This window comes from Phaseolus vulgaris, chromosome 4 (assembly GCF_051622355.1).
Source record: "Phaseolus vulgaris cultivar YP4 chromosome 4, ASM5162235v1, whole genome shotgun sequence".
NCBI lineage: Eukaryota > Viridiplantae > Streptophyta > Magnoliopsida > Fabales > Fabaceae > Phaseolus > Phaseolus vulgaris.
In genome coordinates, this window is record NC_143501.1 from 45,408,722 (window position 1) to 45,480,810 (window position 72,089).

Below are 72,089 nucleotides of genomic sequence, written 5' to 3' on the forward strand. Positions count from 1 at the left end.
TAATTAGCTAGATTGTGAACAACAAATAATTCTTTGTAAAATATTCATCATTATTATTATTTTATTATTATAAATTGAAAACATTAGTATTAAAAAAAATTAACTTATGTCATTTTAGTATGTTTAGATTTTTTTTTCATATTACTTACTTCATCTTATTATTTTTGATATTTTTGTTTAATGTTATTGTTTTTTTTTTATAGTTTCACCTTTATAAATTATTTGCGTAAAATAAAATAACCTCTAAGTACACAAAACAACATAATATATATAAAAAAAACACACAAATAATCAAACATCTAATTCAAGTTTTAAATTAATAACAAATCATTTCATTTCATGATATATTTATTCTCAAGAACTTGATAATAAAAAGGAAAGAGAGCACATGTACACCAGAGTTTAAAATGATAAAAAAGAATTGAAATTATTATTTCTTTAGTAACAATGAGTGTTACAAAATCATGATCAAATAAATATAAAACTAATATCACAAATAAGATAAATCATATTAAAACAATAACCTAATGGTCCTAAATATATTTATTGAAAGTGTGCACTTATATTTTGATGCAGTGCATCACTCTTGTGGTTGTGAGGAAGGTTCATCCATTTTGAAGTAATATAACCAAAGCAAGAAATTCAATATGGTGACCATGATCAGAAACGAAAAGATGATAATTAAAATAATTAATATATCATTGCCAACATAATGATGTTTCTTAAGCACATTGGGGACATTAGGGAAATTAGGGACATTGGGGACAAAAGGGACATTGGGAACAAAAGGGACATTAGGGACTAAAGGGACATTAGGAACATCATCCTGAAGAAGTATACGGTGATGCCCATAAACCATGTTAGTGGCTGCCAAAACTGTCGCTGAGAACAAAAAGAGAATGGACATTCTCTTGGTAAGTGACTTTGTGCACATCATTTTGTATGGAGAAGATTTTGTTGGTAGAATTAACTTTGAACACCTTAGAAAAAATGTTAATGAAAGAATTAGTTGTGATAGAAAAGAGTTGCATATTTTGTTTATTTATATATTAGTTTCAGAGAAGAGAGGTGAAAAGGGAATGAATGTAGTGCATGCATGCAGTTAATGATCATTATGAGAGGAAAAATTATTATTGTTGTTGCTTGATTTTGTCCCCAATTACATAATAATCATTTTAAATGAGAAATGATTTAGGAGAACATGTGTGATTATTTAAAATCCTCACTCTATCAGAAAAATATATGAACATATTTTTTTAATAATTAATACAAAAAATATTAATAATTACATTTTTTAAAAGATTTTATTTATAATTATGTAGTAATCAACTACATATTTTACATTATTATAATAAAAAAACTGTGAAATAAGCAAATTATCAATCAATAATATTGTTTTTTCTTTGAAATGTGACATTATTATAATATATTATAATAATAAAAAATTGTGACAGTTTGAAATATGAGAGAACTTGTTTATTTAACTTTTTTTTATAATTCTTAAAATTAACTGGATTGATTAAATCATAATTTTACAGATAAATTTTATTTTAAATTGTATAGCAATTAATTTATTAAAAAAATTTAAATCATTTTTTATAATTACCATAATCAATTACCACGTCAATAAAATAATGTATTTATTTATAATCAATTGCTAGGCCAATAATATATTTTTTTAATTGGAAAGTTACTATAATCTGATATATTTTATTCAAATTTATAATAAATTAAAATTAAAATTTTCGCAAGATTCATTCTCAAAATATATATATATATATATATATATATATATATATATATATATATATATATATATATAACACCTCTATTTAGTATGTTCCGATTGTTGAGATTGTTTTGTTACTTTAATATATAAATATACATAATTATATATTAATTACCTAGTTATTACTGTGTATATTTTAATTTGAATTGATTTAAATGAATTAATATAATTTTTTTTATAAAAGTTTTTACATTAACTAATCTCAAATAACAACACTTATCTGTCATCACTTAAAAAATTATTAAAAACAAAAAAGAAAATACAAAAACGTGGAGAACTATACCAAAATCCACATGCTAACAAATATGATACATAATAAATTATACTTATTCATGTAAAAACGAATTAATATTATTAATATATACTATATATTATTCATATTATTTCATATCATATTAAAATTAATATTTTTTTAAATAAAATAATTAGCTAGATTTTGAACAAAAAATAATGTTTTTAAATATTAATTATTATTATTATTATTATTATTATTATTATTATTATTATTATTATTATTATTATTATTATTATTATTATTATTATCAAATCAAAACATTAGTATTAAACAAACTTAACTTATGTCATTTTATTAAGTTTAGATTTTTTTTCGTATTACTTACTTCATCTTTTTATTTTATATATTTTTGTTTTGTGTTTTTTTTTTATATAGTTTCATCTTTATAAATTATTTGCATAACATAAAAGGAACCTCTAACTACACAAAACAATACACAATATACAAAAATAAAAATAAAAAACACACAAATAATCAAACAACTAATTCAAGTTTCCAAATTAATATTAAGTCATTTCATGATATATTTATTGTCAACAACTTCATAGACAAAAAAAAGATAGAGCAAATGTATGCAAGAGTTTGGAGTAATAAAAAAGAATTGAAAATATTATTTGTTTAGTAAAAAGGAGTGTTACACAATCATGACCAAATAAGTAGAAAACTAAACTCACTAATAAGATAAATCATGTCAAAACAATAACCTAATGGTCCTAAATATACTTATTGAACGTGTGCACTTATATTTTGATGCAGTGCATCACTCCTCTTGTGGTTGTTCTGGTTGTTGTGGTTGTGCAGAAGGTTGACCCTTTTTGAAGCAACGTAACCAAATGAAGACAACTAATAAGATGATAATGACAAAAAATACAAAGATGGTAATGTAACTAACAATGCCAAAACTATTGAATGTATGAGATATTTTTTTGAAGAAATCAGGTATGTCATGATGTTCCTCAGGCCCATCGGGGACATCAGGGAAATTAGGGACATTGGGGACAAAAGGGACATTAGGTACATCAGGAACAAAAGGGACATTAGGGACATTGGGAACAAAAGGGACATTGGGGACATTGGGGACAAAAGGAACATTAGGGACAAAAGGGACATTAGGGACAAAAGGAACATTTGGGACATTAAGGACATCACCCTGAAGAAGTTTACGGTTGTGCCCATCAACTTTGTTAGTGGCTGTCACAACTGCTATTGAGAACAAAAAAAGAATGCACATGCTCTTGGTGAGTGGTTTTGTCGACATCATTTTGTATGGAAAAGATTTTGTTGGAATAATTAACTTGAACACCGTAGAAAAATGCTAATGAAAGAGTTAGTTGTGATAGGAAAAAGTTGCATATTTTGTTTATTTATATATTAGTTTCATAGAAGAGAGATGAAGAACGAATCAATGAAGTGTATGCATGCAATTAATGATCATTATGAGAGAGAAAAACTATTGTTGTTGTTGTTTGATTTTGTCCCCAGTTACATGATAATCATTTTAAATGAGAAATTGTTCTGTATAACATGTGTTATTATTTAGTGCACTCAGAATCTCTATAAAAAAATGTAACCATATATCATCTTTTTATAATTAATACAAAAAATATAAAGATATATTAATAATATTACATTTTAAAAAAATATTTGTAATTATCTATTAGATTCAGAGAAGAGAGGTGAAGAACGAATCAATATAGTGTATGCATGCAATTAATGATCATTATGAGAGAAAAAATTAGTATTGTTGTTGTTGCTTGATTTTGTCTCCAATTACATGATAATCATTTTAAATGAGAAATGATTCAGGAGAACATGTGTGATTATTTAAAATCCTCACTCTATCAGAAGAATGTACAAACATATTTTTTAATAATTAATACAAAAAATATTAATAACTACATTTTTTAAAAGATTTTATTTATAATTAGGTAGTAATCAACTACATATTTTACATTATTATCATAACAAAAAACTGTGAAATAAGCAAATTATCAATCAATATATATTATTGATTTTTTTTCTTTGAAATGTGACATTATTATAATAAAAAAAAATTGTAACATAAGCAAATTATCAATCAATATATATTATTTTTTCCTTTGAAGTGTGACATTATTATAATATATTATAATAATAAAAAATTCTGACAGTTTGAAATGTGAGGGAACTTGTTTTTTTTTATTTTTTTATAATTCTTAAAATTAACTGGATTGATTAAATCATAATTTAACATATATTTTTATTTTAAATTGTACAGTAATTAATTTATTAAAAAAATTTAAATCATTTTTTATAATTACCATAATCAATTATCAGGTCAATAAAATAATGTATTTACTTATAATCAATTGGTAGGCCAATAATATATTTTTTTAATTGGAAAGTTACTATAATCTGATATATTTTATTGAAATTTATAATAAATTTAAATTAAAAATTTCGCAAGATTCATTCTCAGTATATATATATATATATATATATATATATATATATATATATATATATATTATCAAATCAAAACATTAGTATTAAACAAACTTAACTTATGTCATTTTATTAAGTTTATATTTTTTTTCGTATTACTTACTTCATTTTTTTATTTTATATATTTTTGTTTTGTGTTATTGTTTTTTTTATAGTTTCATCTTTATAAATTATTTGCATAACATAAAAGGAACCTCTAACTACACAAAACAATACACAATAATACAAAAATAAAAATAAAAAACACACAAATAATCAAAAAACTAATTCAAGTTTCCTATTAATATTAAGTCATTTCATGATATATTTATTGTCAACAACTTTATAGACAAAAAAAAAGATAGAGTAAATGTACGCAATAGTTTGGAGTAATAAAAAAGAACTGAAAATATTATTTCTTTAGTAATAAGGAGTGTTACACAATCATGACCAAAGAAGTAGAAAACTAATCTCACTAATAAGATAAATCATGTCAAAACAATAACCTAATGGTCCTAAATATATTTATTGAACGTGTGCACTTATATTTTGATGCAGTGCATCACTCCTCTTGTGGTTGTTCTGGTTGTTCTGGTTGTGGTGGTTGTTGTGGTTGTGCAGAAGGTTGACCCTTTTTGAAGTAACGTAACCAAATGAAGACAACTAATAAGATGATAATGACCAAAAATACAAAGATGGTAATGTAACTAACAATACCAAAACTTTTGAATGTATGAGATATTTTTTTGAAGAAATCAGGTATGTCATGATGTTCCTCGGGCACATTGGGGTCATCAAGGAAATTAGGGACATTGGGGACAAAAGGAACAAAAGGAACATTAGGTACATCAGGAACAAAAGGGACATTAGGGACATTGGGAACAAAAGGGACATTGGGAACAAAAGGGACATTAGGGACATTTGGGACAAAAGGGACATTAGGGACAAAAGGAACATTTGGGACATTAGGGACAAAAGGAACATTTGGGACATTAGGGACAAAAGGAACATTTGGGACATTAGGGACAAAAGGAACATTTGGGACATTAGGAACGAAAGGGACATCACCCTGAAGAAGTTTACGATGGTGCCCATCAACTTTGTCAGTGGCTGTCACAACTGCTATTAAGAACAAAAAGAGAATGCACATGCTCTTGGTGAGTGGTTTTCTCGACATCATTTTGTTTGGTAAAGATTTTGTTGGAATAATTAACTTGAACACCGTAGAAAAATGCTAATGAAAGAGTTAGCTGTGATAGTAAAAAGTTGTATATTTTGTTTATTTATATATTAGTTTTAGAGAAGAGAGGTAAAGAACGAATCAATGTAGTGCATGCATGCAATTAATGATCATTATGAGAAAAAAAAAACTATTGTTGTTGTTGTTGCTTGATTTTGTCCCCAATTACATGATAATCATTTTAAATGAGAAATGATTTCGTATAACATGTGTTATTATTTAGTGCACTCAGAATCTTTATAAAAAAATGTAACCATGTATCATCTTTTTATAATTAATAAAAGAAATATAAAGATATATTAATATTAATAATATTACATTTAAAAAAAATATTTGTAATTATATAATAATCAAGTATATTATTATAGTAAAAAAAAATTCTCACATAAGCAAAATACCAATAAATATACTTTATTAAAGAATTTTTTTTTAAAATGTGACTGAGCTTGTTTATTTACTTTTTTTTCATAAAAACATATAACTTTCAAATTAACTAGATTGATTAAATCACTATCTTATATATAATTTTTTTTATTTCAAATTGTATAGCAATTAATTTTTTTTTTATTTCAAATTGTATAGCAATTAATTTATTTTTTATTTCAAATTGTATAGCAATTAATTTTTTTAAAATTTGTGAAATCAATTTATAATTACCACAATCAGTTATGACGTTAATAAAATAATGTATTTATTGATGATATTTAGTTATTCTGAACATTCTATCTAATTCTATTTGATAGTGCAATGATATACTTTTTAATTGGAAAGTTAGTATATTCTGATATATTTTATTCAAATTTATAGTAGATTAAAATTAAAATTTTCGCAAGATTTATTCTCAGTATATATATATATATATATATATATATATATATATAATATTTTATCACATAATTACACATTTATTTAGTATGAAGGAAGTTGAATTTTTTTGTTGCTTTAATTTATAAATATGCATAACTATATATATATTATCTAGTTATTGTTGTGTATATTTTGATTTGAATTGATTTAAATGAATTAATAAAACTAATATATACTATATATTATTCATATTTATTAAATTAAAATTAATATTATTTTAAATAAAATAATTAGCTAGATTTTGAACAAGAAATAATTATTTGTAAAATATTAATTATTATCATTATTATCAATTGAAAATATTAGTATTAATTTTTTTTTAACTTACGTCATTTTATTAAGTTTATATATTTTGTTTAGTGTTATTTTTTTTATATAGTTTCTCCTTTATCTTTTTCTTAAATAATTTTATACTCTCTAAATTTTAAAATATTTTAACATTTTTATCTTAATGTATTTCGTTAATTCTGCATATATGGTTAAAAGAGAAAAAAAAATACTATGTTATAAGAAATATGGTTTCTTTTTTCAGAGTTTAAAATTTATATATGTTTGCTTCTCTTTAAAGAATATTGTTTCTCTTACTATTTTTCACACACGTGTGTATATATATATATATATATATATATATATATATATATATATATATATATATATATCGTTTTCTTCTTTTATTAATATTTTTAAATAATCTTCAATATTTATTCTCTTCCAATGCTTCAAAGAAAGATATATTCTTTAGTACATAATTAAACGCTGCTTTTGTAAACTACTATCTTCTCTTTTATGTTCTTTATAATTACCATAATTAATTATCATGTCAATAAAATAATGTATTTATTTATGATATATTTTTTATTGAACATTCGAATTGATAGTTCAGTACTTATATTTTTTATATATTTTATTCAAATTTTTAGTAGATTTTAATTAAAAAAATTATAAGATTTCGCTACAAGAAATTAATAAATTAGAATCGATAAAAAAAATACGTGTAAAGAAGCAAAAGTCATTGTTGATTCGTCAACACTGTATCGATCTTTCAGTATACTCTAAAATAGTGGAAGATACTCAGTTTAAATTCCATGCACATAACAAGATCCTATATAGAAATTACATATTATAATATATTATTTATGTGTGGGCTTCACCCATGTAAATAACAACAAAAAATTAAGAGAGTCGATTTGGATGACACAAGAATAATTATTCTGTAATTTAAAAAAAATCATGTGTGGATTTGATAAAAAAACTAAAAAAAATTTAGAATTATATTAACCCACGCTTAGAATTTTTAAAAATTAAAAGAATGCTAAAAATGAGTTTTACCCATGCATGAATCGACCTTAAAAATTTAGAAAATATAAACAAAGAAAAAAAGTTAGCATGGACTTCATCAGCGCATAAGTCGATTATAAGATTTTTTTTAAAAAGTTATAATTTGGAGCAAACGAGTAAACACCTTTAAAAAATTAAAACTATCAAAATTTCAAATTGAACCCATAAAGATAAAACGATATCATATATATATATATATATATATATATACATAAAAATATAAATACAAAAGTTTTGAAGTTTTATATAATTTAAATGTGCTATAATTTTGTATGCTTTAGACTAGATTATTTACACATATGTTTACTAAATATTTGTTTAAAACACTTGTGTAGTGTAATAGTAATTGATTAAAGATTAGTTAAGGTTATATAGATTTTGAATAGTAGAAATGGTATTTATATATAAAAAATTAAAATATAATTTCTTCTTCACCCTTTCATAGATTTATCTTGTTTTTGTCTAAGGTAAATATGTTAGGTAATTTTCTAAATTCAAATCAAAGTATTAAATGGATGTTGTCCACCTAATTATAAAACACCATGTAATTTTAAGTTTAGGGTTTTTGAGCATGGGTTATTTTTGTTTGCTTTTTACGAAAATGGGGTTCGTTTAAAAAAAATTACAAATTTAGGCAAGTCGTGCCAATTCGGCACGACTTCATATGCACAAATCGTCCCAATTAGACACGACTTTGTCATGTCCCCAACTTGGCACGACTTCTGCCACGTCATAATTTATTTATTTTTAATTTTATTGTTTATATATTGGGTAGTAAGTTATGTAATGTTAAAAATTAATTTGATACATAATTTTCTAAGAGTATTAGTTTTAAGGAACAAAAAATTGGATAATCGTGTATGAATCATGGTTGAATTGAATGAATAAATACACGAATAAATACACAATCGTGTAATTGAATTGAATTGAATGAATAAAGACCCTCTATGTATTTATTCATTCAATTCAAACATGATCCATACACGATTATCCAATTTTTTGTTCCTTAAAACTAACACTCTTAGAAAATTATGTATCAAATTAATTTTTAACATTACATAACTTATTACCCAATACATAAACAATAAAAAAAATTATGACGTGGCAGAGTCGTGTCTAATTGGGACGATTTGTGCATATGAAGTCGTGCCAAGTTGACACGACTTCAGTATGACAAGGCAGAAGTCGTGCCAAGTTTGCACGACTTCAGTATGATAGGGCAGAAGTCATGCCAAGTTTGCACGACTTCTTCAGTATGACATGGCAGAGTCGTGTTTAATTGGGACAATTTGTGCATATGAAGTTGTGCCGAATTGGCACGACTTTCCTAAATTTGTAATTTTTTTTAAAACAGACCCCATTTTGGTAAAAAGCAAAAAAAATAACTCCATCATGGTAAAAAACCCTTAAGTTTAATAATGAAGAGTTCATAGTATCATGTAGAGATTAATATGGTACACATATCTTAATTTTAAACATATGATACAAAGAAATTCAAGAATAGCATGTATTCAACACTAACAACACAACAAGTTTTTATAAGAATGTTCAATTATAAATTCATCACATATAAAAAAAGACAAAATATTTTGCCAAGATGAAGGTCAAACTATAATTCATTACTTTGAAGATAATAAAATGGTTAATAAAATACTTGGATGACGAGGTAGATGCTTGAAAATTATGTCATCGACAATTAAGGATTTGGAAAGGCAAGACAAAGGATCAGATGAAAATGCGTTGAAGGAAACAAAAGATACAATGAAGAACTTAATTGAAAGTCTTTCATGAAGAGTTTCAATGGGATTATAAAACAAATAAAAACCTTATACGGGCTACGAATCCTTTCAAAATTGAAATATACGGGCAAAACATAGTTGAGCCATAATTTGAAAACAATTGTGAGATATTTATTTCTTTTTATATTTTACCGAACTTATGTTTCTTTTTTTTTAATTTTCAAATGAAATAAGGTTTATTCTATTAATAACTTCAGAAAGCATAAACTAGCAATTTCCAATGTCTAAATTGACAACTAAATGATAGAAAGAATCTAGATTGTGCCCCTTATCAAAATTGATGATATAATGGTTTTAAATACATAAATCACGCTTTGTGTCAAATAGGACATTAGAATAGTTGAAATAACCAAGAGTGTGTGTCATGTCAAAATGGTTAGACAACCTAGATCATGCCTCATATCAAAATTGATGTTGGAAAATTTGAAAAAAAAAATATAAATCACACCTCTTATTGGAAAGAACCTTAGAATTGTTGGTTATTAATTCAGATTTTATTATTATTAATTCTGATTTTATTACCCTTAAACTAATTTACTGTTATTATTGCATTAATGGTCAGTTTACATGCATGTTAGTATTTATATTTTATAGCTTTCAGTAATTGTAATTTTATTATATAGTATTGAAGTAAATCAAATGAATAAGACGAACTCAACAATTTGCAATCTTGTGCAATTACCTTCAATCAAATTCTACAATCTTTTGTCTTCTCTTATTTCCTTCAATTAGTTCCTACAAGAATAATCGAAATAACTTACACCACACCTCTTACACCAAGTGAAAAACGTTGATTAAGATTATGATTTGTTGAAAATGATGATAAATGTTGTTGAAAATTGAAAATTAGGGGTCACAACATTTATATACATTTAAAAACATATATAAATAACAATATCAAGTAACAACTCATTCATCAAACTCTGAAAGTCTCAGCAAAATAACATCAACAATCATCATCAATCCATTTTACACAACCAATAATGATTTACAAAATAATCATGATAAAAAACGAGTCATGCAACCAATCACCATTAATACAAGATCAATAGAAGCATAATAATAATGAATAAAAAATACATTTTGAAACATGAAAAAAAATAACTAACATGCATTATAGAAAAATGTAATCACAATTACCATAACAAAGTGAAATTAGTATCAAACTCCGGTCATTTTATTTCAACACTCACGACATAACAAAGATATTAGCTTCAAATTTAAAAAACACACCACACACAATTCTATAAATGCATTTTAAAACTAAAATAAAAAATAAATCACTATGTGTTACACTGTGTTGAATGATAGAAGATTATACACACAAATCATGTATTGAAATTGTGTATAGAGTATAAAAAAACACTATATAACTCCTCTCTATATAAAAAAGAAGTTGTCGTGTAATATTGCTTTATGACATTAAACATAACTTCTTTTATTGTGAAAAACATGCGTTAGTAAAGTTCATATTCAATGTTATGTTCGAATTGACTTCCTAATACAATATGTTACGAAGAATATGTCATGATAAAATCTTCATCTTTCAATACATATTCATAGTTCTCTTATTTTTCACTTAAATCATCCTTAATGTCTTTGGTTAATGTTTCTTCATGACTATCTATTGAAGTTCCATCAACATGCCATGTATGCATATGCTATGACCAAAGAGACAAATAACTAATAAATATATGAATGTTAATAAATAAACAACTACTTGATAAGATGAAACCTTCCACTTACCTTTTCCCTTTGCAATAAAACCTTTAAACCATTTGCACAAAAATAAGGAAGTTGGAACAATGATGATAGATGCTTTGAGGTGAAACTTTTATTTCTCTAGTCTCTTTTTAATGCTTCCAAACTATGTGATTCTCCATAAATTCAACATATTGATATGAATAGGGTATTTAACTTTCGCATATGATAAAACAAATAATATATACGTATGCGATTAGAATAAAAGAGTCGTATAAATATGTGATAAAGAGGAAAATAAATATAAAAAAAAGAAATAAATTGGTAGAACAGAAAAAATCAAACTCTGAATCGAATAGATGGTAAAATAATTGTGAGAACTTTATGTAATAAACTATTATAAGATCAAGGCGTCGGGTAAATCATCTCATTAAATCATTTCATTTTTAATTATTTAAGAAAATAAGCATAAGTTAATTTATTACAAATTCAATCTTTTATAAACTATAATAAACTAATTAACATTTTCTTTCAAATATTTAATTAAAATTAGTTTATTCTTGTTATCATAGTAACTATATCTTGAATGTTGCCAAATATATTAAACATAAATTAGTGATTTGACCTTTATATAATTAATAAAAAAACTGTATAATAAATATTAGAATATTATGGTATAAGAATATGTTCCTACCGTTGACCTGAAACGTCTTCATGCGTCTACATCGCTCTCACATCCAAAAATTTTACATTTGCAAGTGTCTTTTCTGTGATGAATGCTTGAAAACACAAAGACAGAGGACGCACTCTAGAGACCGTTTGCACTCCGACGCTCAAGTCAGTATTAGGGCTAGGAAACACCAAACTGTATAACTGTCACTATTTAATATATATATATATATATATATATATATAATATTAAATAACCTATTAATATCAACATGTTGAATTTAGGGAGAATAGGGGAAGAAGAATTTTAGCATATACATGTTTATCACAATAAAAAACCGTAGATAGCTATTTAAGTGCAAAATAAGTATATATATATATATATATATATATTATTTAGAAAATTTTCTCTATTATAAGAAAGTGAAACAAAGTTTTTTAAAATATAAATTAACTTATATATTTTGTACTTAGAGGAACTTAGAAACAATTAATACTCTTCTTCTCTTCTCAGTATATTGGACTCTCACTGCTATCTTGGGTTTTTGGCTACAATGTTCACTATTTTGGGTTTGGACTGGTTCTCGGATGTGGGATATGGACTCTCACTTGTCTGGCTTGGTTAAGTTCAACTCTTGACTTCTGGGCTCAGAATTAACTCTCGGGTGTGTGTATCTACAAGGGACTTCGATGATAAAATCATAATCAATTTATAACACTCACTTATTGAACTTTTGACTTAATTGGACTTTTACTCTTTGCACTTTACAATTATTAAATGTATAAATATTTTGGACCTATGTATTGAATTTTGGTACAGTATTTCCCAATTTTATTATTTATTTATTTTAGTTTAATTTTTCATTATACATAACTTCTCTATCTTTTCTATCTTTCAACCTATTTAAAACCTAGCCAGTACCTATTTAATTCTAAAAACAATTATGATCTAAATTCTTTAAAAGTTATAATGCATAAATTGATTTTAAATAAGATTAATTCCTTTTATATTTACTTCTTGTTCTTATTACTATTTATAAAGAAACCGGCTCAAATAAGATGATATTTAATAGTCTTGAAAATATAAAAATGTAATATTTTTATTTATAAATAAGCAAATTAGCAGAAGGACGTGACAGAAGAAGGATCGAGTTATAATTACTTAATCTTATAATTAGAAATTACAATACATAATAAAACTCTAAAATAACATTTAATACATTGTTAATTAAATTTAAACATATATAACATTATATTAAAATATAATCATATTATTTTTACATGAAAATACATTGATGAATTGAATTAGGAGAGTTTGGTGTTGATGAAATCCTTGATTTGTGTGATCAATTGAGAGGACTCAGGGAAATCCTGAAAAATATAAAACGCATGAAACATATTTGGATACTCAATCAATTGGACCTTTTTACCCCATTTTATTAACCAATCATGATACCTCCTTTGCCAATCTTGTAACGGGTCAAACCCACCCACAAACACAAGGGTATCCGGGTAATCCAAACCCGACAAATCCTCCGAATTCGGCCCACTCACGTTCGATGCTTGGTGGTCACGATCCGACCCGTCAGGCAAAAACACCTTCCACATCCAATCGGTTCTCTCCATTGACACCAGCGACACGCCTTCAAACTTCACCTCCGCCTCCGTCCGCTCCTCCCCGCCGAACAGCGGTTGGATCGATACTAACCCGACCACCCGGATTCTCCGGAGCCCTAAATTGCCCACCCGGTTTTCCTGGAGCCCCATCTTCCCGACCCGAATTGCGACATTGTGAGCTAAATTGGCACCGGCACTGTCCCCGGCGAGGAAGCATTTTGACACATCAGCGTTTTCCGGCAGTACCATGGGATTCTCGTCGAGGAAGTGGAGGATGCCCTCGCTGTCGTCGTACTGCGTCGGGAACCGGTGCTCCGGCGTGAGGTGGTAGTTGACCGAGACGACGACGGCGGGGACGTGGCGGCATAATCGGCGGCAGAAGGCGTCGTAGCCGAAGGAGTCTGGCGAGAAGTAGGTGAAGCAGCCGCCGTGGAAGAAGATGATGACGGGGAGGCTGCCGGCGGCGAAGGAGACTGAGGGGGTGAAGACACGGAACCAGAGTTTGTTTTGGGCATCAATGGTGATGTCTTTGGAGGTGACGCCATTGACGGGGGTGGCGTTGGCGTGGGACTTGAGGTCGAGGAGGTTCAATAGGCGGCGGTTGATTGTGCCGTTAGAGCGGCGCGCGGTGTCGGAAATGGTAGAAAGAAAGGTTAGTGAAATGCGTGCCTTCCAAGGTATAACTGGCTTGGGTTTTGAGGTTTCAGGCGCTTTGAATGTCACCATTTTCGTTTCTGCGTTTCTGAGAGCGAGTGAAGCTTCAAATAGGAGAATCGCAGAGGAACAATAACATGTGCCAACACCACACTTATGTCATTTTCTCTGTCCTAAAAGAAAAGTGGTCTTTATTTATCCATAGTTAGATAGGAATAAAAGCTTCCAAGGGGTTCTTTGATAAAAATAGCTTATTTATTACAAATATACAAATATTATTTTGTTGTTTTCATTTAAAATGAGATGTCTAAATAATCCTTCCCTAAATTACACCTAAATTGTTCTTGGCCTAATTGTTATAAAGTCTGTAACATTTCATTTCTTACAAGATTGTTATTAAAAGTATTAACTAAATGAAATTGAGTTCACGTTACTTTCTCTTAAATATTATTACAATAGAATTTATATTAAAATATGTTTTATTTAGTTAACATCAGGTTAAAATCCGATCATTATGAGTTGGATTTGATAGTTTTATAGATCAAATTTGGCGATCGAATCTAGTTGTTGAAGCCCGCAGATATACTTGATATTTACTGTATTCAAGTGTGTTTTATTATTGTTTCTTTTTTAACATAAGTCTAACAGAACATAATATATTATGTGCATCATCATGCATGAATAAAGAGAATATGAGAAACAATTAAGAAAGTTGTTTTGATTTTTTTTCGAAGAGAGATAGACGAACACTACAAAAGACCAATAAATAGTCCCTAATCCAAATTAAATACATACTACACTGATACTTTATGTTTTCATTAATATTGTCGGAGTATTTTTAACGATGAAACTCCCATCATCTCATTGTCATATCTCAACACTCCAAAGTTGCAATTGTCAAGGATCATTATAGAGATCATCCTCAAACATTCGAATTTTGGAAATGACAAAATATATTTTAAATTTTATAATCTATTTGCATATTATTTTTTACATTTAACTTATCATATGCTTCCTTGTTATTTTATGAGTGAAAATTATTGTGAGATAATTGAAAACTACTTTACATATGATATTTAAATTAATTATTACACAATCAATATCTTTTAACTATATGGTTATTTGTTATTAGATTATGACATAAAAAATTTGAGTGCTCATATACTATAATATAAATAGGAATTAAGAATTCATGAAACAAGTATACATATCACACAATATATATCAATAGAAGGATCATTAATTAATTATAAATAATAATGAGGATACAATGGTACATTTCTTTTTCTTTTTTAATCAAATGTAATGAATTAATTTTTCAAATAATAAATGTTTTGGTTCTCATGATAGTGTTTGTAATTATACACTCAATTCCTACCTTTTATTATAATTAATAATTTCTTATTATAAAATTACCAATTTTAAGTAAATCACAATTTAACATTTTTTGACATGTGTACCGGACACCGGACGACCGAATGCATTAATAAATAATAAATAATATTATAAATATGTGACAAAGGGTTACTACTCATCATTGAACAGGTCAAAGGCACGTTGAAACATGTTCCTGTAATATCGGGAACCACTATGCACGACTTGGAGACCACTAGCCATGACACATGTCTGGGCAACCAACTATCCGACCCACATAGGAAGAGACCCAAGTCAACCTATATAAGGGACTTCTGAAAGGGGGAACGGGTATGTTTTTGATATCCTGAGAGACTAGACTAATCACTAGGACTGACTTGAGCGTCAGAGCACAATCGCAGGTACTCCGCCGACCAGACGAGCGCACGCGCGAAGGAGAAAGAAGTTGAGGAATTAGGGAGTTACTAGCACAACAACAAATTGTGTACCAACATGTATCAATACTACTTTGACTCTGACATCCACACAAGTACAACATGAAATGACCTTCAAAAACAGAATAAATCTATATATCTTGAAACACAAAGAAAGAATAAAAGGGACAAGGAACTATTTATTCTAACTTAGAGAATGAAAAAATAGAAATGGTGCAAGTGGTACCTTGTGTGGGAGCACTTCATTCAATATAGGTTATTACTCATCCCTTTTCACTCTTATGGAGTTCAATTTCTTTTAAGGCTTACCTCCCATCAAATTTCTCTTAAACATTGTTGTTGCCCAATTTGTTTTCTCTATTCATTAACATTGTTTTGTGTTGTGACCTCAACCAATGTATCAAGGATCAATTCCTCAAGACCACACTCTTTTGGTTCAAACAAAAAATCGAATTTCCACCATTTTCAAAACAAAAAATAACAACACGATATCTAAAAAGGATAACTAGAAGCATGACAATAAAAAATGTATTTGCTCATAAAAATAATTGTTTACTTTCTTTATTTTGGATTTCTTGAACTCATACAGTCTAAGAGTTATTTTTCCTTTTATTTGTAAAATATGTGCAAATATTAATTTTTAGTTTAGGTTGTAGTTGAACCTATTGAGCCCAATAAGTACTTCGGAGTGCGACTTTTGGAAGACAAGGTAGCAAGGAGTAAAGACAGCTTCTTCCTGCACCTCCATGACTTCTTCTCCCACCCCCATACTAAAAGTACATTTACTAATATACCCTTCAGTAAAAATATTAAAAAATTAAAATAATATTTTAATATACTTTTAACCTTTAACCTACCTAACCTTCACTTTCACCTTCGTGCCTCTTCTTTCTGTTCCTTCCAGCGGCGCCGCTCCACACCCCCATTCGAAGGTTTCTTTCTCTTCATCTCTCAAATCTCTCTAAACCCCACTTTCTCTATCACTCACACATCCAAAGTGCCCTCTTCACAGGTTAGTAAGTTGAATTTTCCAGATTTTGCATTGCTTCTGAAACCTGCTGCTGTGTAATCTGGTATTATAATTCGTTTGTTGTGTAATCCGGTACTCTGCATTTTTTCGTAATAGGCACTTAATTATGTAATTCGGTATAGTTGAGAATGTAAAGTAATACTAGATTACTTAATCCGGTTTAGGTTATTTAAGTAATTCTGATTAGGTATTTTAGTAATTCTGGATTATGTAATCCGGTTTAGGTTTACATTGTGTATGTTTCGGATTATGTAATCCAGTAGTGTTCTTACAAAGTTTGTATTTTTGTGATTTTGCGTTTTTGTTATGTATTTAGTTTCCAACCCACTTGTTAAAAAAAATTTCTAAATTTTATATTATGTACACAAATTCATGATTATATTATTTATTATTTGTAAATAATTGAAATTTAAATTGTGTTGTGGATACATATGGCTAAAACTAGAGGTGGTGGATCTCAGGATCATGATCGCAGAAGACCGACAACATCCGTCCGTAGAAGAGACTGAGGTGGTGTCGAGGAAAGGATTGATGATGATGTTCATATTGATAATGACAACGAACAAGGATTACAGAATGATGACCAAGTAGACCATGGAGAAGGGTTTCCTGGAGGACCTTCTGATATGTCTTTACTGGTAAATTTTGCTGACCATATTGTTGTTAAGCTTTGGGAGGGTGAGGTAAGAACGAAAAAAACCTTCAATTAAATTATCTTTATTAATTATTGTTTAAATTTATTTAATTATATTTAATATATACAAAATTTATATTAGGATCAGGGAGAACTTAAATTGGTATCTCACGGTAGGAAATTACGTAAATTTGGGATGCCTCATGCTAATATTGAGCTACTTGTACAAAATTCCGGATTGTTTAGTTTGTGCAATATAAGTTATGAAGTGGGTGACAAGGGATTGATTTCAGCCTTTGTTGAAAGGTGGCATCGGGAGACAAACTCCTTCCACCTTCCTGTAGGTGAGATGACCATCACACTTGATGATGTGTCATCTCTTTTACACCTCCCCATTTTGGGTCAATTCCCAACATATGTGCCCTTAGATTACAACGGAGCTGCAACAATTTTAGCTAAGTTACTAGGGGTGGATGAGACTCGGGGGAAGGCTGAGATGAGGTAGTGTTGAGGCGTCCACGTACGATTGAGTTGCTTCAAGATATATATGAGGAATGTTGCGCTCAGGAGGCTTGGGAGTGTGCTGCCAGGGCTTACTTGTTGCATCTGCTTGGATGCACTATTTTTGCAGATAAAAGTGCCACCTCTGTATCTATATCGTACTTATTGTTATTCAGCAATCTACATGTGTCATGGATATGCATGAGGAGCAGCAACACTTACATATCTATATGAGCAGTTGGGGGATGCATCTTATTTTAACACGAAGCAATTGGCCAGTTATGCGACACTGGTTCAGGTATGAAACCATACAAATAATTAGCAATCACATGTTACATTCCATAATGTTTTGTATTAAATATTTTATAATTAATATGATTGAATTACGTAGGCATGGATTTATGAGCACTTCTCGAGCAAGGGAAGAAGGGATATTAATCCCTCATATGACGAGGTACACCCGCGGGTAGCACGGTATATTGTTGCACTTCATATTTGCGTAGTTGGTGATGTGCGGTTGCAGTTGGATGGGGTCACACACGATGACATCATCTGGACTCCGTATGAGGACCATAGATTGAGCAGACCATTTGAGACCATTTATTTATTCTCAAGTCACTTGCGATTGGGCAGCTTATCACATAGACATATGCCCGAGCGTGTTTTGTGCCAATTTGGGTATGAGCAGAGCATTCCACCATCACCGATGGCGGCTGAGGCTCCTGGTGCACATGTCATTGATCAAACGTGGTTGCAGTTTGATCACCACGTGGTGACAGGTTTGAGAGTTGCTTCTAGTCCATCTGCATGTGTTCCTGAGTACATGTCTTGGTTTAGGACGGTATCACACCCATACATTCGCAGAGGTGAACTTGGAGATCGACCCAGTGTTGTACCACATTGTTGCCTTCATAGTCCAAATGCTGAGCAGGCAGGTCATTCGTCTCAAGATGAGCGTGCACAGGCGGTAAGTTTTTTTATTGTTATGTGATTAAACAATATATTTGACAAGTTTAACTTATTTTGAAATTGGTGCAGGGTATATTTAGGCGCATTGTCAATATCCTCCAGTGCATTATAGATTGTCGTCAGGTCACTGAAGGCACTGACGCATATGAGAGTACGGAGACAGCGCTAAAGTTAGCCCGGAGTGTGACAGATGACGGGGCAGTCTACACGAGACGATCACGTAATGTTCGTGGACGTCGTTGATATTTTTTTTATTACATGATTGTAATGATAGTAACTTTGTATGTGTACAATATGGCTTAATTAATTTATGTTATAGTGTTTGTTATTTTATTTTTTATCTAACATAAATGCGAATAAATTATGAATCGGAATTGAAGTAATAAATTATGAATCAGAACTTAAGTAATAAATTATGCATCAGAAACCGACATAATAAATTATGTTTACATCAATCGTCTCCAAGATTCACATATGTCGGGCTAATATTGATTAATTGTGTAAAAGATTGCATCTGAGCAATGTAATATGATGACCATAACCTTGCCTCTGGGTAACAATGTGTACACCATAAAATGTCAGCGGTAGGTATGGGACAATCATCAAGCAATTTTACCTGCACCACAAATGGAAATTAGCAAACAAAGAAAAAAAATAATAAAAAATAAAATATATATATATATATATATATATAATGTGTTGAGTAATAACCTTACCTGCACAAAGTGTGAATCATACACATGACCAATACATAGTAATCGGTGTAGACTAGCATCGGTAGGGGGTGCAGTACGCAATGGAAAAATAGTAATATTTTGTTTCAATGACAAACAAACTAAGATAATATTGTATCTGCTTGCTATTAAGTATCTCATATCCGGTATTGTCATCCATTTTTCAACACTAGCCTGCAAAATGCAATAATGAAATTAGATTGCATACAGGTTCAATTAATCAATGCACATGAGTCTTATGAATATGCACTTACCACTGACAACTCATCCACTAGTAAGGACCTCTTGATATCTTCTACTCGTTGATGACCACCTAACAATGTTGCGTATTCTTCACGCCACTGAGATATTTCTTTGAATAAATTCATTCTGATGAGTGGCCATGACTCTTCACCCATCCCCAACAATGAGGCAATAGCACGAAACCCACAATGTCCATTAGCTTTAACATCTATTACATCCAAAATATAAGGGTGACATTTCGGATGAAATTGATCAAGCATGGGAATTGCATTGGTGTTGGTCATCACCTTAACCTTTCCCTTACAAGTCTTCAAAGATGATGAACTATCATTTACAAAATGGATGCGATCTAAATGCTCAAAATATGAAGGGGTGCGTTTTGTAGACCTCTGAAATTTATTTCCTTGACTCTTTTGAGATCCTTTTGTCTTAACTACATTAAGTGGTGCACATAATGTTGTCATGTCCGGATAGGCAATTTCACGCAACTTGTTTTTAATTGTCACTTTGCCATAAATATCAACCTCGTCGAACCGGGATAGAATCACATCCCATTCTTGTTGAATTGACAACCGAGATGATGAATCACATTTAAATAAACCTGAAAAACTCAGTCTCGTCCACATAACATGAACTTCATTAAGAGGAATGACACCCATAGCATACCTGGCTAACTGACAAGCACATGGTAATCCGTGAATCTGTCTGAGTACACATCCACATCGTTCACTATCAAACCCCACATCATTGACCCGATCAAACTCTTCAGCAATGAGAATTAAAGCATGTTTAGATATAGAGCCAACCAACATTTTATACAATTGCACATTGAATGTGTGTCCTATCACATGTAGACTCATTTGAAATGATGTCTTGATCTCGTTATGTTGAAGTATAATAACATGCCTGATAGCATCCCAACACGAGCACAGGTCTCCCATACTATTTTGTAATATTCGTTTCAAAGACCAATGAGCTGATTCAACCCTCTATAAGTATAAAACATAATAAAACAATTACACGTTATACACATTCTAAACAAAGTAAAGGCATTCATATACCTGTTTGATGTTGTATTTCCCAAATGCATTAACAAATTTGTCCAACACTTGACAAACTTTTCTTTGTGCGGAATAATCCAAGTGTTCTTCACATGTTCATTCGTTTTTAATCTGCCTGCATATGAATGACCAACTAAGGTATCATACAAATCATGATTATGAGTACCACATACTACCTTAAATACCCAACCTTGACCCTTTCCAACAGGTTTACCTCGCACTTTAAAGGGACATTCACATTTTCGAGTACCAGTTACACTAACCTCCAAACCATCCTTGTACTTTCTGTAACTACCCCCCCTTTCACAGCCTAACAAGACATATGTCTTTCTCCCTTGCTTACCATTTGCTATGTCAGACCTAATAATGACAATAACAAAACCAAGTCCATAACCAACCCTATGGACCCATTCAAGTAAGTCTTCTCACGAAGGAAACACCTACACAAAGTTATTCTAACAATATTACAAAATCACTTCTTCAAATTATAATGCAGTAAACATAAATGAAATGAAATTGTATTCACCTCATTTGTTGTAAAATGGATACCATAGTCCCCTTCAAAAAATTCATGTTGATGCACAAAATTCATTAATTCTTCCATACTTACACCTTCATTCATAAAACATAAATTTTCATTTTATTATAAATTTCCATAAATTCACATATGCAAAACAAAAATAGCATAAGATTTTGTAATTGACAACTTAAACATGACTTCCGGATTGTATAATCCATAAGTCAAATTTTAACAGCATAATGAATTCCGGATTACGTAATCCATAAGTCATTTCAGGTGACTTTCGGATTGTGTAATCCATAAGTCAAAATTTTCACAGCAAAATGACTACCAAATTATGTAATTCGTAAGTCATGTTTGATGTTCCAAATGTCTTCCAAATTGTGTAATGCGTAATTGAAATTCATATAGCAAAATGAGTACCAGACTACGTAATACGTAAGGCATATTGAAAGTTTTAAAATCACTTTCGGATTGCGTAATCCATAGTTCATTTGGTACCGGATTACACAATCCAGAAATATGACTTTGGCAGGTTCTGGATCTGGTATGCACAGAAGTTATCTAATCCAAAACGCTTTACTTAAGCACCGGATTGTGTGATCCGTGAATCCACCGGATTAACTAATGCGGAAATATTTATTTAAGACAGAAGAATGAGAATGAGAATGTACCTCACCAACGGTGCCAATGCCAACACCACCTACCACCGCTGCTACCTACCACCGTGCACCACCTCAACCACCTTCTCAAGCACCACCTTCAGCACCACCTCCAACACCACTTCAAGGACCACCACCACCACTCAAGCTCGAGTGTTGCACCCCACCACATGAAGTAACTTCCTTTTTTTCACTAGCAGACAAACAATATTTTCATTTTTATCTTTTTACTGAAGGATAATTTTGGTATTTTTAAACTTTATGGAGGTGCCCGAAGAAATCATGGAAGTGCAGGAAGAAGCTATCAGGAGTAAATTGAGGGTGTTTTTTTCTTGCACCCTAACAATTTTCTCCCTGCATCTCATAATTTTTTGAAAATATTATTTTACCTTTTTTAAAAATTACTTACAGATTACTTTTTTCATAATGTTTCCATAACATATTTTATGAATTATGGATTTATCATTCCAAAAATTATAAATATATATTTTGGAATGGTTTTCTTTTTTTGATTTCTAATTTCGAAAACACTTTTGCTTACGGAACACTCTTATTCTAGAATCATCCAAAATTATTAAGGGTAACTTAGGTATTTCGAAGAATATAGGGGTGCAGAAAAAAGTATAGGGGTGCAGCAAGAAATATCTGTATATTGAAGGCAATAAGCCCAGTTAAAGCCCATGGAAAATCTCAATCAGTAATGCAAGCACAAAGGCATGGGGAAAAAACTACACTTAATGAGTATGGCACTAGCATGAGAATGAAATCCCTTAAAAAGAATAATAATATATTGTATTATGAGAAAGGAAAAGACTAAAGTTTAAGAGTTTTACTACTTAATGCAAAACAAAACACTTAATTTTAAAAAATAAAAATATTTTACTCAATCTTTAACCTCTTCTTAATCCAAATAAATGCTAACATTTATTTTTTCACATGTATAATTTGGAATTGAGATAAGGAAATTAAGACATGAGGTGACAGAACCAACCAACCCTCACCTCAGATACCCAAAGATAAGAATTCTGCCCATAGATATTTTTTTGCATTCTTTTATGTATATAAAATTTAATTCAAATATATTCCTCTCTTTTTAATTATAACATGTAACTAACAATAATTATAGTAGTTACTTTAAAATCTATCTTTGGCATTATTATTAATTAATTAATTCTGTAGCTTTTTACATAAATTATATACATTTGTTTCCATAAAAAAAATCAGTTTATTTATTTAATATTTGTATAAACACTATCCTAGTCATCAGAAATAGTTATAAAAAATCTTCTCACTTGCATCCACTTCTTCCCTTGTTCGTTTCACTCTCCGAGTCACCGTGTCAACCGAGTCAACTCACCACCACCTGCAATGGCTGCATCAACCAAACCAACCATTCCATGGAAGCTTCGCATACTAACCACTCTGCTCTCTCTCCTCCTCAAAGCCTCTCGCCGCTCTAACGGCACCGTCAACCGCCGTCTCTTCAACCTCTTCGACCCCCAGCTCCCTCCCAACCCCAACCCTATCGACGCCGTCGCCACCTCCGACGTCACTGTCGATGCCAAACGCAACCTCTGGTTTCGCCTCTTCTCCCCATCCGCCTCCGCCGCCACCCTTCCCGTCGTCGTCTTCTTCCACGGCGGCGGCTTCACGTTCCTCTCCCCGGCCTCCACCACGTACGACGCCTTCTGCCGCTCCTTGTGCCGCCTCCTCAACGCCGTCATAATCTCTGTTAACTACCGCCTCGCCCCCGAACACCGTTACCCTTCCCAAAACGACGACGGTTTCGACGTCGTTAAATACCTCGACGAAAACGGCACAGTTTTGGGAAACGTTGGGAAGTGCTTTTTGGCGGGTGATAGTTCGGGCGGGAACATCGCCCACCACGTGGCCATTCGGGTTTGTAAAGAGAGGCTCCGATTCGTGAGAGTAATCGGGTTGGTTTCGATTGAACCGTTTTTCGGAGGGCAAGAAAGACTCGAATCAGAGATCCGAATCACGCAAGACCCGTTGGTTTCGTTGGATGTAACCGATTGGTATTGGAAGGCTTTTTTGCCCACCGGGTCGGACCGTGACCACGAAGTGGTTAATGTGAGTGGGCCCAATGCGGTGGATATTTCGGGTCTGGACTATCCGAATACGCTTTTGGTTGTGGCGGGTTTTGACCCAATAAAAGATTGGCAAAGAAGGTACTATGAATGGTTAAGAAATTCGGGTAAGGATATTGAAATAATTGAATACCCGAATATGATTCACGGGTTTCACTTGTTTCCGTATTTACCCGAAGCTTCTCAGCTTCTTTCTCATGTCAACCATTTCATCAACAAGCAAGTGGCTGGTAGTTAGAGTTCACTCTCAAGTTTGATATTCTAATATTATAATTATAATAATAAGATTTTATTTTCTTGTAATCTTATAATTTTAATGTGAAAAAATAAATGATATTTTTGTTTGCATGTTAGAAAAAAACATAAATTGGATAGACTTGTATTCATGTTGTGTTATGATTGGACATGGTGGTTGGGTAATTTACATAGAGCAATTAATGGCTATTAATGATTATAGGTAATTCTCATAAAGTTTTATAAATTTATTCATATATTCTAACTGTACCGGGATGGCCGACTGGTCATGTTATCCGGTCAATCCATGCGTCAAGACCATACTTTAAGGTACGAGGTCGACCATATATCATACGTGGCTGACCGACATAAGGTGCTCAAGTCAAAGGTTGACCCAAATAGCAAAGGTTAACCTATGGTTAGGAAACGACCTAATCCAACCCTAACCGCTAAACAACCTCCTAATCCGGCCCAACAGTAAGGGCCCATCAAGGTAATATAAATATCACGCATTCCAAGGAAGAAGGTACGTCATTATCTACCATATTCTAACCAGTCGAATACGATACCCCACTGACTTGAGCGTTGGAGTGCCATCTGCAGGTACCCCACCCGCCTGAGGAGTCATCTAGCGAGAAGGACCGAAGGAGGAAGTGAGATACGACCGACCGAGTGACATCCGAAGACAATAGTTCTCCCAATCCCCAACCTAGTTCGAGAACAGTAACTAAAAATATACCAATGTCTTAGACCAATTTTAATTAATAACTTTAATTAACTCGAATCTACGATGATGATGATAATAAACACGAATACCATGAAATAAATATTGTGTTAATAATATACTAAACTGAAGAATCAAATTTTGCACTTTGAAAAAATAATTAAAGTTAAAAGTTAAGGGTTAATAATATATTCTTTCACTTTTAAATATTTATTTAGTTTGAAATAACTTCAAATATATAGAACAAAAGTAGACTACTACAACTATTTTCTCTCTTCAATATATTTAGATTTTGATATGTATGATTTTTATAAAAAAACTTGATAAATAGGTATAGTAAAATGCAAACAAAAATAAAATAAATACTCCTTAAAAAAATCTAGCCTTTAGACGTGACTCCATAAAAAAACATATGGGTAGGAGAATTTGTTAAATTAAACTATGTGAATGTAATATTATAGCTGGTCGGATAAGTTAACTAAATTTCATGATAATAACTTTAATACTATATTAAAAAATAAATTTAATTAAATAATACAACATTGACTTATAAGATGGTATAATTTTAATTATATGTTGGTTGGTGTTGATATTTTTTATTTATAAAACTTTTATATTTTTTAGGATTTTTCTTTTTTAATTTACGCTAATTGAAATATAAAATAATGCAAGCAAATATGTTTAATACCGTAACTAGAGATGATATAAATTATATATCAGGATGATTAACTCTTTATGTAAGTTTTATTTAAGAAAAAAAAATAAAGTTTATGTTTTTTTTAATATATCAAATTTTACATGACATGTCATACAAGTGTCTAACATTTATTTGTACGTGACAAAATTATATTTGAAAAAAAATTGTTGGTGGTTGTATATGTAAACAACGTGTTCCAAATAGTAGTAACACTAGGCCGAACGAAAGGGCCCACACGTTTTAAAGAAAATGAAAGCTAATGGGTGTACAAATAAAAGAAGGGGTGGCAAACATAAAAGGTACTGGCCAGACAAATGGGCCAGGTTTTTCAGAAAAATAGTGCAGATATGAAACGCGAGTGGCATATAGCGGAAATAATGGGCCAGCCGAATAGGTCCAGGTTTATAGAAAAAAAATCAAAAAACTACTGTGTGGTGCATTATAAAAAATGGACTGCTTCTTCCTACACCTGCATAGATTCTTCTGTCACCCCATACAAAACATGAAAATACATTTTCATCCTTCTTGTGTCACCCCCATAGAGTAGCTTCATTATGTAATCCGGATACACTTTTGAAAAAAGACTTCCAGATTACATAATCCGGAAACTAAAAAAGACTTATGGATTATATAATCCGAAAACTAATCATACATCTGAAAAAAAAAGCTTCCAGATTAGATTATGTAATCCGAAAACTAATTACAAATTTGAAAAAAAACTTTTGAATTACGTAATATGGAATATTAAAGAAAGATATTTTTAAAAATATGGAAATTTATGGAGGTGAGAGAAGAAATATGGAGGTGCAGGAAGAAACAGTCTAAAAAATGTGCCGCAAATAGGCTGGGCAAAGGAATGGGCCAAGACTCTCTTTTCTTTAAGAGAACAAAATTCTGGAGGTCGAAATATCAAACTGAGGGGCCCATGAAGCAAACTGTCTAAATTACAAAAAAAAAGTGGCAAAAATTACCATGAATTATTTTTAAATGGAAAATAGAAAAATGGCTGCATAGATACCAAATGATTTAGCAAATAGCAAGACAAATTTTGCAAAAAATAAAAATGCAAGTAGAAGCATTAAATGAAAAAGCAACTGGCCCAACAAGTTCCAAAAATTTGCACCTAAATTGCGTGTCATCTTAGGTAAAAACAAAATCCAAAAGCTGAAACTCCATTGAAGCATTAAAACATGATCCCCACATGCACCAAAATTGTCAACAAACCCTAAAACAGCACCAAATGGTGGGCCCCACTCCCATATCTTTTTTCAGGCAAACATATTTTTTAACACAAGAGAAATATTGTTTGGTAATGAAAATACGAAAATGGCAGAAAAATTATGGAAATCGACGATTCATTTTCGAAGTCGACTACAATTTTAATTAATTAAGTATTCTAATCTGCTTTAAAAAAAATTAATAGAAGTCGTCAATTTGGATGATAATTTCAATTCAAATAAGATATAAAAAATTTGGATTTGAGATTCACGATTTAGTATATTTTTTTTTCTCATTAAGATCATAATTAATATTTTTTTTAAATAAATAAATATATATATATATAATAATTTAAAAATTATTTAAAATTACATAAACTACTGAATAAAAAAATTGTAAAACTTTTTATTTTATAGTATGTAATATTAAAAATTTAATTTTGTTTTATTTAAAAAAATCATATATAAAGTTGAAGAATTAAAACTATTTTACAAAAAATAAACTTATCTTAAATCAAGTTTTCGTATGGTGATTTTGCTGGTCAATATGTTAATAACTTTAAAAATAGTTTTTTCACCATGGATAATTCTGCAAGATTTGTCACCAAAACTTAACATATTTTTTTTTGTAGTCATGGTTGTTTGCCTTTCAATTATTTAGGAGTATCTATATTTGTTAGTGATCCAAAGTGTCAATTTCTTCAACTTTTGGTTGATAAAGTCAAATTGAAGGAAGCATATTGGGAAGGTAAATCTCTTAGCATGATGGGTCGGATTCAGTTAATCAATACGGTGATTACTGAATTTCTAGCTTATAGCTTTAATATGTAAAAATGACTTATTTCACTTCTTAACCAAGTTGAGCAATGGTGTCGAAATTTTATTTGGACTGGTGATATTATGAAAAAAGACATAGTCACCGTGAATTTGGATACGATTTGTTCTCCTCTTGAGAATGGAGGCTTGAAGATTATTAATCTTCGTCATGAAAATAATGCATATCTTCTTAAGCTTGCTTGGAACTTTGCTTATAGCAATAAACCTTGGTTTTTTCTCTGGAAAGTCAGGGTTCTTAAATCAAAATACGAGTTTAGAATGGTTTATTGATCTTATTCTCTTTGGTATGGAATTAAACAGTTTTATTCTACTGTACTTGATTATACTTCTTGGACTGTTGGTAAAAGTTCTTGATTATATTGCAGGGTTATCTGATGGTGCTAACATTTCGGATACAGTCTCTCAATTTAGGACAGGTTGTGATTGGAATATTTCCTTATTTTTACAGCAGATGCCTCATGTTTTAATCATATCATGGTTAAGGAGGAACAGGATATTCCTAATTGGATTTTAGATGAGTCTGGTCGTTTCACTCTTAAATCGGCTAGGACTTTTAAAATTCATGTTTGAATTCATTTAGATTGAAGGCATTTTGTTTTCCCTTGGTAAGGGGTTTGAAGAATCATGCTACTAATTATAATGAAAAAGTTCTTCAAGGACTTCATTTTTCCTCCCTCCATGAGCTTCAAAACAAGGTTTTACATGTCTCATGAGCACCTTCATTTGATGTTGAAGCTACCCCCAAAACACTTTGGTGTAGTCCTACTTTATTATTGTTTGACATTACCTCTCTTGGGTTCACCTGCTATGTGTGTCTTATTTTTCACTCTCTTCAAGTTTGTTAAAAACTTGTTGGTTGAACCCCTCCCCTAAACCCTAAAGTGTTGTGTTTTGACCTCACCAAAGAGCCCATTGATCTCCTTCCAGATTCTAAACCATCATTCCTTTATTATCCTCTTATAAACCTTTATCCAAATTCAAAATGGATTGAGTTGAATCACATGGATGCCCATGTTTAAGAGCTTTCAATTATGCTCAGTCAAAGGCTTGGAGTTGAGTTGCCTCCTCCACATGTGCCTCTCTGTTGATGTTGGGCTTGGGGAGTAAATGGAGAAGAAAGGTAGAGAACAAGAAAATCTCCCAAGAAACACCAATTTTACAAGATATCAACAAAAAAAATTATCATAAAAAATGAAAAACAAAGAAAGTAACTCCAAAAGAGGAATATACTTGAATAATGATTCATTTACTTCTTCTTTTTCTTTTAACAATACATGCAAATTGAAATATGTCTCACAAAAAGGTTCAAATAAAATTTATTCTTTTAACATAAAAATTATATTGAAACTATAAAATTACAATATGTGTTTGTTAAATAAAGAGTGGCACTCTCACAACTTGTTGATTTTCAACATTTTTTTTAATACCAAAGAATATGGCAGAACATGTTAATGCCATATAACTTAAAATATACTTTTTCTTCAAATAGAAAATGTTACAATAAAAAAGAAAATTTAAGATATAAAGTAAAGACAAGATTGTTCATTTATTTTTTAATATCTTATACATTCCTTAGTTATTTGCTAAATTTATTGAACATTACGTGGTTTAGTACTCACAAATTAAGTGAGTCATTAAATAAAAAATAATAATAAATTAAAATTTTGGTTTCTCTTAATTTGGTACAAAAAGCAAAACATAAGTGTATATATAAGAAAGTTGAGCCTAACACAGTGGCAGTGGCAAAGAGTAAAACCAGCCCAATAGAGGCCCATAGGGTAAAACTACTGGATACTATTTTAGTTTTTCATTTTGTTTTCAACAACATTAGATTTTTCGTTTTAAAAAAAATCCAAAAATTTAATTTAATTTTCAATTTTTCATACCTTAATTTAGTTTAAATTAATTAAAATATTTGTATGGTATATTTTCTTTTACATGTTAGTGGCAATAGTGCAAATTGAGGAGCAAGTTAAATGAATTTCGTTTTCTTCTCACATATGCAAAGCTGTAATTTCCACCTAGGACCTAGGATATAAGTGGTTTACCTCAATACCCTTAACATAACTTTGAAATAACTATGCATGAAAAGAGACTGATCTGTCAGTGGTACCATTGTGAAGAAGGAACCAGTGCATGAGAGAAAGCAGTGAATAAGGAATTCAATGCATACGTGGAGAAGAAATCACATGCAAAACAGTAATAGAATATAAGTGTTTTACCTTAATACCCTTAACATAACTTGTAACAGTGAATGCATGCAATGATATTGGTCTGTCACTGGCATCACTGTGAAGAATAAATCAATGCATGAGAGAAAACATCACACAGATGCACCAGAGACTGTGAGGAATCTTTTGCAACACTGAATGCATGAAATGAGATTGGTTTGTCACTGGTACCACTGTGAAGAAAGAACCAATGCAGGAGAGAAAATACCACACACTACACCACAGATTGTGAGAAATCTTTTGCAACAGTGAATGCATGAAATGAGATTAGTATGTCACTGGTACCACTTTGAAGAAGGAATCAATGCATTAGAGAAAACATTAGAGAAATCTTTTGTAAATAGTATGTTCACAAAACGGTACAAATATAATTTATTCTTTTAATATAAAAATTATATTGAAACTATAAAATTACAATCACTGTTTGTTAAATAATGAGTGACACTCTCTCACAAGTTGATTTTCAACATTTTTTTGTGTGAATATCAAATAATATTCAAGAACATGTTAATGTCATTTCACTTAAAATATATTTTTCCTTCAAAGAGAAAAAGTTACAATAAAAAGAAAATCTTTGACAAGATGCAAAGTAAAGACAAGATTGTTCATTTTTTTTTCATATCTTATTTTTAACATTTCCTTAGTTATTTGCTAAATTTATTGAAAATTACGTGGTTTAGTACTCACAAATTAACTGGATCAATTGATATAAAAAATACTAACAGAGTCATTAAATAAAGAAATAGTAATAAATTAAAATTTTGGTTTCACTTAATTTAGTCATCTACTATTTTAGTTTTCATTTTGTTTTGAACAACATTAGATTTTTCGTTTTAAAAAAAATTCAAAAATTTAATTTAATTTTCAATTTTGCATACCTTACTTAATTTACTTTAAATTAATTAAAATACTTTTTTAAATTAATTAAAATACTTTTATGGTATATTAAATTTACATGTTAAATGCAGAGTTATATATATATATATATATATATATATATATATATATTTAAGAATTTTCGAAATAGAAGACTAAAATCATGAAATTAATGAACGAAACTACAATGGGATTACTATTGAAAGAAATCTTAGTTTTAAATTATCTAATAAAAAATGAAACTACCAAAATTTGTAGTTTTTCATAAATTAAAAATAATAATAAAACCAGTTTTAAAAATATAATATTTGAGAGAGTATTGCAAGGACTCATTTTCATTTAAAAATTATTTATTTATTAGTCCAAACTTACTCAAAAAAGAGAGCAAAAATAAAAAAAAATGTCCACCCATAAACTAAGAGAACTTTAAGTCACATGCAACTGCTTTTTTATAATATCTTTAATGTGATAATAAATTTGAATCTAATGATTAATATTTTTTCCCTCACCTCTCATAATATATATATATATATATATATATATTGAAATAAAATATTTTTGTCTGAAAAATTAAATACAGTAATTATTTTTTTATATAAAATATACATTTAAAAGAATATTCTAAACAAAAAAAGCCACATAATAAATTTCTTATACTATTACGCTATTAAAATATGAAGACAAATCAAATTGTACGAAAAAAAAAATTAGCATAGTTGTCATTTATGTTCATTACTTTATTTAGTTAAGTACAACATACTCATTTGACTAAAACAAAATAATAAATAATTAAGGGTAATTTTGATAAATAACTATCTTAACCTTTAACGGTAACTTGATTTCTTCTCTTGAAACATAATAAAATTCAAATAAAAATTACTTATATTTTCGCTGTTATTTTAATCATATAATATATTTTTTTATTTTCATTATTTATAACAATTATTGGATTCCAGCAGGCATTCCATTGACTATCTGAGCCCCACAGTCTGAGGCTATCATTTCCAATAAAGTTACCGTTATTTTATATTTTTTTAAATTTCTTTTGCATATTCTCCATGCAGAGTATCAATTTGAATTGCAAATTGTCTAGTGAAAATGACCAAATATATATCTACAAAATGAAAAAAATAATTTTAAATGAATGAAAAATGTAGATCAAAAAAATAATTCTAGAAACCTTTTTCTAAGATACATTCCTAAATTATAAGCATTCTTTTTCATAATGCATTTTTTGATTGTGTTCAAGATTTTTTTTCCCAAAATATACTTGATTTATTTTTTCAAAATGAGATTTTGATTTTCAAATTATATTATTTTGAATTCCAAATTTTCAATTAAGGAATAAAGAATAATTTTAAAAAAATTGAGAGGCTATAAGTTGCATTCAAATTCGTATGATGGAGAAAGAATTTGACAAATAAAATTCGCAAGAATTGGTCTCAATTGTAACAAAAACGGATGAACACCAACTATTCAAGAAAATCCAAATTGTCACAAAATGATCTCTTCGGAGCATTATCCATTCAATTCCTTGGTCGAGAAAAGCTAAACCACGAATCAGCCTCAAACAAAGTATCAATGGACATCGCATTATACAAGGCCTAATTGTTTCTGAAACCCTGAATGATGATGAGCAAATATCTTGACAAATGTACTAACAAGCATGATCATAAAAGAATGTAAGAACCATCTTCTATGTGGAGCTCTTATTCTTACTGTTCACTGCTTCTTTCAGCGATCTCCCTAATGCAAATGCCAGAGGAGGAGGAACAGCATTTCCAATCTGTCTGTGCTTGTGAATGATACTGCCAGAAAATTTATAGCTATCTGGAAAACCCTGCATTCATAATGGATGAAAATATGCTTAGCTATAAAGATTATACCAAATTATGAGATGCATGCCTGTTTCTTAGGCAAAGATTCTAAGGATTATAGTTTTGTAATTAGCTATTAAGGATTATTATGCTCACTAGTTAATCATAGAAACTGATTTCTTGGACATTTCTATCAAAACTTGACCAAGATTATCAGTGGCAATTCAATACTATCAGAAATTTCAATTTGTTAGGATTCCATTTCTCAGCAAAACTAGACTTTTCAACTTACTTGAGATCGAGCACACTCACGAACAGTAAGAATCCTATCTTGGACAGGGTGGAAGCACATTCCAACCTTCCCCATTGGTTGAGGGTCTGTAATGGAAGTTGGGAAATTCCCTTGCCAATCCAACCTACCAAACAGTCCCTTCCATTGATTGTGTCGCTTAGCCGTGTTGGGTAAGCACCATGGTATCAAATCAACAACTTGTCCACTAGACAATGTTACCTGCATTTCATAAGGTTTCACAGATTAGATAGGTCACAAATTGTTGTGCTAAAAGTTCACAAGAATTCAGCTTCACCTTTTCCGCTGGAAGATCACGCCAATCAGCACCTGGCCTCTTGGGAATTCTCTGGCACCGAAGCATGTTCAACTCGTTCATCTCCTTTGAAATATGATCAGTCAAGACAACCATCTCACCACGAATCTTCTTTTGAAACCATGATGCAGGATCATTTTGATACTGCACAACATAAAACACAGGAAAACAGTGAGTGAAAATTTTAAGAGTGGAGGAATATGTGACACGTATCTTTCCTATTTTTAACATACCTCCATGTTTCCTTTTGAGGCTCCGTTGCCCACAGATGGGAGATCACCAATGGTATCTTTAACAGTTATTGCACGTAATGGAGCACCACTTGCAGTACTACGGACAGCAGCATACTGAACTTTTTCAGATAATGTGATCTTCAACTCGGGTGCCGAAAATACATGCAGTGGTTCCGGCCATTCTGGAAGCACATCATCAGGACAGGCTGCCCATATGAATGCCCTTTTTCTTGATTGGGAAACCCCAAATGCTCCAGCCTCAAGGATACCAAATCTCACCTTTTTGAATCAAACATTTATCAGTTCCTTGAAATTCTATTCATCAACGGAGTGCAATTACTCAAGGAAGAAAGTTGCAGTAATTTTACCTGATAACCCATCTCAAGAAGTGAAGCCAAGGTTAAACGGAATGTCTGTCCTTTATTGAAAGACACAAAGTTCCTCACATTCTCCAACAAGAAATATCTTGGCCGGAAATAATCAGCAAAGGATAAGAATGCTAATATCATCTCACACTGGACTTTACTCCAACTGCTCTGGTTAAACCTGTTCATCCCAGAGAAACCCTGAAGCAAAAACAACACATTATTGAACAATTACCTAATAATATATTCATTAGAAGAATAAATAAATAAAAAAAGCCAACAGCTAGAGAGACCTGGCATGGAGGACCCCCATTTATGAAATCAACTTGTCCAGGCATTGGTAAACTACTTATTTCCTCCTCATCAAGCTTTGCAGCCAATTCTGCAGCCTCAGTCGTTGAGATACAATCATCCATGTCCCCACACTTCTCCATTACAGCCCTACATTACAAAAAAAAATCACCAAGTCACTTAAATAGGTTCCACACCATTCAACATTTAGTACTGGAATCAGTTATCTAAATGGGATTATTTACCTAAGAATAACATTGCAATTGTTAACGAACACCAATGCCTCAGGATGATTAGCTTTAAATGCATCACCAGCAGGTTCTTCATACTCGATAGCCCATTTAGTTGATGAAACACCTGAACCATTTAGCAATACAATACACGTTATATTACGCATTGGTAGCAGATACAATATGGTTTTCTTCTTGCTATAATAACGTAGCTAAGATTACCTGACTGCTCCAACCCTTGTGATAAACCACCACAACCTGCAAAAATGTCCAAGGTAGCTAAACGTTTTTCATTTAATGTTTTCCCCTCCTTAGAGGACTCTGAATCGTCATCTCCCTCTTTACATTTTCCTTTTCTCTTTCTAGCTGCAGCATCAGATGTTTGTCCAGTTGAATATTTTACTTTTATATGAGCTGGCAACTGTCAAGTAATTGAAAAAAAAAATTAATTATCGAAATCATATTGCATGCTTGTATAATAGATTCAGTACACAATACCTTTTTCAGTGATCCAGTGGCGGGATCATACAAGAGCTCGCAGAAAAATACATTTTGGAACATTCCAAGGGCACTTTGTTCAGGAATATCTCTCTTCTTTCTGACCTCACATTTCCCTTCTATAGAATCTACTGAGATGATATGTGTTTCATCACTGTAATACACCTAAAATATAAATGTTAAAATACAAGTCAGTATAAAAACTTATAGATGAGATACACAAAGTAGAACCAATACTCAAAATAGAGCAATATGCACAAATAGCAGTTCACTTGTCATGGGAAAAATAACACTATAAAATCCACATAATCATGCTATCTAAGACTTGTATCTTATACCTCTTGCATATCAGAGCAGTATGCCTTCTCACTTGATACATCTTCTGGTCGAAAGAACCTCCTGATTTTTACTTGTGTAGATTTTATTTCGGTGTGTTTTATTTCTCTTTTAACAACAATCTCTAGCACTTGACACACAACATAAGCTTTCAACCCCACATTCCTTCCACTCTTATGAGTTCCTTGCTCGATCTTTTCCTCAAACTCAAAGGGACTTACATAAACATAATCATTAAGGGAATACTCAGTTCCTTTAAATAGGAAACCAGACTTGGAGGAATTTACAGTGAAAATATCTTTCGCCTTTTCAACGTCGTGCATTTTGCAAGATGAGCAAATACCAGACCCTTGACCCAAAGTATCAAACGGAAGGCTAAAGAAAGCACCTCTTTCAGGCCAGTACAGGCTTTTACAATAATATTCAGTAGGTAGTCCTTTCTTCTTCCTTTCTTCTGCTCTAGCCCTGTCAACTCTATCTGCAATGATATTATCCTTTCGATGCTGATGACCCCAAGGCCTTTTCTGAATATTTACAACAACTGTCTGCTTAACATCCTGCAGTCCCATATCCCTACACTCATTAGTCAAAAACACCTCTCTCTCATTAGCAGCATTGCCAATAACAGTATGACAACCGTACTGCATCATCCTACCATGAAACATTTTTCTTCCAATCTTTGACTCGAACATATACTCAACATAATACATGTCCGGAAATTCATCAACTTCAACTAACACAGATTTTCCTACAGAAATAACTTCCCCATTAATGATTGCCTGCTTATAAATAGGATATCCAGAACTAGTCTTCCCTTCAGGTTTTCCTTCCCATTTTATTTTGGCATTAACCGAAAATGTTTTTGTTTGCTTTGAATCTGAATGCTTCTTTGAGGTTCCCTCCAAAAGTATTGGCTCCTCTTCATTGTCCTCATCTTCATTTTCTTCCTGTTCCTCCAATTCATCCTCTTCCTTTAACTCGCTCACAGGCCCCTCTTTTGAATCCTCTGGCAAATGGTTTGAGTAATACTCTCCCCATATTCTATTGATTAGCTTTGTAGTCGTTGCTTGCATAGCTTTCCTCTTGGACACAATAGGACCCACTGCTGCCCTAGGATTTAAATTGGGTACACTTCTCGGAAAAATTTTCCTCTTGTTTACTAACCATTTGGTATGGTGCCGCTCTTCCATTTTGTTCATAAGACCAGTTACAAATGGAGACCTTCTGATCTGATCATCGGGAAAATGTGCAAAGAGTTGCAGAATAATCTGTCCATGGACAACGACATATCTCTCAACAGCCAATGGATCAGAAGAAATGTAAGATTTATCTTCCTGATTAGACTCAGATACTTTCTTGATGACATCTCCAAAGGAAAGTCGTGATACTCGGCTCTGTTCCTTCAGCAATGTAATCATGGCTATAGCTAGCCTTGCAGTTTTCAACACTGTGTCATACCAAGGAGCATACTGTTTTGATGGTTTGCCAAGTCTGTACCTGAAAGGAATGAAGTATGAGTGAGTCTGGTTGTGACTTTACGTACTACTTGTATTTAGAACAAAATAATAGTAAGATGAATTTATATTGAAAGATGTTTCATTACAAGTTAGTCCAAACAGATTTTTGTGACAATTTGGTTACAGTAGATTGATGATTGTATTGACAGCATGGTACACATTTACTCGTACGGATTTTTTTAATAAAATTTCTTTTGACACAAACAATAGCAATAATTTTAGACAAGAGGCATCATACCAGGCCATTTCTGTTCGGATGGATGTGAAAATCATAGATGATCCAAATTCTATCAACCATTCCTTTATGGCACTCAGATAAATTGGCATTCCTTCAGCAACCTGTGGTTCTGAAGTAGTGGAAGAAGATTGGCCAGCATCAGAATCAAGATTGAACCCACATCCATCGTCTGAAGTCATTACACCTGAACCAAAGATTGTAACATCGATGTCTGAACAAGCTTGCATGGGAAGAAGTTCCAGTGAAACCAATCTTGCATCTGAATTGTATAAAGACCAATTATGAAGCTTGGTTCGAGGAAGATCATCAAACCCATGCATATCATAGCCATTATCAAAAACTATATACTCGTCTGTTTCTTGAAGGGAGGTTTTGTAAAAAGCAGGGAGAGGATAATCATTGGCAATCTCGTCTTCATTAATCTTGATATAGTATTTGTTAGCTACAGGGAGCGGTCCGTAGTTTTTGTTCTGCCTCATACATCTCCAATACTCTTCATCCTGCAAGAGTCGTGCTAACTTTAAATCTTCCGCTTCACCATTTGCAGGTTTTACAGAATCCATCTGATCCGTCTCTTCTCCATTTCCAGTTCCTGAGCCAATCCTTAAACTCCCATTTGAGGGAATTACTTGTGCATGCGCAGGGTTTCCGTGCCTCATATACTCATCTCTGAGAGCAATAAGAGCGGAGATATCTGCAAACATCATGTCATTTGCCTTGGATGTCAGGTCCAAACCAATGAGTTGCTTATAAACGAACTCACCCAGAGAAATAACAAACTCCTTTATAGTTGCAGCTCCACAAAGCCATTTGTTACCACTCATAGTCCGTGCCATACCAGCAAGTAGTTCATCCAAACTTATATTAGGGTCTCCCCCCGAGGACTTTGCAATTTTTTTATATACCTCTATGCATACACGAGCCTTTTCAAAGAAATGATCATAAAAGTTTCTGTAACTGGCAGCAGGTTTCTGACAGTCATAATCAGCAACATCAGTAGAAATCCATATGACTGGAGAACCATCTTCATAGCCAGAGATATCCCAGGATTCAAGTCGACCAAATCCTTCACACTTGATACCTTTCTCTTTTTTCTTGCCTATGCTTGGTTCAAGCGGCAATATAAAACCAGTGACATATAAATCAATCACTTCAAGCATCTCAAGTGGCTGTATATTACCATTCTCATCATGAAGGATAAACTCTGAAATTCGCCTGTTTGGGCGACCATCGTCCTGTCCAGCAGTAAGTCGGACAGCTACAATTTCTTCATCAACAATCTGATCCTTCTCTATTTCAATGCGACAAGATTTATCAGATATCGAAAAGGATTTCTCTTTCAAATCTTTACACGCTGCAGCACGTTTTGGCATTTTGCGTGAAGATGAAGGCTGATCAGTGCTCTCTGCTAAACTTCGCTTCTTTTGTTTGGTTTTAGCCATAGGTTCCCCTCCCCTTCTGGAGACAGCAGATTCCAGTTTCCCCTTACCCTTGGCGTTCTTCTCACCTATTTCAAACACCAAAAAACATAATCATAAACTTTCTGAGAAAATAAGGTAAGTATAGAAGCAATCTTAAAGGGCAATTGAGACAAGTCTTGGACATAAATAACAATCAAGTGTCTTTTAATAATCACTGTATAGAAGGCTGAACATGGTTAAAGAAACAATAAATTTCGGTAAAACGAAATCTAACCACAGAGATGACCAACGCGGCCCTCCAAGGTTATCTGCTATATGGTCTCTAAGCCAAAACCATGGCAAAATCGAAAGATCGAATGTTTCACACAAAAATCACTGGAAAACATAAATTGGTATCTGGAAAAAAAAAACATTCAATCACAGAACCCACATAACACAGAAAATTTCACGATATGGGAAAAACGTCCCCTTTCCAATCAGAAACGAGAAAAAATAAAAAAGGGTATCTGAAAAGTTTTAAAAAATGGTAACTGAAAAGGGAAAAAACAAATAATGAAATCAATAAAACACAAAAAAAAAAAAACCATGATGTCATAAGAAAGAACACACCCAGGGACAGTGGCAGTTGATTGGGCACAGAACCAAAGATCGTGAAATGAAATGAAACGAAATGAAGCTCAAGGGGCAAAAAAACAAACCTAGGTAGGAAATTTATATGAATACTAAGGACAACAATAATATGGTTTAAGACCTGGTTCTGAAGAATCCAGAAGTGAAGCAGAACCCATGTCTTGAATCCTGTTCTTTCTCCGCAAATTGTATGTTTTATTACACTCGACTTTCTCTGTGAGGACTTGTGAGGAACCAGCTGAGGTTATTTCAAGGTCCCCTTTCACACTCTGGTCTTTGGCGGGGACGCCAATATTGGAATGGAGGGATTTTTTGGCGCTCATGAGTGCAGAAGGTGAAATCTTACAAAAAAAATATGAGAATGAAAAATATTTTAGAAAAATATTTATGAGAAAAAATTCAAAAAAAAATGTTGTAGAACTCACCACCTCACTCCCTTCCAAATAGATTTTCACCCAGCTTTTTCTAAATAATGTGTGCTCCGATTGTTTTTTACTGAAACCCTGTAGCGAAAGTATACGGCGGCAATCGTGAAAACTACGAAAATGTGCGACGGTCGTGAAAAGTGCAACAGTGTACGGCGGCAGTCGTGAAATATAAGTTAAAATAATAGTGTGTGAAAAGTGATGAAGTAGAGTAGGGCGCACTCGAAACTAGGTTAAAATAATACATGAGGGTGTGGCACTGCAGTGCAGTCAGCAGTCAGTACAGTGTAGTGTAGTGCAATGCAGTGTTGAACCTAGGTTACAGTGGTTAAAAGTAGGTTGCGTGTGGATACGTATTTAGGTTTATTAAATTTCTTCTAGTTTTAAGATTTTTTTTCTATCTACCTATTGTGATTTAAGAGGTTCTATAGTGAAGTTGCAACTGTATAAAGTAGGTGAAAGGTTTTTGTTTACGACAATCGTGAAATGCATGTTAAAATAATCGTTTTTGAAAAGTTCTACAGTACGGTGTTGTGGATTAAAATATTCGAGCTTTTGAAAAGTTATGCAGTAGGTGGAGTATGTGGCGACATAAAAATTAGGTTAAAGTAATAAAGCTTTTGAAAAACTCTAAAGTGCAGTATAGTGTAGTGTAGTGCAGTATGGAAACTAGGTTAGAGTAGTTGAACGTAGTTTGCTTACTTGTGTCGATATGTATTTAGATTTATTAATTTTCGTATAGTTTTACTATTTTTTTTTAGGCTTTACAGTGAAGTTGCGACTGTGTACAGTAGGTGAAAAGTTTTTGTGTTAGGTATGTGAAAGTGTTTTTGTACATATATAGTTAAGTTTATTATTTTTTAAGGTTTTTGTCTCGATAAATCTGTATGCTGTGACTGAAAAAACTTTTAATACAGTGTACTATTTTGGTGTAAAGTATGTGAAAGTCATTGAAGTTTTTGGGTAAGGTAGAAGGTCATTGAGTGTTTGTGTCATCTGCATTTAAGTTTTATAGTGTGTAGGTAAAACATTATTAGGGTTTCAAAATAGTTCATAAATGGTATTGTGTTTAAGATTTATTTGTTTATTAATTAAAGTAATTGTAGGATTTTTAAGTATTTATGACTAATTGTATCTAACATTTGTTAGTGTGTGGTTATATGAAGTTTACAATTTTTTTCATTACTTCTGATGTGTGTTTATAATTTTTGAGTGTGCATGGATTCAGTGTTTGTGTGTAAATGTGTTTAAGTTTTTTATCTTTATTTTTAATGTTTTACTCTTAAAATATGTCTCAATATTTCCAGATTTCATCTACGAGTCTCTTTAATTATTTAAGTTTATCCGTGTTTATATCTCACAATTATGTCTTTAGTTAATTAGTTGTGTGTTTCTCAATTTTTTTTATTCAAATAATCAGTATTTATGTGTGAACAATACGTGCACTTCTTTTTATATATTATTGTATGTATCTAACAATTAAAATTAAAAAATGTTAAAAAAAATAATCAATAGTATATATAATGCACTAAAAATATATCAAAATTAAATGATTATAAAGTTTAAATTTTCATTTTTTTACCTTTTTTTATGAAATGCATATGTCCGGAAATTTTTTTCATTTCAGTTTATTATTAATTTACATATTTTTAAAAATCTAAAAGTATATAAACTTAATAATTAAAAATTATAAACTAATCATTATAAATTTACAAAGTAATCATTATAAATTATATAAAAATATATTATTATAATAATTCATATTAGTTTTAAAACATTAGAAAATTTAACAATTATTTAAAAAATTGAATATTTTTTTAAGTATAATTTCAAGATTATGTATCAATTTTATTTTATTTTACTCATTATAATAATATATTTATTGTAATATAATTATGAGTTCAATCTTACATATTCTTATAAAGGCCCATAAAATTTTCTTCTTTTTGCAAAATGTGCTGACTTCCTGGATCTTCTTAACCTTTCGGGTTGGACTTTCGGTTTACTCCAGCTTCAGGTTGGGCTTGTGGTTGACTCCTGCTTCAGGTTGGGCTTATGACTGGCATGTTTACTAGGTTGGGCTATATCAACTGGACCTCTCGGCTTGTCCTCTCGGTCTCCACTCACGGTTGGGTGTGTACCTACAAGGCGCTTCGATGCCAAAGTCAGAATCAGTTTTATATAATTATCAGATAAATTCATTCTACATACCTCTTAGATTGATGACCTATTTATAGAGTTCTCTTATTGGGCTCAAAACCTATTTAGACTTTTCTTTTTATACCTAATATATTTTTTAAACACACCTATTAATTTGGGTCTTACCATTGTGGATTTTGCTACAGTAACCATTTATAATTTTATTTATTTATATTTTTTATATTCAACATTTCGGCTCGACCTTTCAACCAAACTTTTCGGTCTAGTAGTACACATATAATCATTATTTATTTTATAATTTTTAATATAACTTTTTATTTTTAAATTAAATTTATTTAGTTTTATTTTATTTGTTTTTGTAGTCAAGGTGCATCATTAAGTGTGTTTGTTCAAAGGTCTTTAATATAAAATTATATTTCTTATTGGAATGACTGCTTGACTTGGTTCAAATAAAATAAATAAATAACTTTTATTATTTGGTTTGAGTGAGTAAAATACCACAAAAATAAGTAAAAGCAACTGTGATAATTTTTAATTAATTAGTAATGTTCATTTTTACTTAGATTTTAAAATAAATATAATATGTGCTCCGAGTGTTTCTCTCTGGAAACCTGTAGCGAAAGTGTACGGCGGCGGTCATGAAACATAGGTTAAAATAATAGTGTGTGAAAAGTGGTGAAGTGGAGTAGGGCGCACTCGAAACTAGGTTAAAATAATCTCTGCAGTATAGGAGTGTGTGGCAGTGCAGTCAGCAGTCAGTACAGTGTAGTGTAGTACAATGCAGTGTTGAACCTAGGTTAAAGTAGTTAAAAGTAGGTTCCGTGTGTGGATACGTATTTAAGTTTATTAAATTTCTTCTAGTTTTAAGATTTTTTTTTCTATCTTCCTATTGTGATTTAAAAGGTTTTATAGGAAAGTTGCGACAGTGTAAAGTAGGTGAAAGGTTTTTGTGTACCACGATCGTGAAATGCATGTTAAAATAATCGTTTATGAAAAGTTATAGAGTGGAGTACGGTGTTGTGGAAGCTAGGTTAAAATATTGGAGCTTTCGAAAAGCTATGCAGTAGATGGAGTATGTGACGACATAAAAATCAGGTTAAAGTAATAAAGCTTTTGAAAAACTCTACAGTATAGTGTAGTGTAGTGCAGTATGGAAACTAAGTTAAAGTAGTTGAACGTAGTTTGCTTACTTGTGGCGATACATATTAGGTTTATTAACTTTTGTATAATTTAGTATTTTTTTTAGGCTTTACAGTGAAGTTGCGACTGTGTAAAGTAGGTGAAAAGTTTTTGTAAAAATATTATTAAACTTGAAAACCCTATTTCAATATTTTTTTTTATAATTACGTTACCTTCATAAGAGTGTGCAAATGTAATACATTATTTTAATATAAATATTTTATTGAAAATATAAAATCATAAATACTATCTGTTAATTAATAAATGAAACTCCTACACATTTTATTTTGTTGATTTTCAACAGTTGTTTTTATTAACATTTCAGTTAAATTATATATATTTTTTAAAATAACAAAAGTTACAATAAAAAGAAAACCTGAATAAAAATGTAAAATAAATATGATATTGATCATGTATATTTTTGTTATATATTTTATTTTGAACGTTTCCTTTATCATTAGAAAATCATATGCATTAATTATTTCCACTTATAAATTAAATGAATAATTAATATAAGAAAACGTTAAATAAGAAAGAATAAATTAAATTTTAATTTCTCTTTAATTTAGTGATTTTTTATTTTTTTCACTGTTTAAAAATATTACATTTTTTTAATCCACAATTTAAATTTAAATTTAATTTTCCATATCTTAATTTACTTTTAATTAATTAACATATATGTATGGAAAAATTGAGTATATGGATTAATAAAGGCCACTATTATAATTTGTATGGATACTATTGAGAGTTTTTTTATTATTTTTTTTCACTGTTTAAAAATATTACATTTTTTCTGCACCCCTATATTTTTTAAAATACTGAAATGATCTAATAACAGTTTTATGTGATTCCAGAACTGTACCGTATTTACCCACTGCTTAGGGTTTGATCAGCCTGAGTAATTTCTTTAGAAAAAAACATTAAAAAATTGTTAAAAAACTAAAACTCAATTTTTAATTATTAAAAATAAAATTTTAAAGACTAATTTTTTAAATTATTTATTGGTTCATTATATTTTATGTAAAAATAAAAAATATCATTAAATATGTTTAGTATGCGTGTATATATATTTTATACGGAGAATAAATAAAAATAGTTAAAAATATTTAAATATTAGATATAACATTAATTACATGCTACAAAAGTCAATGATGATTGTTGGGTTTATAGAAGTGTAAAGTTTATGAGAGATGTGTAATAATAAATTGGAAATTTCAAACAGGATCAAATCATTAATAAAAATATATACAAATATTGAAGCAATTGCATAAAAAAATTATATTTATCTATACAAGTTTAAAATATAAAATAAAATACTATTTATTTTCTTTATAGCTTTTTGTATTTTGCATTTTAAAAAAGGTAGTTTCTTGCTGCATTTCTACATTTTTCTTCCTTCACTCCCACAAGGTTGTGCAAAGACAAAACTATTCTCATATAAAACTGTACATTTTTTTTTTTTTGCATTTTGAATTATGAAATCCGGTAATTTACTGGATTGGTGCTTCTGGCAGTACGTGAATGACAGTGTTAATAAAAAATAATAAAAATGCAGAACATCCATAATTGAAGAAACCATTCCGGATCTGCCAACCCGTAATTCAAAATATATTCCGGATCCACCGATCCGTAATAAAAATTAGGCTTTAGGATTCAACAATCCAGAAATCAACAATTTATACAAACTTTATTTTCGGAACACCCCATCATCCAAAAAGAAACATGAATCACCTTCCGGATTGATGAATCTGTAGTACACTTCTAGATCTCGAATTCAAATAACAGGTGGATGTCAGTTTTAGGATTTACAAAAATTATGGGAGTGCAGGAAGAAAAATTTAAAGGTGCAGGAAGAAATTGCCTTATAAATATTTAAGATTTAAGATTGTTTTTGTTATTCATCATAATGTATCAATGAGACCCTATAACTACACTAGTTGAAACATGTATTACCTATAACACAGTTCTATATTAAAAAAATTATTTTAAATTGTAATTAAAATTGTGTTATGAATTTCAGAAATACGTTTCAAGTTATATAAGTCAAGAAATATATTTTTGAATTATAAAATCTATAATTAAATTCCAAAATACATAATCTATTGCATTACTTTTAATTCTCTTAACTCTAAAAACATTTATATTCAACATGATGTTATATAGTATTTTTTAAAAGACAATTGGATGCTTTATATATTTTGAGACATGTAAAAAGTATTATTTTTATGCAATTTCATAGCCAAGATTTTGTATTAAATAATAAGAAAAATAGAAAGTAAAAAATTAATTGTAGATTAAAGAAAAAATGAAAAAAAAACAATTTTAAATTATAAATTTTGAAATATATATTTAGATTATGTAATATAAATATGTATTCCAAATTATATCATCCTAAATTAATTTTACAGTTTTGAATATTTCAAAATGGCATTTCAAAATATTTTAGGTGTATAAAAAATATATGGAGGAGCAAACACGAATTTTCTTATCAAAGTGGACCTAAAGATAAGCAAATAGAGTCCGATTTTTCTTCTTCATAATACACTTTGAATAATATACTCTGATTTTTTTTCCTAAAAATTAATCATGATTTGATTAAATATTTTAGTCATAATTAAATAATTTAATTTTATATTAAAATTTATTGAAATCTTTATTGTTGAGAATATTTTACGATTGAATAAACACTAATAATAATAATAAAAATTATTATTAAATTTTTTTTTTAAGTTTATTTTTCATCTTAAAATCGTAAAAAAAAAGACCATACAGTTTAAAAAACATTAAAGATAATTATTTTTTTAATTTTTATTTCTAAATTAGATTGATTCCATTTTTAATATATTTTTTTAAATATCTTTATATATTTAAAAATATGTCATTATATTTAAGCTATTTCAATGGGATGGGATGGGAAAAATAGGACATGGAAACTAGTTAGAATATTTTTTTAATGATCATTTGTACTTGTATTTTAAGACAAACACATTATTACAATATCATGCTGAGTTTAATATTTAACCAAATTATTAAGTAATTTCATTGTTTTAATCTAATTACTTTCAAATTTAGTACCATTTTCATCGAAGACACTCTAATATTTTGTTTATCAAAGTTGTTCAAATCTAAAACAACCAAAAGTATTATTTTATTAAAATATAAATATTTAACACAGTTTATTATTTATAAGTTTACTACAGTCATACTTAAAATTTGTTTTTCCTACTAGAAAAAATATTTTTTTTATAGACTCATAATTTTTTGCAGTTTTTAAATCAATATATGAATATAGTTGCAAGCATCAAAATTATGCAGCAACAGTGAAATATTGAACAACATTTCGGTTTCAAATGCTTTGTGGAAAATTATTGCACTCTATAATTTATGAAAACTTTGATGAACTAATGAATGCTTAAGTGTTGAGTTTTGGAATTTCCTAAGAATATGCTTAAGTGTGTTATGTTTAGAGTGTTTGGATTATTATTAGATAAGTGTGTATGAACTTTCGATGCTGATGAATTTCATAGAATGTGATTAGTAAAGTATGTTTAGTATTTTTAAATTGTTGTTTTATTTAAGTGTGTTACTATTGTAGCTAAGTCTTCAGAGAGTTTGTTATTATGTCTAATTATGTCTTTTAATTTAAGTTTGTAATTGTGTATTTATCTTTGTTTTAACTACGGAGATAGGAGAATCCCTCTAATTATAACACTCTTATATTTTATTTTGTCTTTTTATTTTACTATTTATGGTCAAATATTTTCTTGAATTGTAATTATTTACTCAAGGTTAAGGTTAATATTCTTTATTTTTATCTCATTTCATTATCTTGATTTAACAATTATTTGCTCCTAATCACTTGTACAAAATTTGTTAGATTGTCCTTCAGATTGTTTCAAATGATGTATTTATTTCAAGATGATTATGACAAAAATCTTTCTATATTTATTACAAACAAGTATATTTAAAGTTATTTATTGATATTCGTACCTTGTTGTTTTTAATTATCTTAAGAGGTAAGTTATCAAAATCCTATCTATTACTTTACAACCTTTCAGTCTTAAGTGATAAGACTTGTTTAAAGTAAGTCAAAATTCTATATATCATTACACAACCACTAAGACTTCAGCGATAAGACTTGCTTAGAGATAAGTGAGAGTTCTACCTATCACGACACAATGGTATTGGATCACTTAGGAGTCAAGGTCAATGACAATCTAAATACTTTATTGATCGAGAATTTGATGTAGTCTGCCTTGATAGACAAACTAGTGTAAAAATATTGTGCGTATTTCTTTTTCTTATTATGTCTTCTACTATGCATGTTATTTTTGTCTCTACTAATCTAAGATTAAGAATTATTGTGAAAATTAAGTTTGAAAAATGTTTTAAACAAGTAAACCTTTTAAGTTATAAAGTTGCCTCTGTTGCATTTCATCATACAAAATAATGTTTGTAAAACACTAACAAACATTTGTCATACAAAATTATCGTTTGAGTACTTATCATAAGACAATATATACAAACATTTTTAAACAAATATTAAAACACAACAATTTTCTCTTAACGTATTTTTTATGATTTATGCGGGGTTGTAATTGGTAAAACGTGTGCACTATGACGACTAAAGTGTGTGTCTATGACTAAAGTGTCTTTATGATTTTTATTTGGATTTTAAAATAAATATAATATAAAAATATTTACAAAGTTTAATCATTTTACCAGGTCATAAACTAACTTTAATTATTTTAATTTAACTAATTTATAATTTTTAACATTTAAAAAATATTTCGTTCATCATAATATTTTATTTATTTTAAGCTAAAATAAATAATCAATACTTCATAATTATATAATTCTTATTAGTAGGTAGTTAAAAAAAAAAAGTCTATAAGAGAAAACGAGTTTTACATTCTTTTAAGATCCTTAATTTTCTTTCTTTCACTCAATATTAATTATTAATTAAACTAATTAACTTATATATAGGTTAACTATATCAAACATTTCCTATAATAAATACATTTATTATCGACATTAACCATTAATTTATTTTTCTGTCGTGTCAACTCATTTTCTAAATTTATCAATTATTAAAATTAATTATTAATGATAAATAATTTATATCCATAAAATTTACTAATATAAACTCTCAATAAAAATATTTAGTAAAAACTATTATTAAACTTGAAAACCCTATTTCAAGATTTTTGTTTATAATTAAGTTACCTTCACTTCACTTATGAGAGTGAGATTTTACAAGTATAGTCATACGTGCAAATGTAATATATTATTTTAATATAAATATTTTATTGAAAATATAAAATCATAAATCCTGTTTGTTAAATAAAAGTGAAACTCCCACACATTTTGTTGATTTTCAACCGTTGTTATTCAATAACATATTATTAACATTTCAGTTAAATTATATTTTTGTTTAAAAAATAACAAAAGTTACAATAAAAGAAAAACCTGAATAAAAATGTAAAATAAATATGATATTGATCATGTATATTATATATATATATATATATATATATATATATATATATATCTTATTTTGAACGTTTCCTTTATCATTACAAAATCATATACATTAATTATTTCCACTTACAAATTAAATGAATAATTGATATAAGAAAACGTTAAATAAGAAAAAATAAAATAAATTTTAATTTCTCTTTGATTTAGTGATTTATCATTTTTTTTAATTGTTTAAAATATTACATTTTTTTAATCCACAATTTAAATTTAAATTTTCCATATCTTAATTTACTTTTAATTAATTAACATATATGTATGGAAGAATTGAGTATATGGATAATAAAGGCCCACTATTATCATTTGTATGTATGGATCCTATTGAGAGTTTTTTCATGCAACCCTACAATTGTTTCCTGAACCCTACAATTATCCTTTCACAGTTTTACGTGATTCTAGAACTGTACCGTATTACCCACTGCTTAGTCGGTTTGATCAGCCTGAATAATTTCTTTGGAAAAAAACATTAAAAAATTGTTAAAAAACTAAAACTCAATTTTAATTATTAAAAATAAAAATTTAAGACTAATTTGTTAAATTATTTATTGGTTGTAAAAATAAAAATATCATTAAATAGGTTTAGTATGCGTGTATAAGGAGAATAAATAAAAAGAGTTAAAAATATTAAAATATTAAATATAACATTAATTGATTTCTTTAACTTAAAAATATATATTAAATGCATTAAATGAATTTATTGATCAATTACATGCTACAAAAGTCAATGATGATTGTTGGGCTTGATAGAAGTGTAAAGTTTATGAGAGATGTGTAATAATAAATTGGAAATTTCAAACAGGATCAAATCATTAATAAAAATATACACAAATATTGAAGCAATTACATAAAAAGTTATATTTATCTAAGTTTAAAAAATAAAATAAAATACTCTTTATTTTCTTTATATCTTTTTGTATTTTGCATTTAAAAAATGACAGTTTCTTCCTACACTCCTACATTTTTCTTCCTTCACACCCACAAGGTTGTACAAAGACAAAATTGTCCCTATATAAAACTGTACATTTATTTTTTTGCATTTCGAATTATGAAATCCGGTAAATTTTTGGATTAACGCTTCCAGTAAAGTTTTGGATTGACGCGTCTGGTAATCTCCCAGATTGGTACTTCCAGTAGTACATGAATGACAATGTTAATCTAAAATAAAAAATGCAGAACATCCATAATTGAAAAAACCATTCCAATTCTGGATTTAGAAATCTATAATTATAAAAAACCATTTTCGATCCACCAATCCGTAATAGAAATTAGGCTTCAAGATTCAAAAATCCGTAAATCAACAATTTATACAAACTTTACTTCTGGAACACCCCATCATCCAGAAAGAAACATGATTCACTTCCAGATTGATGAATCCGTAGCACACTCCCAGATTCCAAATTCAAATAACAGGTGGAGGTCAGTTTCGGGATTTAAAAAATTGTCGGGGTGCAGGAAGAAGGTTTAGGGGTGCAATAAGAAACTGCCTCAAAAAAAAAAAAGATTTAAGATTTTTTTGTTATTCATCATGATGTATCAATGAGACCCTATAACTACACTAGTTGAACACATGTATTGCCTATAATACAGTTTTTATATTAAAAAAATGTATTTTAAATTGTAATTAAAAGTGTGTTATGAATTTCAGAAATACGTTTCAAGTTATATAAGTCAAGAAATATATTTTTGAATTATAAAATCTAAAATTAAATTCCAAAATACATAATCGAGCTTTTGAAAAGTTATGTAGTAGAGAGAGTGTGTGGCGACATGAAAATTAAGTTAAAGTAATAAAGTTTTTGAAAAACTCTACAGTACAGTGTAGTGCAATGCAGTATGGAACTTCGGTTAGGGTAGTTGAACGTAGTTTGCTTGCTTGTGTGCATACATATTTAGGTTTATTAACTTTCATATAGTTTTAGTATTTTTTTTTATCTGTCTACTGTGATTTAAAAGACTTTACAGTAAAGTTGTGACTGTGTAAAGTATGTGAAAAGTTTCTGTGTAAGTAGGTGAAAGTGTTTTTGTGCATATGTAGTTAGGTTTATTATTTTTGATCCATTTTTCAGGGTTTTTGTTTCCACAATTTTGTTTGTTGTGATTGAAAAGACTTTTAATACAATGTACGCTTTTTGTGTAAAATAGGTGTAAGTCATTGAAGTTTCCGTACAAGGTAGGTGAAGGTCATTGAGTGTTTGTGTCATATGCATTTAGGTTTTATAGTAAGTAGTTAAAATATTATTAGGGTTTTAAAATGGTTCCTGATTGGTTAGACTGTCTTTAGGGTTTATTTGTTTATTTATAGTCATTGTTCCACATATTTAGATTTTATAGTGTGAATTAAATTTAGTTTAAGATTTTTAAGTGTTTATGACTAATTGTACCCAATATTTGTTAATGTGTGATTAAAAAGAGTTTAGAGCTTTTCATTAGTCTTAAGGTGTGTTTATAATTTTTTAGTATGTGTGGATTCAATGTCATTTGAATGTTTTAGTGTTTGTGTGTGCAAATGTGTTTAAATTTTTATCTTTATTTTTAATGTGTTTCACTCTTAAAATGTGACTCAATATTTGCAAGTATGTTTTTAGTTAATTATTTGTGTGTTTATCATTTTTTTTCTTTATTCAAAAAGTCAGTATTTATGTGTGAGGAATTTAATGAATTCATTAATTTAACTATATAGAAGCATGCACTTCTTTTTGTACAAGGTAGGTGAAACTCATTGAGTATTTTTGTCATCTGCATTTAAGTTTTATAGAGTGTATTTAAAACATATTTAGGGTTTTTAAATGGTTCCTGAATGGTTAGACTGTGTTTAGGGTTTATTTGTTTATTTATAATCATTGTTTGATTTATTTAGATTTTATAGTATGTAATTAAAGTAAGTGTAAGATTTTTAAGTGTTTATGACTAATTGTACGCAAAGTTTGTTAGTGTGTGATTAAAAGGAATTTAGGGTTTTTCATTAGTTCTAATGTGTGTTTATAATTTTTGAGTATGTAGTGTCTTTAAGATGTTTTAATGTTTGTGTGTAAATGTGTTTAAATTTTTATCTTTATTTTTAATGTGTTTCACTCTTAAAAATGTGTGTGAATATTTGCAGGTTAGTCATCATTTACGAATATCAATTTATTTAAGTTTATCACTGTTTATATCTCACAAAGTATATTTTTAGTTAATTATTTGTGTGTTTATTATTTATTTATTTATTTAAAAAGTCTGTATTTATGTGTGAGGAATTCAATAAATTCATAATTTAACTATAGTGAAGCATGCACTTCTTTTTATATATTTTATGTATCTAACCATTAAATTTTAAATTAAAAAATGTTAAAAAAATAATAATAAAGTTTAAATTTTCAATTTTTTACTATATTTTTTACATAATTTTTTTAATGGAATGCATAATCTTCAAATTTTTCTCATAAATGTTCAGTTTATTATTAATTTACATATTTTTTAAAATATGAAATTATATGAATTTAATCATTAAAAATTATAAACTAATCATTATTAATTTACAAAGTAGTCATTGTAAATTATATATAGAAAATATTATTATAATAATTCATTATTAGTTTTAAAACATTACAAAATTTAACAAATTTTAAAAAATTGAAGACTCAATTTTTTTTAAGTATACTTTCTAGATTGCACATCAATGGAGTATACGGTGTTGTGGAAGGTAGGTTAAGCTGAGGTAGTTAACTCTTTTTGTAAGGTAGGTTGCTTGCACGAATAAATATTTAGGTTTACTAACTTTCGTCTAATTTTAGAATTTATTTCTCTATCTCCCTGTTACGACTTAAAAGATCTACAATGAACTTTCGACCATGTAAAATATGTGAAAGTAATTGAAGTTTATGTATAAGGTAGGTGAAGGCCATTGCGTGTTTGTGTCATCTGCATTTAGGTTTTATAGCGTCTAGTTTTTTTTTGTTTTGATCAGCAATAATTTATAGCGTGTAGTTAAAACATTATTAGGGTTTTTAAATGGTTCATGAATGGTTAGACTGTTTTTAGGGTTTATTTGTTTAGATTTTATAGTGTGTAATTAAAGTAAGTGTAGAATTTTTAAGTGTTTATGATTAATTGTACGCAAGTTTTGTTAGTGTGTGATCAAAAGAAGTTTAGAGTTTTTCAATAGTCCTAACGTATGTTTATAATATAATTTTTGAATGTGTGTGGATTCAGTGTCTTTGGGACGTTTCAGTGTTTGTGTTTGAAAATGTATTTAAATTTTTATCTTTGTTTTAAATGTGTTTCACTCTTAATAGGTGTCTCAATATTTGCATGTCCTCGTCTACGAATATATATTTATTTTATATCTCACAAAGTAGGTTTTTAGTTAATTATTTGTATTATGTTTCTCAATTTTTTTATTCCAATAGTCAGTATTTATAAGTGCGGAATTCAATGAATTCATAATTTAACTATATTGAAGCATGCATTTCTTTTTATATATTATATGTATCTAGCAATTAAATTAAATTAAAAAATATTAAAAAAAAGTTAACCAAAATATAATACACTAAAACAAAATCTCAAGATTAAATGATAATAAAGTTTAAATTTTCAATTTTTTACTATAATCAATACTTCATAATTATATAGTCTTTAAAAAACAAAGTCTATAAGAGAAAACGAGTTTTACATTCTTTTAAGATCCTTAATTTTCTTTCTTTCACTCAATATTAATTATTAATTAAACTAATTAACTTATATATCGTTTAACTATATCAAACATTTTCTATTCCAAATACATCTATTATTCCTTAACCATTAACTTTTTTGTCGTGTCAACTCATTTTCTAAATTTATCTATTATTAAAATTAATTATTAATAATAAATAATTTATATCCATAAAATTTACTAATATAAACTCTCAATACATATTTTGTAAAAAATATTATTAAACTTGAAAACCCTATTTCAATATGTTTTTTTATAATTAAATTACCTTCAGTGTGCAAATGTAATACATTATTTTAATATAAATATTTTATTGAAAATATAAAATCATAAATACTATCTATTAATTAATAAATGAAACTCATACGCATTTTATTTTTGTTGATTTTCAACCGTTGTTATTCAATAACATATTTATAATGTTTTCTTATTGGACTCAAAACCTATTTAGGCTTTTCTTTTTATACCTAATATATTTTTTAAACACACCTATTAATTCGGGTCTTATCCTTGTGGGTTTGGATACAGTAACCATTTATAATTTTATTTATTTATATTTTTTATATTCAACATTTTGGCTCAACCTTCGACCAAACTTTTCGGTCTAGTAGTACACATATAATCATCATTTATTTTATAATTTTTAATATAAATTTTTATTTTAAATTAAATTTATTTAGTTTTATTTTATTTGTTTTTGTAGTCAAGGTGCATCATTAAGTGTGTTTGTTCAAAGGTCTTTAATATAAAATTATATTTCTTATTGGAATGACTACTTGACTTGGTTCAAATAAAATAAATAAATCACTTTTATTATTTGGTTTGAGTGAGTAAAATACCACAAAAATAAGTAAAGGCAACTGTGATAATTTTTAATTAATTAGTAATGTTCATTTTTACTTGGATTTTAAAATAAATATAATATGTGCTCCAAGTGTTTCTCTTTGGAACCCCTGTAGCGAAAGTGTACGGTGGCGGTTGAAAGCTGCGAAAATGTACGATGGTCGTGAAAAGTGCAAAAGTGTACGATGACGGTCGTGAAATATACGTTAAAATAATAGTGTGTAAAGTGATGAAGTAGAGTAGGGCGCACTCGAAACTAGGTTAAAATAAGCTCTGTAGTATAGGAGTGTGTGACAGTGCAGTGTTGTACCTAGGTTAAAGTAGTTTAAAGAAGATTGCGTGTGTGGATACGTATTTAGGTTTATTAAATTTATTATAGTTTTAAGATTTTTTTTTCTATCTACCTATTGTGACTTAAAAGGTTCTACAGTGAAGTTGCGACTGTGTAAAGTAGGTGAAAGGTTTTTGTGCACGACGATCGTGAAATGCATGTTAAAATAATAGTTTCTGAAAAGTTCTGTAGTAGAGTATGATGTTGTGGAAGCTAGGTTAAAATACTTGAGCTTTTGAAAAGTTATGCAGTAGATGGAGTATGTGGCGACATAAAAATTAGGTTAAAGTAATAAAACTTTTGAAAAACTCTACAGTGCAGTATAGTGTAGTGTAGTGCAGTATGGAAACTAGGTTAGAGTAGTTGAACGTAGTTTGCTTCTTGTGTCGATACATATTTAGGTTTATTAACTTTCGTATAATTTTAGTATTTTTTTAGGATTTACAGTGAAGTTGCGACTGTAAATGTGTGCTCCGAGTGTTTCTCTCTGGAAACCCTGTAGCGAAAGTCTACGGCGGCAGTCGTGAAATATAGGTTAAAATAATAGTGTGTGAAAAGTGATGAAGTGGAGTAGGGCGCACTCGAAACTTGGTTAAAATAAACTCTACAGTATAGGAGTGTGTGACAGTGCAGTGCATTTAGCAGTCAGTACAGTGTAGGTTAGTGCAATGCAGTATTGAACCTAGGTTAAAGTAGTTAAAAGTAGGTTGCGTGTGTGGATACGTATTTAGGTTTATTAAATTTCTTCTAGTTTTAAGATTTTTTTTTCTATCTACCTATTGTGACTTAAAATGTTTTATAGTGAAGTTGCGACTGTGTAAAGTAGGTGAAAGGTTTTTGTGTAAGATGATCATGAAATGCATGTTAAAATAATTGTTTCTGAAAAGTTCTGCAGTGGAGTACGGTATTGTGGAAGTTAGGTTAAAATATTCGAGCTTTTGAAAAGCTATGCAGTAGATGGAGTATGTGGCGACATAAAAATTAGGTTAAAGTAATAAAGGTTTTGAAAAACTCTACAGTGCAGTATAGTGTAGTGCAGTATGGAAAACTAGGTTATAGTAGTTGAACGTATTTTGCTTCTTGTGTAGATACATATTTAGGTTTATTAACTTTCGTATAGTTTTAGTATTTTTTATTAGGATTTATAGTGAAGTTGCGATTGTCAATGTGTGCTCTGAGTGTTTCTCTCTGGAAACCCTGTAGCGAAAGTCTACGGCGACGGTCGTGAAATATAGGTTAAAATAATAGTGTATGAAAAGTGATGAAGTGGAGTAGAGCGCACTCGAAACTAGGTTAAAATAAGCTCTACAGTGTAGGAGTGTGTGACAGTGCAGTTAGCAATCAGTACAGTGTAGGTTAGTGCAATGCAGTATTCAACCTAGGTTAAAGTAGTTAAAAGTAGGTTGCGTGTGTGGATACATATTTAGGTTTATTAAATATCTTCTAGTTTTAAGAATTTTATTTTATCTACCTATTGTGACTTAAAATGTTTTATAGTGAAGTTGCGACGGTGTAATGTAGGTGAAATGTTTTTGTTTACGACGATCATGAAATGCATGTTAAAATAATCGTTTCTGAAAAGTTTTGCAGTGGAGTACGGTATTGTGGAAGCTAGGTTAAAATATTTGAGATTTTGAAAAGCTATGCAGTAGATGGAGTATTTGGCGACATAAAACTTAGGTTAAAGCAATAAAACTTTTGAAAAACTCTACAGTGCAGTATAGTGTAGTGTAGTGCAGTATGGAAACTAGGTTAGAGTAGTTGAACGTAGTTTGCTTCTTGTGTCGATACATATTTAGGTTTATTAACTTTTGTATAGTTTTAGTATTTTTTTTTAAGATTTACAGTGAAGTTGCGACTGTAAATGTGTGCTTTGAGTGTTTCCCTCTGGAAACCCTGTAGCGAAAGTGTACAGCGCTGGTCGTGAAATATAGGTTAAAATAATAGTGTGTGAAAAGTGATGAAGTGGAGTTGGGCGCACTCGAAACTCGGTTAAAATAAACTCTGCAGTATAGGAGTGTGTGGCAGTGCAGTGCAGTCAGCAGTCAGTACAGTACAGTGTAGTGTAGTGCAATGCAGTGTTGAACCTAGGTTAAAGTAGTTAAAAGTAGGTTGCGGCGTGTGTGGATACGTATTTAGGTTTATTAAATTTCTTCTAGTTTTAAGATTTTTTTTTCTATCTACCTATTGTGACATAAAATGTTCTATAGTGAAGTTGCGACTGTGTAAAGTAGGTGAAATGTTTTTGTGTACGACGATCGTGAAATGCATGTTAAAATAATCGTTTTTGAAAAGTTCTGCAGTGGAGTGCGGTGTTGTGGAAGCTAGGTTAAAATATTCCAGCTTTTGAAAAGCTATGCAGTAGATGGAGTATGTGGCGACATAAAAATTAGGTTAAAGTAATAAAGCTTTTGAAAAACTCTACAGTGCAGTATAGTGTAGTGTAGTGAAGTATGGAAACTAGGTTAGAGTAGTTGAACGTAGTTTGCTTCTTGTGTCGATATATATTTAAGTTTATTAACTTTCGTATAGTTTTAGTATTTTTTGTAGGATTTACAGTGAAGTTGCGACTGTAAAGTAGGTGAAAAGTTTTTGTGTACGACGATCGTGAAATGCATGTTAAAATAATTGTTTCTGAAAAGTTCTGCAGTGGAGTACGGTGTTGTGGAAGCTAGGTTAAAATATTCGAGCTTTTTCATGCACCCCTACAATTGTTTCCTGCACCCTGAAATTATGCTTTCACAGTTTTACGTGATTCCAGAACTGTACCGTATTACCCACTACCTAGTCGGTTTGATCAGCCTGAGTAATTTCTTTGAAAAAAAACATTAAAAAATTATTAAAAAACTAAAACTCAATTTTAATTATTAAAAATAAAAATTTAAGACTAATTTGTTAAATTATTTATTGGTTGTAAAAATAAAAATATCATTAAATAGGTTTAGTATGCGTGTATAAGGAGAATAAATAAAAAGAGTTAAAAATATTAAAATATTAGATATAACATTAATTGATTTCTTTAACTTAAAAATATATATTAAATGCATTAAATGAATTTATTGATCAATTACATGCTACAAAAGTCAATGATGATTGTTGGACTTGATAGAAGTGTAAAGTTTATGAGAGATGTGTAATAATAAATTGGAAATTTCAAACAGGATAAAATCATTAATAAAAATATACACAAATATTCAAGCAATTGCATAAAAAGTTAAATTTATCTAAGTTTAAAAATTAAAATAAAATACTCTTTATTTTTTTTATATCTTTTTGTATTTTGCATTTAAAAAATGACAGTTTCTTCCTGCACTCCTACATTTTTCTTCTTTCACCCCCACAAGGTTGTGCAAAGATAAAATTGTCCCTATATAAAACTGTACATTTATTTTTTTGCATTCTGGATTATGAAATCTGGTAAATTTTTGGATTAACTCTTCCAGTAAAGTTTTTGATTGGCGCGTCTGGTAATCTCCCAGATTGGTACTTCTAGTAGTACATGAATGACAATGTTAATCCAAAATAAAAAATGCAGAACATCCATAATGAAAAAACCATTCCAAATTTGTCAATCCGTAATTCAAAATATAAATTCTGGGTTTAGAAATCTATAATTAAAAAAAAATCATTTTGGATCCACCAATCCGTAATAGAAATTAGGCGTGAAGATTCAAAAATCTGTAAATCAACAATTTATACAAACTTTACTTCTGGAACACCCCATCATCCAGAAAGAAACATGATTCACTTCCAGATTGATGAATCCATAGCACACTCTCAGATTCCGAATTCAAATAACAGATGGAGGTCAGTTTCAAGATTTAAAAAATTGTCGGGGTGCAGGAAGAAGGTTTAGGGGTGCACGAAGAAACTGCCTTAAAAAAATTAAGATTTAAGATTTTTTTTGTTATTCATCATGATGTATCAATGAGACCCTATAACTACACTAGTTGAACACATGTATTGCCTATAATACAGTTTTTATATTAAAAAAATGTATTTTAAATTGTAATTAAAAGTGTGTTATGAATTTCAGAAATACGTTTCAAGTTATATAAGTCAAGAAATATATTTTTGAATTATAAAATCTAAAATTAAATTCCAAAATACATAATCTATTGCATTACTTTTAATTCTCTTAACTCTAAAAACATTTATATTCAACATGATGTTATATAGTATTTTTTAAAAGACAATTCGATGCTTTATATATTTTGAGACATGTAAAAAGTATTATTTTTATGCAATTTCATAGCCAAGATTTTGTATTAAATAATAAGAAAAATAGAAAGTAAAAAATTAATTGTAGATTAAAGAAAAAATGAAAAAAAAACAATTTTAAATTATAAATTTTGAAATATATTTTTAGATTATGTAATATAAATATGTATTCCAGATTTTATAAATGATGTTTGTAAAACACTAACAAACATTTGTCATACAAAATTATTGTTTGAGTAATCATCATAAAACACATCAATTTTCTCTTATTGTCTTTTTTATGATTTCTACGGGGTTGTAATTGGTAAAACATGTGGACTATGACGGGTAAAGTGCGTGTCTATGACTAAAGTGTCTTTATGATATTTAAGTATGTCTCTCTTTAAGTGTGTAACTATGTGTAGGCCTTTTGTAAAGTTTATTATTGTATATCTGTGAGTGTGTCTTTCTATTTAATTTTATAAACAATTAATTTTATAAACAATTATTTTAATATATCATTATGTGTATTTTACTTAATATATTTGATTGTGTCATTACTTGTGTAGTAGTATTTATGTGTGTGATAAGGTTTATAATGTATCTGTCTATATAATTTTATCTATATTAGATGTGTCTCAATTCATAATTTTTCCTATAGAAGTGTAAATTTCTCTTTATATTTAATGAAAATATTCATAATACATTTTGATTTATTTTTAAATTAAAAATTACTTAAACTAACCAATAAATATGTAAACACCACAACTTACTCCTATTATTATATTTATCCATTATTAACTTTCAAAGTTTAACAAACTTTATAAAATGGAAGTAGTTTTTTAAATTTATTTATTTTTTCATTATAATCATTAATTTATTTTAATATGTCAATATGCTTGATATTATCTAAAATATCCTTATATGTATTAACATTTTAATTATATATATTATTACTTATTAAACTATTATTAAAATCTTTTACACATTATGATTTGTTTAAATATTTTAGTCGCGAACTAATTTAATTTTACTTAAAAATTTTGTTATGCTAATAATTTTACAGCTACTTATCCTTGATGTTTTTTAAAAATCCTAAAGGCACGAGATACTCTTATTGTTATTTTTTTTCCCCTTTTTTTAATTTTTTGTAATTAGTTGTTTGCAACGGCGTTGTGTTAGAAGAAGAATGTGAGTTTTTTTCCTTTTTATTGAGCAATTTTTTTTTTTGCAAATTACAGAATCCGTAACATAATGTTACGAGGACTCTTTTTGACCGAACAATCTGTAATATCAAACTGAAATAAATGATTGAAATTTGATATAGAATACGTTGTCCGAAATGAAGCCAGATTTCAAATCCCTTGAGGTTATGTGCAATTTTTGTGTTGATGTAGAAATTATCCAAGTATGTCATCGATGTTTTTTTTCTTTCTATTTTATGATAATGAATAATCAATCAAATTATTCATCTCCTTATAGGATGAAGTTGTCAATGTTCTTCTCAAAGCATACGATATTCCCTTCTCTATTACTATATATTTTTGTCTTTGTCTTTCATGCGTAAAGAGATGTCAAGCTTCAACCATGACCTTTTCACTTCCCTCAAACATTTATATCCTCCACACAATAGATTTTACCATTACATACCACCAACAAACTATTTGTTATTATTTCCGTAGTTGATCATGAAACATGTTCAATTTCAATGGCCAAAATTCTAATAACTAAAGTAATTTGAATCTTTTCAATTTTAATTTTAAGTTATTTTATTACAATGAATTGCAAACAGAAACAACAAAAATCTTAGAAAGTGTAAAGAGTTTTGTTCATAATCATTATATAAAAAAAAATCACCAACTCACAAGTCAAAAAATGCATTCTTAATAGACCATCCCGAAATGCTTTTTGAACATAAAATGTTGACCTCTGAATTATCCATTTCGGAGTGCATTTATAATAATCTAGATTACCTAGTTTGATACTGATTCTAGAAACCCAATTTTTAGGAGGCTGTCTCAAAATGTTTTTATATCAGAAAATGTTGGCTTATGGATTACCCAATTCAGAGTGCACTTATACAATTCTAGATTATCTAGTCTGATACTGATCTTCGAAACTCAATTTTTAGGAATCTCTACACCCCATAACCATAAAAAACTCTTAAACGAACTTTCTTATCTTAAAAAAACAATCAAAACTTTGAAAAAGCATCACAAGTCTATCCCTGTTCTCCAAACCTTGACACAACCTTTACCAATGCCAACAATCACAAAAGAAAAACAACTATGCTATGGAAGCCATTAACGCTGCCTTTCAAATAAAACTTCCAAGGATAGTTTCAGTATTTAAAAAAAATATAGAGATGCAGAAAAAAAACACCCATGTATTTATATGTATGAGGCAATTTCTTTCTGCACCATATCAATTCTAACCTGCACTCTATCATTTTTCAAAATTTTCAAAATTACCCTTATTCTGAATTTAAAAATCCAGAATAGTAAAATTAATAAAAAAATACATTCTGGATAAAAAAAATCCAAAACATAAAATTAAAAATACATTACGGATAAATATTTTCGGAATTCAAAAATTTGTTCCAGATATTTAAATCCAGAATTTCTGGATATTTAAATCCGGAATTTCCAGATAAAAGGATCTGGAAGTGATTTTTATTTACACCCTTCTTTATTAAGGTTATTTTCGTCATTTTTGAAGAGCATATTTGTTATTTTCAATACCAGATTAGGTGCATATTTGAACTTGATTTGCAAAAGTTCAGTATCTTAACGGGTGTTTATCAGCCCATTATTTAACTTAACTATGGGTTGATCCAGATGCCTACCCAAACTTTTGAAAAAAAAAAGAGTAGTTTATCACAGAATTTTAAAGTTTTATAATAAAACTAAATTGATTTACTTATTAACATTATTAATTAACTTGATGTTTTATTACTTGCATACAATATTTTTTTATTAATTTTTCATGCAAAAACCAAAAATATACATTAATTAGTTTTAACTTTATATATTATAAAAAATTGTTAAAAGTGTTGAAATGTTACATACACATATAACTCTAACATGAAACAACACTTAATTATTATGAAACATCAAATAATCTTGCTTAATAAATAATAATTTAACTTGAAAAAAAAATATCAAGTGGATCATAGTTACTATATCCCAAACATAAAAATTACAAAGCAGCCACATCTTAAGCAGCATTTGGGCTTAAAATGCTTTATGAAAAATTATTGGCTTCTTCTTGCTACACCCCTACATTTTTCTTCTTGCACCCCCATAATTTTGAAAATTCCAAAACTGACCTTAACCTATTATTTGAAAAGGGGCACCATGGTGGAGTTTTGTTTGCCACTGTTCATCTTCTTCATTCATATAGGTGCTGGTGCAGGGTCTTTGTAATTGTGCGGAGCAAGGTGGAGGAGTAGGTTGCCGAAGTGTTGCTTGAGTTCTAAAGATAAGAATTAATTTTTTTTTAGGAACATTGGTGATTATGGAGTTTTCGTGGTTACTAGAAATCGAGATTGGGTAATGTGTTACGGATTCATTAATCCATAATTGAATAATGTACTATGGATTCATCAATCCGGAGTATTACTGGAAGCAACAATCCAGAATATTACCGAAAATATCAATCAGAGATTTTACCGGAAGCATCAATCCAGGATTTCTACATATTCAATAATTCAAAATATGAAAAGACATATACGGATTCTCTATTCCATAAAATTACCGGATTGCATTGTCTGAAATAATATAGATGAAGTGTGGAAATGAAAATCCAAACAAAAAATAAAATTAGAGATCCAAAAACCATAAATTTTACTTAACTTCAAGTTGTCACCTAAACAACCAAGATAGAGTTCCTGGAATGGTGCCGCACAGAATGGAGATCTGGAGATTGGGAGTTGCGGCTGCGTTGGGAAGAAGAAAATGAAAGTGAAAGTTGTAAGGTTTCTATGAATTAGGGGCATTTTAGGGTTTTTAAAAAATAATTAGAATATTTTAGTCTTTGCATAACATTGTAGGGGTGCAGGAAGAAAAATGTAGAGTTGCCAGGAAGAAAGTGTCAAAATTATTGGCTGATTCTCCCTACACCCAATCAAATTGGACATGCACCCAATTGCATTTGTGAAAGTTCCGAATTACCCTTAATGAAAATGAAATTAGGGTTTAGTGATTTCTGCACCCAATCACACACCCAAGTTCATTTCTGCCATTTTCGCACCCAACACCATCTCTAGCACGAGCGTTCGCATCCTCGCATCTTGGTTGACATTTCTCCGGCAACGTAGTGTTGAGTGGAAGGACCCCTTGAACAAAGATGAAGCCAAGAGCGCAAAGGTTCTTCATTGTTACGCGAAGGTATGAGGGCATCAACGCATCCTACAAGCTTTTTTAAAATAAACATGACAAGGGTACAATTGAATTTTAGAATGTTCGTCGGTTAATCACAATGGATTGGGTGCAGGAAGAAATTGTCAAATTATTTCATTCTACTGTTTGTGAATTGGGTATATGGATCAATAAAGGCCCACTATTATAACTTGTATGTTTTAGTCGACGGGTCCGCAGACTAGAGTAATTTCTTGAGAAAAAATAATTAAAACTAAAACTTAATTTTTAATTATTAAAATAAAAATTTACAGACTGATTTTTTAAATATATTTATTGGTTCATCATAAAAATGAAAATATCAGTAAATCTGTTCAGTATATATATATATATATATATATATATATATATTATATTGAGAATAAATAAAATTAGCTAAAACAATTCAAATATTAAATATAACATTAATTGATTTCTTTAACTTAAAAATATATATTGAATGAATTAAATTAATTTATTGACCAACTACATGCTACGAAGCTCAATGATGATTTTTGGACTTGATGTGTTATAAAAATTGGACACTTCAAACAGGATCAAATAGTTAATAAATTTATACATAAATATTGAAGCAATTACATAAAAAAATTATACTTGTTTATACGAGTTTCACAAAAAAATTCTAAAACATTATTTATTGTAGTCATAATTAAATAATTTTTTTTATCTTAAAATTTATTAAGATCTTTATTACTGAAAATCAGTTTACAATTGAATAAACAGTAATTGTAAAAAAAATGTATTATTTAATTTATTTGTTTTAAACTTATTTTTCATCTTAGAATCGTTAAAAGTACTTAATAGTGCAGTTTAAGAAAAATAAATAAAAATAATTATACTTTATTTTGTATATTTTTATTTGATTTTTTAATTTTAAATTAAATTGATTATGTCTTTTAATATTTTTTAAGTGTCTCTTTATATTTAAAAAAGTGTTATTGTGTTTTAGTTATTTAAAGGGTATATAAATATATTTTGAAAAGTTCTACAGTGAAGAAAGTGTATGACGACATGAAAATTAGATTAAAGTAGTTGAGCTTTTGAAAAGCTCCAAAATGCAATGTGTGGTGAAGTGAAAAATAGGTTAAAGTAGTTGAACTTTCTGTGTAAGGTAGGTTACTTGTGCATATATGTATTTAGGTTTAGTAACTTGGCAGTCCGCTTTTCTTGAAGGAAGGGGAATTTTGGATAGCATTCTGGTTGCTAATGAAGTAATAGAAGAGACGAAGAGGAAGAAAAAAAGTTGTGTGTGTTTCAAGGTGGATTATGAGAAGGCGTATGACTGTGTGAGGTGGGATTTCATCTATTATATGTTAGACAGACTCGACTTCTGTGAAAAGTGGATATCTTGGATTAAGGCTTGCTTGGAATCAACTTCAATGTCAGTTCTAGTAAATGGGAGCCCAACTAAGGAATTTATTCCGAAGAAGAGGTTGAGACAAGGCGACCCTTTATCTCCTTTCTTGTTTCTAATAGTGGCTTGAAGGTCTTGCAGGGGTGTCTAGGACTGCAGCAGAGAAAGAATTGATTGAAGGCTTGAAGATCGGCAAAAAGTCAGTTAAGGTAAATATGCTACAATACGCTGATGATACTTTGTTTTTCTGTAAGGCAAATATCAAAAGTGTGTTTAACATTAAGATCATGTTGAGTTGTTTTGAGTTGGTTTCTGGTCTCAAGGTGAATTTTCTCAAGAGTAGGATTGGTGGGGTTGGTGTGGAACAAACGGAAATTCTAAGTTTCGCGTCTGTATTAAATTGTGAAATAATGAGAACTCCTTTTAAGTATTTGGGGTTACCCGTAGGGGGATGCCATAAGAAGGGCGTTTTTTGGGATGAAGTGGTCAACAAAATAAAAAGAAAACTAGATAGATGGAAGGGTAGATGCATCTCAATGGTAGGGAGGATACGTTTGATTAAGTTTGTTTTATCGTCTATACCTTTGTTCTATCTTTCTCTTTTTAAGATTCCGTCTAATGTGTTGAAGAAGATTGTGAGTTTACATATGAATTTTCTATGGGGTTGGGGGTCAGAAGGGAGGAAGATAGCATGGCTTGCTTGGGATAAGATTTGCAATCCCAAGGAAGCGGGCGGGCTAGGAATTATTAATGTTAGAAGTTTTAATATAGCATTATTGGGAAAATGGATATGGCGTCTGAACTCAGATGAAGGAGGGTTATGGAGGGTGGTATTAGATTCTAAGTATGGTGGATGGAGAGGCCTAAAGGAACTTCAGAATGATAGTAACAAAGTTTCTTTGTGGTGGAGAGATTTGATGAAGGTATGGAGTTCAGAAAAGTGGGGAAGGAAGTTTGAAGATTGTGTTAATTGGGAGGTTGGAAATGGGAAAGACATTTTGTTCTGGTCAGATAATTGGGTAACATCTGGAGATTTGAAAAGTAGATTCCCAAGGTTATTCTCTTTATCTGTTTTTAAGGAAGCAAACATAAGTGAATGTGGATCAAAGGCTAATGGGGTATGGGAGTGGAATTTAAGGTGGAGAAGGGGTTTGTTCACTTGGGAGGAGGATCAAGTAAGCCAACTCTTAGAAACAATTTCTAATAGGAGGATTGAGTCGGAGATAGGGGATAAATGGGTCTGGAAGGATAGTGAGACAAGAGCGTTTTCAGTCAAGTCTGCTTATAGGCTTTTAAAGGGAGAAGGAGAAGAGGAAAATTCAAGATTTTACAAATCTTTCTGGAGGATTAAAGTGTTGCCTTCAGCTCATGTCACAGCTTGGAGGGTGATTGAAAACAAGGTAGCCTCCAAGGTAAATCTAGTGAGACGAGGGATACAAATTGAGTGTAATCTTTGCAGCTTATGCAGGTTATCAAAGGAGTCAACAAATCATTTATTCTTTGATTGCAGGGTAGCTTGGAAAATTTGGAACCTATGTTATGACTGGTTAGGAATGAATTCGGTTGATCTTATCGTTCCCGGGTCACATTTTGAACATTTCAAAATTTTGGATGCACCTCATTCAGTTAATCTTACTATGGGTAATATTTGGATAGCTTTGGTCAGTGAGATTTGGAGACACAGGAATAATTGTTTGTTTAAAGGAGGAGTGGTTGATCATACTGAAGTATTTTCTCTGGCACAGGTCAAGGTTTGGTCTTGGATCAACTTAAAGATACCGTCAGTGAGTTTCTCATTTTCTGAATGGTGTCTTGAACCTTTGGTATGTATGTACTCGATTTAATACTGGTGTTATTTGTTTTTTTCTTCAGTTATAGCTATTAGTATTGGAAAGGAAGTAGAGGATTAATCTGTGAATTTTAGATACGATGGTGGAAAGGAACTTTTATCTTTTGTTATATGTACAAGGGTTGGATCACCCCTTAAGTGAACCGATTTAATTTAATAGTTGATTGCCGATAAAAAAAAAAAAATTCGTATAGTTTTATGATTTTTTTTATCTGCCTATTGTGACTTAAAAGACTCTACAATAAAGAAGTTGTTAATGTGTAAAGTACGTGAAAGGTTTTTGTGTACGGTGCGATCTTGAAATGTATCTTAAAATAATCATTTTGAAAAGTTATGCAGTGGAGTACGGTGCTGTGGAAGTTAGGTTAAAATAATTGAGTACAGTGCAGTGTGGAACCTAAGTTAAAGTAGGTTGAACGTAGTTTGCTTCCTTGTGTGGATACGTATTTAGGTTTATTAACTTTCGTTTAGTTTTAGTATTTTTTTTTTACTTGCCTATTGTGACGTAAAGGGCTCTACAGTGAAATTGCAACTGTGTAAAGTAGGTGAATTTTTGTTGCCTAAGGTAGATGAAAATGTTTATGTGCATATGTAGTTAAATTTATTATTTTTGACCCATTTTTTAGGTTTTTGATCTCGATAACTCTGTATGTTGTGACTGAAAAGACTTTTAATACTACGATTTTTGTGTAAAATAGGTGAAAGTCATCGAAGTTTGTGTGTAGCGAAAGTATACTACGGTTGTGAAAGCTGCGAAAGTGTACGACGATCGTGAAAGCTGTAAAGTGTACGACGGTCGAGAAAGCTGCAAAAGTGTACGGCGGTAGTGAAAGTTACGAAAGTGGACGACGGTTAAAATAATAGTTTTTGAAAAGTTATGAAGTGGAGTAGAGCGCACTGGAAGCTAGGTTAAAATAATCAGGCTTTTGAAAAGCTCTGCAGCAGAGGGAGTGTGGGACATCATAGAAACTAGGTTAAAGTAATAAAAGCTCTTAAAAAGTACTACAGTGCAGTCAGTACAGTGTAGTATAGTGCAGTGCATTATTGAACCTAGGTTAAAGTAGTTGAATGTAAGTTGCGTGTGTGGATACGTATTTAGGTTTATTAAATTTATTCTAATTTTAGGATTTTTTTCTATCTACCTATTGTGACTTAAAAGGCTATACCAGCGAAGTTGCGACTGTGTAAAATAGGTAAAAAGAATTTGTGTACGACGATCGTGAAATGCATGTTAACATAATTGCTTGTCAAGAGTTCTGCAGTGGAGTACGGTGTTGTCGAAGCTAGGTTAAAATAATCGAGCTTTTGAAAAGCTACGCAGTAGAGAGAGTGTGTGGCGATATGAAAATTAGGTTAAAGTAATGAAGCTTTTGAAAAACTCTATAGTGCAGTACAATATGGAACCTAGGTTAGAGTAGTTGAACGTAGTTTGATTGCTTGTGTGGATAGGTATTTAAGTTTATTAACTTTTGTATAGTTTTAGTATATTTTTTTTACTTGCCTTTTGTGACTTAAAAGACTTTACAGTAAAGTTGCGACTGTGTAAAGTAGGTGAAAAGTTTTTGTGTAAGTAGGTGAAAGTGTTTTTGTGTAAGTAGGTGAAAGTGTTTTGGTGCATATGTAATTAGATTTATTACTTTTGACTCATTTTTTAAGGTTTTTGTCTCGATAACTCTGTATGTTATGACTTAAAAGACTTATAATACTGTGTACCATTTCTATGTAAAGTAGGTGAAAGTCATCGATGTTTCTGTGTAGCGAAAGTGTACAACGGTCGTGAAAGTTGTGAAAGTGTACAATGGTCGTGAAAGCTGCGAAAGTGTACGGCGGTCGTGAAATGTAGGTTAAACTAATAGTTTGTGAAAAGTTATGGAGTGGAGTAGGGCGCACTGAAAGCTAGGTTAAAATAATCAGGTTTATGAAAAACTCTGCAGTAGAGGGAGTGTGTGACAACGTCGAAACAAGGTTAAAGTAATAAAGCTTTTGAAAAGTACTAAAGTGCAGTCAGTGCAATGTAATATAGTGCAGTGCAGTGTAGAACCTAGGTTAAAGTTGTTGAACGTAGGTTGCGTGTGTGCATACGTATTTAGGTTTATTAAATTTCTTCTAGTTTTAGGATTTTTTTTCTATCTAACTATTGTGACTTAAAAGGCTCTACAGTGAAGTTGTGAGTGTGTAAAATAGGTGAAAATTTTTTGTGTACGACGATCGTGAAATGCATGTAAAATAATTGCTTGTGAAAAGTTTTGCAGTGGAGTACGGTGTTGTGAAAGCTAGATTAAAAATAATCGAGCTTGTGTGTGACGACATGAGACATAAAAATTAGGTTAAAGTAATAAATCTTTTGAAAAACTATACAGTGCAGTACAATGTAGTGTAGTGTAGTATGAAACCTAGGTTAGAGTAGTTGAACGTAGTTTGCTTGCTTGTGTGGATACGTATTTAGGTTTATTAAATTTCGTTTAGTTTTAGTATATGTTTTTTACCTGCCTATTGTGACTTAAAATGTGAAAGTGTTTCTGTGCATATGTAATTAGATTTATTATTTTTGACTCATTTTTTAGGGTTTTTGTCTCGATAACTCTGTATGTTATGACTAAAAAGACTTTTAATACAGTGTACCATTTTTGTGTAAAGTAAGTGAAAGTGATTGAAGTTTTTGTGTAAGGTAGGGGAAGGTCATTGAGTGTTTGTGTCATTTGCATTTAAGTTTTATACTGTGTAGTTAAAACATTATTAGGATTTTTAAATAATTCCTGAATGGTACTGTGTTTATGATTTATTTGTTTATTTATAGTCATTTGACGAATTTAGATTTTATAGTGTATAATTAAAGTAAGTGTAAGATTTTTAAGTGTTTACGACTAATTGTATGCAAGGTTTGTTAGTGTTTGGTTAGAAGGAGTTTATAACTTTTTTTCATTAGTTCTAAGGTGTGTTTATAATTTTTGAGTGTGCATGAATTCAGTGTCTTTAGAATGTTTCAGTGTTTGTGCGTAGAAATGTGTTTAAGTTTTTATCTTTATTTTTAATGTGTTTTACTCTTAAAATGTGTCTTAATATTTGTAGGTTGGTCCTCATCTACAAGTCTCTCTATTTATTTACGTTTATCACTAATGTCACAAAGTATGTTTTTAGTTAATTAGTTGTGTGCTTCTCAATTTTTTTATTCAAATAATCAGTATTTATGTGTGAGCAATTCAATGAATTCATAATTTAACTATATTGAAGACGTGCATTTCTTTCTATATATTATATGTATCTACCTAATATATATTTTAAACACACACCATGTTAATTTGGGTCTTATCATTATGAGTTTTGCTACAATAACCATTTATAATTTTATTTATTTATATTTTTTATATTCAACATTTCGGCACCATCTTTCGACCTTACCTTTTGGCTGACTTTTCGGTTCAATAGTACACATTTAATCATTATTTATTTTATAATTTTTAATATAATTTTTTACTTTTAAAATCTTAGAAAAAAGATGAGAAAGGACAATATTTTATAAAAATATTTATGAGAATAAATTAAAAAAAAATGGTGTAATACTTACCTCCCTTACATTTTTTCAAACTGATTTTCACCCAGATTTTTGTCTGGATAACAATGTGTGCTTAGAGTGTTTTTCTGTGAAAAACCTTGTAGCGAAAGTGTATGACAGTCGTGAAATGTACGTTAAAATAATAGTTTGTGAAAATTATGTTGTGGAGTAGGGCGCACTGGAAGCTATGTTTAAATAATCAAGCTTTTGACAAGTTCTGCAGTAGAGGGAGTGTGTGGCATTGTAGAAACTAGCTTAAAGTAATAAAGCTATAGAAAAACACTATAGTGCAGTACAGTGTAATGCAGTGTTGAACCCTAGGTTTAAAAGTAGTTGAACGTAGATTGCGTATGTAGATACGTATTTAGGTTTATTAAATTTCTTTTAGTTTTAGGATTTTTTTTATCTACCTATTGTGATTTAAAAGTCTCTACAGTGAAGTTGCGACTGTGTAAAATAAGTGAAAGATTTTGTGTACGAGGATTGTGAAAAAAAGATGAGAAAGACAAATATTTTATAAAAATATTTTTGAGAATAAATTAAAAAAAAAATGTTATGACTCACCTCCCTTACTTTCTTCCGAATAGATTTTCACCCAGTTTTTTGTCTGGATAAATGTGTGTTCGGAGTGTTTGTTTCTGGAAAATCGTGTAGCGATAGTGTTTGACGATCGTGAAAGCTATGAAAGATTATGGTGTACGACGGTTGTGAAAGCTGCGAAAATGTACGACGGTCGTGAAAGATAGGTATTTGTGAAAAGTTATGAAGTGGAGTAGGAGCACTGGAAACTATGTTAAAATAATCAAACTTTTGAAAAGCTCTCCAGTAGTGGGAGTGTGTGGCAGTGCAGTCAGTACAGTGTAGTGTAGTGCAATGCAATACAGTGTTGAACCTATGTTAAATTAGTTGAACGTAGGTTGCATGTGTGGATACGTATTTAGATTTATTAAATTTTTTCTAGTTTTAAGATTTTTTTTTATCTACCTATTGTAACTTAAAAGGTTCTACAATGAAGTTGAGACGATGTAAAGTACGTGAAATGTTTTTGTGTACGACGATCGAGAAATGCATGTTAAAATAATCGTTTTTGAAAAGTTCTGCAGTGGAGTGCGGTGTTGTGGAAGCTAGGTTAAAATATTCCAGCTTTTGAAAAGCTATGCGGTAAATGGATTATGTGGCGACATAAAAATTAGGTTAAAGTAATAAATCTTTTGAAAATCTCTACAGTGCAGTATAGTGTAGTGTAGTGCAGTATGGAAACTAGGTTAGAGTAGGTTAACGTAGTTTGCTTACTTGTGTCGATACGTATTTTGGTTTATTAACTTTCGTATAGTTTTAGAATTTTTTGTTTACGCTTTACAGTGAAGTTGCGACTGTCTAAAGTAGGTGAAAAGTTTTTGTGTTAGGTATGTAAAAGTGTTTTTGTGCATATGTAGTTAGGTTTATTATTTTTTAAGGTTTTTGTCTCGATAACTCTATATGCTGTGACTGAAGAAACTTTTAATACATTGTACTATTTTTGTGTAAATTATGTGAAAGTCATTGAAGTTTTTGGGTAAGGTAGAAGGTCATTGAGTGTTTGTGTCATCTGCATTTAAGTTTTATAGTGTGTAGTTAAAACATTATTAGGGTTTCAAAATAGTTCCTAAATGGTACTGTGCTTAGGATTTATTTGTTTATTAAATAAAGTAATTGTAGGATTTTTAGGTGTTTATGAATAATAGTATGTAAGGTTTGTTTGTGTTTGGTTAAATGAAGTTTACAAATTTTTTTCATTAGTTCTAAGGTGTGTTTATAATTTTTGAGTGTGCATGGATTCAGTGTTTAACATATTTATAGTGTTATCTTAT

General features: G+C 29.8%; 6 protein-coding genes across 7 annotated transcripts in view; 3 read left to right on the top strand and 3 right to left on the bottom strand.

Moving 5' to 3' along the window:
- Positions 1 to 13,461: 13,461 nt before the first annotated feature.
- LOC137836524 (putative carboxylesterase 18) lies at positions 13,462 to 14,576 on the bottom strand. The gene has a single exon (XM_068645195.2). It carries the CDS (start codon positions 14,502 to 14,504, stop codon positions 13,467 to 13,469), a length of 1,038 nt encoding a protein of 345 aa, XP_068501296.1. The 5' UTR covers positions 14,505 to 14,576; the 3' UTR covers positions 13,462 to 13,466.
- A 3,524-nt stretch (positions 14,577 to 18,100) lies between these two features.
- Positions 18,101 to 19,617, top strand: LOC137838879 (uncharacterized). Its single transcript, XM_090301060.1, has 4 exons — positions 18,101 to 18,405; positions 18,685 to 18,703; positions 18,797 to 19,372; positions 19,444 to 19,617. Exons 1-4 carry the CDS (start codon positions 18,101 to 18,103, stop codon positions 19,615 to 19,617), a joined length of 1,074 nt encoding a protein of 357 aa, XP_090157186.1.
- Positions 19,618 to 19,825: 208 nt separating this feature from the next.
- Positions 19,826 to 20,643, bottom strand: LOC137838880 (uncharacterized). The gene is made up of 3 exons (XM_068648093.2): positions 20,363 to 20,643; positions 20,091 to 20,282; positions 19,826 to 19,990 (listed from the first exon to the last, which is right to left on the bottom strand). Exons 1-3 carry the CDS (start codon positions 20,633 to 20,635, stop codon positions 19,826 to 19,828), a joined length of 630 nt encoding a protein of 209 aa, XP_068504194.2. The 5' UTR covers positions 20,636 to 20,643.
- A 3,170-nt stretch (positions 20,644 to 23,813) lies between these two features.
- Positions 23,814 to 25,069, top strand: LOC137837779 (putative carboxylesterase 18). The gene has a single exon (XM_068646901.2). It carries the CDS (start codon positions 23,963 to 23,965, stop codon positions 24,938 to 24,940), a length of 978 nt encoding a protein of 325 aa, XP_068503002.1. The 5' UTR covers positions 23,814 to 23,962; the 3' UTR covers positions 24,941 to 25,069.
- A 7,924-nt stretch (positions 25,070 to 32,993) lies between these two features.
- Positions 32,994 to 40,134, bottom strand: LOC137837780 (DNA (cytosine-5)-methyltransferase 1). Of its 2 annotated transcripts, none has more exons than XM_090301391.1 (12): positions 39,821 to 40,134; positions 37,649 to 39,155; positions 35,896 to 37,390; positions 35,558 to 35,722; positions 35,282 to 35,480; positions 35,075 to 35,186; positions 34,832 to 34,979; positions 34,542 to 34,739; positions 34,174 to 34,452; positions 33,923 to 34,084; positions 33,628 to 33,846; positions 32,994 to 33,358 (listed from the first exon to the last, which is right to left on the bottom strand). In XM_090301391.1, the coding sequence occupies exons 1-12, from the start codon at positions 40,020 to 40,022 to the stop codon at positions 33,215 to 33,217; spliced, it is 4,830 nt and encodes a 1,609-aa protein (XP_090157517.1). In that variant the 5' UTR covers positions 40,023 to 40,134; the 3' UTR covers positions 32,994 to 33,214. The 2 variants fall into 2 exon arrangements, with proteins under 2 accessions (XP_090157517.1, XP_068503004.1); XM_068646903.1 differs by lacking the exon at positions 39,821 to 40,134 and adding an exon at positions 39,344 to 39,755.
- A 24,479-nt stretch (positions 40,135 to 64,613) lies between these two features.
- Positions 64,614 to 72,089, top strand: part of LOC137838881 (uncharacterized) — a 13,300-nt gene continuing 5,824 nt past the window's right edge. Inside the window, exons 1-3 of the mRNA XM_090301061.1 lie at positions 64,614 to 64,694; positions 64,801 to 64,864; positions 64,979 to 66,660. Of these exons, the coding sequence (XP_090157187.1) occupies positions 64,614 to 64,694; positions 64,801 to 64,864; positions 64,979 to 66,660 (1,827 nt within the window). The remainder of the gene's footprint in view (positions 64,695 to 64,800; positions 64,865 to 64,978; positions 66,661 to 72,089) is intronic.

Bases quoted from the DNA above. Each gene is read 5' to 3' on its own strand.
- LOC137838879 (XM_090301060.1), top strand. From the start codon at position 18,101: ATGCCTCATGCTAATATTGAGCTACTTGTACAAAATTCCGGATTGTTT. The intron at 19,373-19,443 runs GTAAGTTTTTTT...AAATTGGTGCAG, and splicing joins AAGATGAGCGTGCACAGGCG to GGTATATTTAGGCGCATTGT.
- LOC137836524 (XM_068645195.2), bottom strand. From the start codon at position 14,504: ATGGTGACATTCAAAGCGCCTGAAACCTCAAAACCCAAGCCAGTTATA.
- LOC137837779 (XM_068646901.2), top strand. From the start codon at position 23,963: ATGGCTGCATCAACCAAACCAACCATTCCATGGAAGCTTCGCATACTA.
- LOC137838880 (XM_068648093.2), bottom strand. From the start codon at position 20,635: ATGACCAACACCAATGCAATTCCCATGCTTGATCAATTTCATCCGAAA. The intron at 20,283-20,362 runs GTAAGTGCATAT...TGCATTTTGCAG, and splicing joins TAGTGGATGAGTTGTCAGTG to GCTAGTGTTGAAAAATGGAT. The intron at 19,991-20,090 runs GTAAGGTTATTA...TTTGTGGTGCAG, and splicing joins ATGATTCACACTTTGTGCAG to GTAAAATTGCTTGATGATTG.
- LOC137837780 (XM_090301391.1), bottom strand. From the start codon at position 40,022: ATGAGCGCCAAAAAATCCCTCCATTCCAATATTGGCGTCCCCGCCAAA. The intron at 39,156-39,820 runs GTCTTAAACCAT...TGTTTGAAATAG, and splicing joins TCTGGATTCTTCAGAACCAG to GTGAGAAGAACGCCAAGGGT. The intron at 34,453-34,541 runs GTAAAATTACTG...TGATTCAAAAAG, and splicing joins TTCTTGAGATGGGTTATCAG to GTGAGATTTGGTATCCTTGA.